Source organism: Ochotona curzoniae, unplaced genomic scaffold, assembly GCF_017591425.1.
Source record: "Ochotona curzoniae isolate NIBS_2020 unplaced genomic scaffold, NIBS_Ocur_1.0 contig_64, whole genome shotgun sequence".
NCBI classification, from domain to species: domain Eukaryota; kingdom Metazoa; phylum Chordata; class Mammalia; order Lagomorpha; family Ochotonidae; genus Ochotona; species Ochotona curzoniae.
Window position 1 is genome coordinate 19,822,115 of NW_024466502.1, and position 72,089 is coordinate 19,894,203.

Here is a 72,089-nt window from a genome sequence, read left to right on the forward strand (position 1 = left end):
TTATTCAGAATTCTTATCTGAGAAATGCACACTTACAAACCATTTGTCTTTGAGCTTCGCAACATTTTAATGGAGATAAACAGAAATACTTCCAAGAGTAATTGACTGCCATTTTCGAACTGTGTTTTATTCGATTACTTTGCTGAAAGGATTTTTTACCAGTGCATGAAAAATATTCCAAAATAAGCTGCATGTTTCATTATTATTTTACTGTCTCTGTGAAGGAATTTATTTCTGCTTAAATTTATACCCTTGGATGTTTTGGTCATCTAAAGAAAACATTTCTACAGGTGAATAGCTTCTCCTATCAGATATTTATAAATACACACACACATAGAATGATATTTATAGTGAAATATATTTACATGGTTATTTTGAAATCTTCTTTTATCGTAGACACAGCTGTTTCGTGAAGCTCATTATTCATGATAACCCATTAGGGATCTTCAGAAAATTAAATGTTGCAAAATTGGTATCAGGTATTTGGAACATGACTTTTTTATTCCTTCAATAAATTCCTTCAATCAAATGAAGGATAGCATAATTAGTTAAAGACAGGATTTAGACACATGTTAATTAAAATTATTTTCATATTTTTATGATAATGAAACTGAATTTAATTGGAGACCCTTCTCCATACAATAAACTCCAGTTCCAAAAAAAATTTACGATAAGTGACTAGCAATTACACAGATCTAGCTACCCATTAACTATACAAATAATATTTATTATACTCAATATATTGATATGCAAAATATTCTAACATATAGTTGTAAAGTTTCTGATAATTTCTTACATAAATACATCACACATTTTCTAGCAAAGCAGCAGTGCATTAATATGAAGCATTTGTAAGTAATACTGGTGAATTTAAAATCAGGTAAATCATTGATACTCAAATTCATTTTTAAACAATAAATGTAGCTGCTTCCATGCATTTCCAGCATTAAAAAATGACTAATTAAGACCAATTGTGTTGCATGCAATGAGAAATCTGTAGCAAAAGAGAGAATCTAAGACTTTGCCTTCAAGGAATGCATTTTATCACAGGGAGAGGACAAAATTTTACCAAAATAAATAAGACAAGATTATTTCAGTTGGCAATAAGTTCTAAGTAATAAACAGCTTTAATGAATCAGTATCAAAATTCCAAAGTAATTTGCATATTTAATTCAATCCTCATCAACAGTTTAATGTTGTTTCTCAAAGAATTAGAAAACCATTACTAAAGTGTGTATGCAACCACAAAATACACAGGTTAACACAGTGATCTTGAATAAAAGAATCAAGCAAGAAAGATTACACTACCTGATGAAAATAGGTGTAAAACAAAATAGTAGTTGGGCCCACAGCAATAGCCTAGTGGATAAAATCCTCACCTTGCTCAAACCAGGTTGCCATATGGACACCGATTCTAGTCCTGGCTGCCCTGCTACCCATCCAGGTCCCAGCTTGTGGCCTGGAAGTTCAGTTGAAGATGGCCCAAAAACCTTGAGACCCTGCACCCATGTGGGACGTCTCACCTCCAGCTGTTGCTGCTACTTGGGGAGTGATTCTGTGGATGGAAGATTTTTCTCTCTGTATCTTCTTGTCTCGGTGTGCCTGATTTTCAAAAAAAAAAAGAAAGAAAGAAAAGAAAAAAAAATGAATTAAAAAAAAAATAGTTCAAACAAGTTACACCAAAATTTTAATTTATTTCCCTTCAATAGCTAAAAATGTTGATGCATATGAAGCAGAACATCAAATCAAAACCAAATGAAATAACCAGGCATTCCCCGAGAATATAGATAGAGGCCACAAACAATAATTAAATTGCAAAATGTATATTTACATCTTATAGATTACTTAGATTACTTCCACATAAATATATATTAAAAACAGAAGAGATCACAATTATATTAGGTAATGTACATCTACCCTGACTGAAATTTTGATTTAGCATGCCCACTCTCTAGAAATGCTATGCCATGTTACTGTTCAAGCCATCCAAAATATAGTGCCCTGCTATGTAGCCCTAAGAAACTAAAATGGGTGAAAAGAGAAATGTATTGACCATAAGATTCCTTGCTTCTTCTGCTGTCAGTAATTCGCGGTGTCTGGTTTGACTCAGTTATCTTATTATTTCTGTCTGTATCTAGAAAGACGTGTCAGCTTAACAATAAACCTTCAAATATCACAATATCAGGTTTTAGATGAGTGAGGCCTAAGAGCACCTAAAAACACTAATAAACAATCGTGTGCTACTGACATTGTTAATTATTCCACCCAACGAATTAAGCCATAACTGTGGGTTGACAAAATCTATCCCAGAACTGAGTCACAGTCAGACCGTTAGAAGCTTAAGCGTCTTCGCTCACTGGCTGGTTGATGGTGCCATTCCACCACATGTACAAGCAGGGAGCAACCCACACCAGCCCAGCCATGTTGTTCAGGGTTTCTACAATCAATAATACAGAAATTACAACTACTTCTGTGTTGATGAATCTTTATATATATATATATATACACACACATACATATACATGTACACATATGTATATGTGTGTGACTATACATGGTATATGCATATATATGTGTGTGTATATACCAATACACACACTTACATAAACATATAAGGGTTAATCATGCTTAATAATATATATTCTGGTGGGTGCAAAATTTTATGCATTATTTTCACGTAAATATCGATACATTTGCTGTGCTGTTGACTTTCTCATCTCCAAATCTGTATTTTGTCCTAGCCATTTAAAATATATGACATTCAAATAATATGTGCTATTTGTGTTCACTTACGTTTAAAAATCAAATAGCATTTCTTAAAAGAGAATCATTGTGCTCAGGTATACATTTCAGAAGTTTAGACATAACCTTACATATCTTTCATAGTTTCCCACCATCTTAGAGATTTATGATATCTTTTAAGGATGATGCAATTTAACAATTAAAAGCAACTTTTAGAGATTTATTAATACATCTCTCTTCTTCACCCTCAAATTTGCCTCTTTGAACATTATGAACTAAGAAAAGCGTTTTACATTCTCAATTTACTTTTAATGGAATAGATAAATATGAAATACTGAGCTTAGTAGTAATGATAAGTTAAAGAATCTCAATATTCCATCACTTAAACTTGTGCTATAAACTGTGATTTCCCATTTTTAGATACTTGAGTCACACAAATACAATTAGCTGAGTTTTGTTAGCGGTCACTGACATGGCAGAGCAGATCCCAAGAAGTTGCGTGGTCTAATATATTCTCATCCAAGATGCCTGAAACGTGAATGGCAGAAACCTAAAGCATTAATGGCACACTCCCAAGAATTTTAACAATTATCTGCCACTGTTCTACAAAGCCAGTGCCTGACATAACTTTTTCTTTTTTTTTTTTAAGATTTATTCATTTATTTATTTATTTAATTGGGAACTCAGATTTACAAATAAAAGGACATACAGAAGATCTTCCATCTTCTGGTTCGCCCCCCACCCCCGCGTGTGTCTGCAATGGTGGGAGCTGAGCTGATCCGAAGCCCAGAGCCTCTACCAGATCTCTCATGTTGGTTCTGAGTCCCAAGGCTTTGGGGCCTTCTGCAATTCCTTTCTCAGATCACAAGCAGGGAGCTGTAAGTGAAATGCAGCAGCTGGGATACACAGCAGTGCCTACATGGGATCCTGGCGTATGAAGGCGAGGACATTATGTACCCTGAGACTACTGCTCAGGGCCCATGACATCATTTCTTAATCGGTGCCTTTACCGATTAAGGGCTTGTTTATATTGAACAGTCTCCAGTTAAATGTGTTTATACTGGCTTAAATAAAATTCTGACAAGAAAGCAACAAGATCTTAAAAATCTTAACTCTATTTATGTTGTATGTTAAAAACATATTCAAGAGACCATCCTGTGCCTGGAAACTCAAACATCCTCGTCTTTTGCTTAATGCAAAACCTGAGTCCCAAAGTGGCAGCCTGTGAAGGCATTTCCTCTGTCTGCTTTGTCTGTACTACTAACTGCTACTTTACCTCATTGCTGCTAGTACCTCGGCTTCCCCATGACTCTTAAATATGTGAAGTGCACCTGCCCCTGCGCTTGGACCATCTCTCTTCTGTTTAAGCCAATCAACCAACCAACCGACCAACCAAACGTCTTCTGCCAGAAATCCACTTTAGGCATCATTGCTACATTCCTCAGGTCCTGGGATAATTTTCTGTGTGCTTTTTTTCTAATCAAACCGACAATTGCCATTTCAAAGACTTCTTATTTCTCTCAGCTTTATGTCATGTCATATATGACCATCTGTGATTCTGTATTTCATATTTACTTGTCCTCGCCATATCTCCCAGTTAAAAGTAAAATCATAGCAAACCAAGACCATCTTAAAAGTTACTGTGCACACAGAGAACAATTGAAAAATTAAAAGACCATAAACCAAGCATGATAGCAAGCTACAAATGACATTTACCATACATTTATAAAATATAAAAGAGGGACCATGGTGGCTTTCATTGTGACTAGAACACTAACTTTATAAAGGGGAGGAAAGATGATTTTGCACACTGGTCTCCCACCAATTGGCTTGATTTCATTGAGACATGCAGACCAGGACGTAAAGCTCACGTTTCTTGTTAATTTGTGTTTCTGGAAAATAGAACTGATTTAGTTTTTTGATTATGTGATTATGTGTGGATAGTGTTTAAACTTTTATAGACTGCGATATTCATTTCTTTTTCATTAAAAGGAAATGCTTTTTTTCCCCTGAATTTAAGAATTTGACCTGATATATTAACACTTATAAATAAATTAATATTCACTTATTTGTATTTGAAAGGCACATGTACAGAAACAATAGAGGCAGAGAAAGATCTTGCATCAGCTGGTTCATCCTTCATCCTCCCCGGATGACTGCCATAGCCAGAGCTGTGATGATTCAAAGCCACGAGCCAGGAGTTCCTTTCCAGGTCTCTGACAGGCATGCAGGGGCTGAAGCATGCACTATTCCTTCCCCATTTCCTAAGCAGAAGGACTGGAAGGGGACCAGCAGGCCTTGAAGCAACAGTCATATGGAATGGTAGCAGACACAAGATTAGTGTGTTTAGCAGCTTGTCCACCCCTGATCTGTTAACTCCTGTGCCTCCACAATGACGATTCCGGGCCAGAGTGTTAGTAACAAAGAAGGTGCAGATGCGTGCATGACTGATGGCACGTTTTGATTATACACACTAAAGTTCACATTATGAGTTTACCAGCATACTTCAATGACTATTAAGAGGAAAATATTATATCACATTTTTTTAAACATTGCTGCTTTGCTTTCTGTGTTAAAGGGATTCGATTTTTAAATCTTAATACGAGAGCCCTGTGCGGTTGCGCAAGTGGTTAAGGTCCTCGCCTTGCACGCCCAGGATACCATATGGACGCCGGTTCTATTCCCAGCAGCCCCGCTTCCCTTCCAGCTCCCTGCCTGTGGCCCGGGAAAGCAGCAGAGGACGGCCCAAGGCTTTGGGACCCTGCACCCACGTGGGAGACCCGGAAGAGGCTCCTGGCTTCGGATTGGCATAGTATCGCCATTGCGCTCACTTGGGGAGTGAATCATCAGATGAAAGATCTTCCTCTCTGTATCTCTTCTCTGTATATCCGCCTTTCCAATAAAAAAAAATAATAAAAATAAATCTTTAAAAAACATCTTAATACTAAACAACTATGTGGGGCTTGAAATAATTAATTAGGAAAACCTACCGCAAAGTGAGGAAAATTCCTGGCATCTGCTGGACTGAGAACAACCCCCTGAATTGTCCAGCCCCTTCCTTCCTCTTTTTTTTTTTTTTTCCTATTTTAGCAATGCAGATATTTGTGAATACTCTCAGTATAGGGGGTGAGTACTGAACAGATACATTATTCCCTTGCTTGGATTTTGAGTCAAAATATTTAATTCTCAGTTGTATCTGACTTTTAAATGAAAAAATAAATATTGCATAAGGCATGATTTACAAAATGCAATTGTTTTTCTGTGGTTCAAATTTAACTGGGTGTCTTCCTTTTGCATTGCAAAGTGTACCATCCTAGACACATTTTCGCCCAAACACATATGTTATGTAAACAGATTTGTCATTTCATTGTCCAAAATGAGGATTCCATTTTTCTAAATAAGTGAAATGCTTGTGATCCTATATTTTTCCTGTGATGATTCGACTCTGTTACATTTTTCACTTCACTTTTTTTTTCTATGGGATTTTATCCGTATATTTATATGCAAACCTTCAGTCTCATTTTTTTCTGTGACATTTACAGAGTCACACCATTGATTTCTTCATAAATCAAATAAGACTTTGATTTGTGCCTTCCCCTCCCTGATATCATTGTTTATTGAGTTAACAGGAGTCTCACACAAACAAAATGGCACTGCTCCCTTTCGTTCAAATCGAATGTTCTAAGAAACTTTAGCACTTACAATGGTATCTGTTCCAAAGTCTTTGGTAGACAATGAAACTGGAACCTGGTCATTTATGATTCCTGAGGTAATCACACTGCAATTCAGGAACCATCCAAAAGTCTGAGGAAAGGAACTGCTATAGGGATGAGACAATGTGATAAGAGAACAAGCCAGAACCTATCTTGGCCAACTGAAAAGAATTAGCCAAAATAATAATTATAATTGTTTCTGCTATCTTTTCTACCAAGTCAGTGACTTGTAATGTTTTACCCAAAATATGGAAATAGCAGTCACATAAAATGATGGAGATGATGAGAGTAAAAATAGTAAAGTCAACAGATGATCAAAAATATATCCTTACATTTTGTGTTTCCAATTTTTAATGTATGTTTTCCTGTTCTTTTATTGAATCCCTTTTCTATTTCTAAATAAACTTAGTTGGTTCTGCTTTTACTCTTTAGTGATTTATTTCAATTTAACTTCTATTGGAATTACAACTAACTTCAAATGTTTTTAAAACATGTTCGCATATTACTTCTAATGGCCACAATTCACATGTACGTTCCAGTAAACTAAGCCAGGTAGAAGAATGGATAAAACAGTGTTTGCAAATCCACTTCTGTGGTTCTCGAGTTAAACATGATTATATGAAATATTGGCATTAGAGTTGTTTGAAATTCATGTTAGAAACCAGAAGTGGTTACATCTGATTGAAAGAACTAAGTTATTTTTAATAAGTTTACTGTAGATGGAATAATAGTATAAACAGTTTTGATAATACCAGCAGAAGGTTAAGAACTGTTGATGAAGAGAGAACAGAGAGTAATTAAGAGGAGATATAAACCACAGAGCATCATGGGTAAAAAAAGTTTAATATCCGGCAAATGTTCAGATATTTATAGATACCTTTCCCGCTCCCATTGTGTATTCATCGATATTCAGAATAACATTAAAATGCTCAACACATGAGGTGCCCTGTCTCTGCATTAATGCAGTGTTAAATCCGCACCATGCTAAGTGTGGGGATCTCACGCTGAGTGTCGGTGTCCCAACTCCTCCACCTTCCGTCCAACTCCCTGCCTGCAGCCTGGGGACCCTTCGCCTGCATGGGATCCTTGGGAAGAAGCTCTTGGTTCCTGGCTCCTGGCTTCGGATGTGGCCACTTGGGAAATAACTAGCTGATGGAAGATCTTTCACTTTGTCTCTCCTTTCTGTAAATCTGTTTCACCAATAGAAATAAATCAATCCTAAAACAAAACAAAAATTAACACCTGCTGGCTTCATCCCCAATATCACTACAATGGGATCTTCAACTTTAACATAAAAGTTTGGAAAGAGATTCACAAAAGGATATATCAGATAATTCACTTTCCTTCTAGTTGAAATAAAATATTCTGTCACAATTGAATTTTTCTAAGGTGCTTATTCATTATCTTTTTCTATACTTTTTAAAATATGTATTTGAGAGATAGATGCAGAGAAAGGGGGAAAGAGAGACAGAGAGAGAAAAGGAGGGATAGAATTAGACAAACAGCATTAACTGGTTCACTTCCCAATGTCTGCTAGCTGGTCAGGGTCCAAAACCAGGAACCAGGTGCTTAAATCCAATCTCACCTATAGCTAAGAGGAACCAGATAACCTGAGCTATTATCACTGACTCCTTATACCTTCAATAAAAGGAAAATGGTGTGTGTGTGTGGGGGGGGGAAGGGCGGGTGTTTAGCCTAGAGGCTAAAGTCCTCACCTTGCATGCACAGGGATCCCATGCGGGCACTGGTTCCAATCACAGCAGCCCTGATTCCCATCCAGCTTTCTGCTTGTGGCCTGGTAAAGCAGTCAAGGATAGTCTAAAGCCTTAACGCCCTGCACCGGTGTGGGAGACCTGGAACAGGCTCCTGGCTCCTGGCTTCAGATTTGCACTCTTCTGGCTGTTGCAGCCACTTGGAGAGTGAATCACCGAATAGAAGATCTCTGTATCTCCTCCGCTCATATATCTGCCTTTCTATTAAAAAGAAATAAATATTTAAAAAAAGAGGAAAATGGGGTTAGACATCCAATTTTGATAAGGGATGCCGGTGCTTTAATTTCTAGATTAATTACATTGGACATCATTTATATTTTCAGTAAGCTTAAGATAGTTTGTACGCTAAAATAGAGCATACGTTAAAAGCTAGCTTTTACTGAGCGAATCCCAAGAGTTGTCCTCCTAGTCCTTGCTTGCTGTGACAAATGTGTGCGCTAGATCTTATTTCCGCATAGCTGATTATGCACCCATAGTGCTGCATATTTTCCCCAATTAATATAATTTGCTATTGTTTTTGCCATTGTAGAGACAAAGCCACAACTAAGATCTAGTGCTGTGCAAACAGACATTGTATGAAATGTTTCTATAAAACAGTAAACAGCATTCGCTGAAGAACCGATTCTTAAAATGAAATTGCACCTTTCAGGAGTACGAGTATACAAGTATCATCGTGACTCTTTTTTTTTTTTAAATCAAAGCAGTATCTAGGGGAAAATCAATTTGTATGGTAAGCCTTGGATTTTTTTTAAAGCCCTTAACCTTAAATTAATGATCCATTCAAAGAAGTAGGAAAAAATCTTGCATATAAAACTAGGCTAATTTCATGTTATAGATCATCACCTTTTCAAAGATTAGGTAGTTCATCACGGTTGCCTGTTTTAGGAGGAAATGAACATATTTCATTTTCAATCTCTTTGTGCAGGACTACATTGCTTGGCAATTCAGTTTCTATCATTTTTTTTTTAACTTTGATGCAGAGCTATTAGAAAGGAAATAAAGCAAAGGTAAGTAGATATTTTTCTGTCAATTATTTAAAGTTTAATGCTTAGTCTGAAATTGCACATATTGTTATATGTGCAATAAATTGAAGAACAGTAATGATGAAAAAATTTGACTCAGACTATTTTATTTAGGCTCTTTGATTTCAATCCATTCATGCTTCAAAAACATATTACTTAACTTCTGTATTAATTGATAGTTCTAAGCTGCAGTACACTACTTGTTGAAAATTAAGACAAGGTCAATAGTGTCAATTCAATTTCAGAATCAGAGAAACAATTTCCATAACCAAGACATGCTGCATTTAACAAAGGATTTGACCTTGATAGCAAAACCTGCAGCAGTGTTCATAGCTGTTCAATAGACGGCATATGATAGTTTCACCTACTGAAAGATTCGTCTGTACACGCTCACAAAAGAGTCATATCCTTTGAGCTTCATTCATAACACATGTTGACAAACCTAACATACTGAGTAGGTCATGTCATCCTATTGTATTGGCAAAAGCAATGAAGCAATGGAAAAATAGGGGCTGGCGAGGTGGCATAGCACACAAAGCTGCCACTTATGACATGACATCCACCATGGGAGCTGTTTCAAGATCCCGGTGCTACAGTTCCAAGCCATCTCCCAGAAAATATTCCTGGGAAAACAGCAGAAGACATTCCAAGTGTTTGGGCTCCCACATACATGTAGATATTTGTATACCTCTGACATTCAATTAAATAAATGAGTATTACATAAGAATAGAAAAATCTTAAATTTTTCTTTGCTCGTGGTATTTGCAAATTCCCTGCAAGCACTATAATTTTGTAAGCAATAATCGTTGGAAATTAATTTGCCTGTATTAGCCTTTATTACTCATTTTAAAAAGGTATCACTTAACAGAAATCAGAAGTTAACTGTACTCTCCTAATAAAGTAAGAATAAGAGCTGCTCTAACATTTATGTGATTTTAAATATTAATGAGATTGGCTTAAGTTTTGCCTCAAACATAATTTTCTGTGTCCCTTAAAATTTTAATGGAAATTGAATTGATAGCACAAGATAAGGTTATGGAAAAAAAGGGAAAAATATAAGTGTCATTTACTTCTCTTGATGTATGAATTTATCTGCAAATATATAGCAGAAAGTATTATTCAAGGCAAATTTTGGAAATAAATGTCTTAAACTTTCAATCACTACGATAAAAATATGAACACTACATGCTAATGAAAATGATCAGACTATTTTAGCTTTCAAGCCAGTGAGAGAAAGGAATGTAAAAAATAATAACACAATACAATTCACACGAGGCCATTTCTCAGCACTGCAACTGTGATACTTTGGTCTGGATACTTAGTGGGTTCATCAGTTCTGAAACAGTATAGTATTCAAAAGTTGATCCTAAGGCTTTGATTTTATTGGTGTTACCAGTTCAAAAACACTGTGACCCATTTGAAAAATAGCTTGTGATTGCACAGAATATTTAATTAAATTAAAACCCTGGAATATGAAGATGTTAATGAATGTGAAACAGTTTCTTCATTCACGAAACATGATTCAGAGCACAAATATATCATATCATACAGTTGCATTCCAACTAGGATACTTTGTAGAAAATACTGTTCTAGTAAATTTTTCTTATAAACAGGCTGCATTTGACTGTTGGGGAAAGGAGGAAATTTGGGAAAGTCTGCAACTGTCTACAGTGAAATCTTACAGAAGAATGGGGTAGACCAAGCCATGATCTCCCACACCGTCCTGCCAGCTTCCAGAAGCTCAGCATTCTTGCAGTCCTTTCCAACAACCTGTACGGATTAAGATGAAGTAGATAGGGGCCACTGCGATAGCCTAGTGACTAAAGTCATCAGCTTGCATCCTGGGATCCCAAATAGGTGTCAGTTTGTATCCTGTAAGATCATTCTGTCTTTTCTTCTCTCTGTAAACCTGACTTTCCAATGAAAATAAATGTCTTTTAAAAAATGCAATGGAAAAGCTTCAACCAGTATAAGATAAAAGTATATAAAATCTCACTCTGAAGCAGCACTCATACGAAAATCTAGGGAACAGTGAAGTAGAAAGAACATTCAAATTTGTAGTAAAGATAATCAAATAATAGCAAGATGCTGAAAAAGATGGACCATCTATGAAAAATTAGCAAAGGAGGAATTCGTGTTGGAGGATGGGATACAAGTCATGTTGACACTGGGTGTGAGATGGGCATCATATTCTTTAACCCAGGTATCCTCAAGGGATTTTTTTCTATTTGTAGAAGGGACACATTTTCATTGGATTTCTTTGAAGATTCACTTGAGGGCTTTTTGGAGGGGAATGAAAGCAGTGGCCAAGAAAGCAGAAGTTGACTCCCAGAAGATGCTAATTAACACCTTTGACTGTAAGTGATGAGGATACGCTACTTTTCCAGGATGAAACATAACCCCCTGCATGTATTTAATACAAATAATAAAACTAGACTGAGCAACATTTGATGAATAATAGAGACATTATTATTAAAGATCTTAAACAAACTTAATTTGCAGGAATTATGGGTTAATTATACACAACTGGTCAGAGACCAATTGTTTCCGATTCTTGAATTTAATGTGGTGACTGGATATTAGCACCAATTTTTTGTTTCTAAGATTTAGTGATTCTCTTTCTGTACCTTGCTTTTTACTAAATGCAGTTCACTGTGAGCTAAGACTTTCAGTAGTTGCAGGACAAGAATGCTCAGTAACAGAGGCCTGGATTTGTTTTCCCATTGCTTTTCCGTTGGATTTGAACTGTGAACAAAATGGTTGTAATCTCTATTGCCAGCAGGATACTTCTGGATACTTTCCTTTTCCAGGATTTAATATTCTGCTTAGATATAAATTTCTAGAAGCTTCCTTGTTTTGCATTAAATTTGGTAGTTTAGTTAGCTTTGATAAATGCTTAAATTGTAATGTTAATCTTGGGATTTGAAAAAATAACACTGATAAACTGGAGCTTTTGTCACTTGTTTAAAATATACAAATGAGTTAAGTGCATTTTTGGGTGAGTAGGATCTGTAATTGTGTGTGTGTGTGTGTGTGTGTGTGTGTGTGTGTGATTTTTATGCTGAACTATCATATCTTTTTATTAGCTTTCATCTTGTGCAAGAAAGCCAATGCTAGTGTCAGGCATAGGTTACAGGTACCAATTTTTCTTCAGTAAACTTGGTGATTGTAGGGACTCTTCCTATGTGTAAGTAATAGCAATTTGTTAGTGTCTGGGTAATATTTCTCTAGAGTAAGAAAAATAATTATGCATTTTTTCATTCTTACAGGTATTCTAGTTTTTTAGGATCTGTTTACTATAAGATCCATGAAGGACAGTATCCAAGGTAAAAGCATGGAATGATTCAGGTGTGAGCCAAATAAAAGTATGATTTCCATTGTCTTGTTTATGGACAAGAAACTGTTGATATATATTTTCTGGATAAAACATGTTTAAAGTATAATGTGCATGGTATATTACATAAAATATTATTATAGGTAGCATAAGACAAATAGCAACTTTAGTATATATACAACATATATTTAAATGTAATTTTTAGTAACCTTAGTGAAAATCCCAATATTTTTGGATTTATAAAATACAGGGAATACAGGCAATATTCAGAAGTTAAAAATGATTCTAGCTAAGGATAGTTACCTATGACTCCTCTGTTATATGAAGATAAGTATAGGAGGGGTATTAAGGCAAACGTTAGAATTAGCTGTAAATATGTTGCCAGTCCATGGATCATTAAAATTTTTGATGCTATTTGTGATCTCACAGGCTTCTTATTTTTACATGCTGACCATATTTATTCACTAAAACATAATCATTTTCTCTTTCAACTTTAACGAGGGATTTTAAGTGCTATTGGGTTGATTACAATTGAATTTTCTTATAACCTCACATATCTACAGTAAAAATATATTGCCAGATTCTAGGAGTTTGCAAAATTTGATCACAAGTGTGTATTAGGAAAGGAAATGGAATGATTCATGGACTTCAAAATTCTTTGCACCACACTGAATTTGTCATTTAGTTCAATTCCCTCAGGAATCTGCTGAAGGACCTCTAATGTGTGATTTGAAAACCTTTTACTCCAGCTATTGATTTACTTTCTTCATATTTTTATAATTTTAATTAATTTTTAAGATTTATTTATTTTTATTGGAAAGGCAGATATACAGAGAGGAGGAGAGACAGAGAAGAAGATCTTCCATCTGGTGGTTCACTCCCCAAGAGGCCTCGACTGCTGGAACTGAGCCAATCCAAAACCAGGAGCTCTTCCAGGTCTCCCATGTGGGTGCAGGGTCCCAAGGCTTTGAGCCGTCCTGGACTGCTTTCCCAGGCCACAAGCAGAAGCTGGATGGATGTGAAGCAGGGCTGTCAGGATTGGAACCAGTGCCCATATGGGAATCCAGTGTGTAATAAGTGAGCACTTTAAACACTAGGCTACCACACTGGGCAATGCTTTCTTAATATTTTTAAAAGTACTTTAAAAATATCGGTTCTTTGATGATGTCAAAGCTAGTAATTTCTGTTTCATGAATTACTTTTTTACTTTTAACAATGTGAGCATTGTGAAGATTGAACTTTGCAGTTAACAAGAAACCCTGACTCAACCTGTAGTCAGAATAGCCTCCTACGCTTCCTTCTACATGTTATGACATTAAAGATTTTCCTTTTACCTATTTTATTTTAATTGATATTTGCCTTATTTTGCATATGAATCCCAGTTTTTCTTGAAATATTTATTGGAAGATCATTTTTTCTCCATTGAATTCCATTTATACCGTTTCAAAAAAATCAACCTTTACTATATGCAGATGTGGCCTGTTGATTCTATTTACATGGTGAGGTCTAACACAGAATTTGTATGTGTAAGTGTGTTTCTGGAGAAGCAAAACGTTAAGGACAATTTTTCTGAATCGGCAGGAGAATTTCTGTAGTGCATGTTTTCACACGCTTTTATTTAATGATGTTAAGGTCTCTACTCCCAATTGTAGGTAGAGAGCTGAGAGTTCCTGAAGTAAATTATTTCTAGAGATATTCAAAACATATGCAATGGATAAAATATATTTATATGATTCAAGGAGCAATGCATATGACACATTCAAATTTTGGAAAACAAAGTAAAATGCCATTGGTTTGTTGTTCCTAATGTCTCATGGTACAATGTTGGTGGAAGAGAATGATTTCGGGAATTTCTATATCCATATCAACCTCAATTTAAATGACCTAAGAGGGTCTTTTCTTTTTTTTTTTTTTTCAAATTCTGGTAAGACTTGTTTTCCAGTAGAAGAGTCTGTTCACCCCCAAGAAAACTTAGCACTGTAATGTCCCCTTGGTACCAAGGTCTTTGTTAGTCAGGATTTTCTGAAAGGACAGAATAAACATACATGGAATGGGGATTGTGTTATAAGAATTGGCTGCTCTGATAATGAATGCCAAGAGATCCATTGATTTGCATCTTGTATAACAGAAGAATTGGAAAGCCAGCAGCATCATATAATGCAAAACTGAGTCTCTGGCAACAAGAAAATCTAGCTATCCAGTAGCAGAAGACAATGTCCCTGTTAAAGTAGAGAGAGTGGCCCAGCAAAGTGACCTCACTCTGCAGGTGCTGGGATCCCTTATGGGAGTAGGTTCTAACATAGGCAGCCCTCTTCCCATCCAGTTCCCTGCTTGTGGCCTGGTAAAATAGTCAAGGACAGCCCAAAGCCTTAGGACTGCACTCCGGAATAGGAAACCCGGAAGAGGCTCCTGGGTCCTGGCTTTGGTTAAGTGCACCCCTGGGCAATGCAGCCACTGGGGGAGTGAATCAATGAACGAAGGTCTGCTTTCCTGTATGTCCTTCTCTCTGTATATCTGAGTTTCCAATAAAAAATCAAACTCAATCTTTAAAAAAGAAGAGTGAAATTATTCATTCAACCTTCATTTTCTAGATTCAGAAAGAGCCCTAATTACAATGGTGAACTTAATTCACTGTACTATTACAAATGACAATCTCTTCCAGAAATGGTTTTATATATACAAATATGTTTCACCGGTTACTTAAATATCAGTTAACCCAAACAAGTTGAAATAAAGATACACAAAACAATGTGTGTGTGTGTGTGTGTGTGTGAGTATTACTTTTCACTAATCTTCTATACAGCCCAACATCGTATCACCATAGTCATTCCATCCTTAGAGTTCAGCATTGTGGCATAGTGCACACCTGCACAGTTAACCATCCATATGTACTCTAAGCGGTTCCGCTTTCCATCTAACTCTCTAATAACGTGCCTGGTAAAACAGCTGAAGATGCTTCAGAACTTGCTTTCCTGTCACCGAATGTGGGTATCTGGCTTTAAGCTACACCTGGCATTGGGTGCATTTGGGGACTGAATCATAACATGCGTACTGGCATATATGCATGTTTAGATATACAAGCATAATATATTTGATATAGCAGTTGCAACTTTAAAATTCAAGTTTAGCTATTTCTTATGTTTAAGTTTACTAATTTTCAATAGGAAAATAAATGGAAAAATAGAATATTGTGATATTTTATTTAGGTTAAGCCAAATGGCTATTTACAGGAAGAAAAATTCATTTTTCATTGCTGTGATCTGAATGTTTGACCACAAAATACCCACGGAATTTGTATGTGGAAACCTAATCATAATATAATGATTTTAAAAAGCAATAAGTTTGGAGAAGGAATAGGTCGTGAAAGTGGAAACCACTGCTCAGACAGGACACCAATGACACAAAAGTTCTTCCTTAAAATTTTTGAGAACAAAATAAGAAACTACCTTTTACAAACTGACAGAAATTCTTAATTGCACGTTGCTTGAACTGTGATAAATAACATTTCTGCTGCTTATCAGCTACCTCATTTGCCGTATTTGTTAAAAGTGTCTGACAGACAAACACATTCATCTTGTTTAATTAGAAAGTTAGCTGATGACAATTCAGATGCCTGGTAAAAAGAATCTTGTAAATCACACAGCAAATCTCCCAAAAGCATTAAGGAAAGAATTGGCAACAATTTGTAGGGAAATCTCTTACTAAATACTGTGGAGGCAAGTTCAGCATACTAATTGTTTTCTGTTTTAGTGTTTAGACACACCAAAATTTTATGAGCAAACACATCTAAATTAGAAAGCTTATTCCTTCAAACTAATTGCCTAATAATACTTAACTAAGACATCTTAAAGTACATTGTTTGTTCATGTATAAAATTATTTATATAATAATAATATGTAAGCACATTCCTCAAATAGTATATTAGTTAACTCATTTGTTATTCATATCTTCACTCATGAATTCATTCCTTTTAAATTATAATTTGAATTAATTCTCAACATTTGTTGTTACCATAACATTCATGATATTTGTATTAAAGATGAATTGTCTAATACTGATCTTGGCTTATTGACTAAAAATTTAGAATTACGTTAATACAGAAATTTAATCATTGAAAGATTCATTTAGTTGTTTCTAAGTCAGTTATGGAGACAAAGGGATGTTATGGGGTTTATCGCATAAAAGACCACCAAAGCCAATTTTGGAATTTGGGGAGTCTTTATTAGCCAGATGGCAAAATGCCCACTCAGAACAAGTCTGAATGAGACAACCCGGAGCTTCCATTGCAATGAGCTTTTAAAGGGAAAATGAAACAAAACAAAGCAAACAAACAAACAAAAACACAGCTTGGAGTCCTACACTGGATAGCAAGCAAAAAAGGGCACAGAAGCTACAACAAGCAGGCTAGAGACAAGATGAGCAATTCTATAGTTATAGCCACCGCTAAAATTCTCGGAAACTGGTTGCATTTCTCATGGGGCTCAGGTCCCTGGATTGGTTCCTCTTTATGGGAGGAGGGTCATTCTAACCAGAATGGTGACCTTGGATGCACTCTACAATTTTTCACCCTGTCACAATAAGAGAACAAGAAACATTTTGTTCATCCACTGATTCAGTGTCCAAGTTCTACAAAGAGCGAAGTTGAGCCAAATTGAAGTGGAGTACCAGCACCGTAACCTGGCTCCCAGGGGAAGCGGTGACCACTACCTTGCGTGGTCCTCCATTGTCTCTAAAGTCCATTACCTGGGGAAAAATCCAAAAGTGATGTACACGATGCAGGCATTTCACATGCTAGATTCACAGGTGGCAGCTTTAGCAGTTACACCACAATACTGGCCTCCAATGTTTATGTCTGCACAAAGTATTTGAACTATGTAATTTCTACTAATGCAAAGTAGGGAGCCTTCCTTTTTCAAGGCGGTTGAGAAAGATAAATGGGGGGAGGGGCGGAAAAGAAGGGAGAGAAAGAGAGAGAGAAACATTGAGTCTCAGATGTTGTTCAAGAACAATTTGCTTTAAAACACACAGTGTCATTACTATTCATAAACCGATGGCAGTACCTGGTAACCAGAGTAAAACCCTCAGGTGTAACTTATTTGACCTGAGATATTCTTTCGTTTTCCCCAATCTCTCGCTAAAATTTCTAAGATTCATTGAACTATTTGCTGCCTCTCAAAATAACACACATGAAGCTAATCCTGCTAAATTTATTTGTTCTGGTTTCCAATTGTATGTATGAAAAAAGTTTATCATGTACATATACATGAGTGAATAGTATTATTGTTTACAGAAAGCAATGGAGAATGATAAAAGATACCTATTATACCCTATTATATTTCCAATACCAATGAAAGAAGCAACTTTATTTTCTTTAATTTAGGTTCTGGTTCTGGTTTTGCTTGGGTCTGTCCTTGATTCAGACATTGAGATCTCTGGCTATGGAATCTGTTGATGTAACATTACAACCATCTGAATATTATTGCTTTTGTTAAATGCACTTGCCCGTATTGAAAGGATAAGGGCATTTTGTTGAGCGAAGCATACTCCTCCTTGAATTGCCAGCCGAAGTTGAGGGCTATTTGCTGGTCTGGTTGTTTTCTATCAGGCTTTCAGTTCCACTGTGAGAGTTCCAGAGTGCCTGCAGTGGAATTAAGCCCATTGTTACACTGTCTTTGAAGTAATTTGAAGTGTTTTCTCTAATGCATTTTAACTGCTTTCACATGGTCCTTAAAATTCATAATTGTTTTTTCTGTCTGTATCTAATAATTCTAGTTGCTATTGTAGCATATTTTATGCTATACTATATAATGTTATCTTGTTTGATTTTACACAAGATGTCAGGCAGCTATTTATCCACTAGAGACTCAATTTTACAACTCACAAGAATCTGTAAAAAGCTCCACTGCTGTAATCCAACAAGATGTCTGTTTTTATATATTGGAGTACACAGAGTTAGAAAGGTTAAGAGACCCTCCTTCTCCGTGTGACTTTTCTAGCAGCACTTATTTATGAGCAGGGTATGGCGCAATACACCAAAGAGTCAGTAGTCAGATTTCTCATGCAGAATTTAGGGTTCTAAGTTCTGAAGAAAACATTGTGTTGAAATGTGTGTGTGTGTGTGTGTGTGTGTGTGTGTGTACAACAGCCCCTTTCTGCGTTAAAACAAACAAACAAACAAAGATTCTTACTTCTAGTGTTGAATAATCCACTTCACCACAAGCACTGTTTTGGTCAATTTGATATTTTATTTATCCATATAACTGGAAAAGAAATAAATCTAGGTTTAAAACTACAGAATAGATAGAGTACTTAAATAAGATATAATTTGACCCATATGAGGATTCATACAACCTAACGATATACAGAGAAGAGGAGAGACAGAGAGGAAGATCTTCCCTTTATTAATTCACTCCCCATGTGACTGCAGGGGCCAGAGCTGAGCTGATCCAAAACCAGGAGCTTCTATCAGGTTCTCAATGCAGGTCTACAGTCCCAAGATGTCAGGCTGTCCTTTACTGATTTCCCAGGCCACAAGCAGGGATATGGATGGGAAGAGGGGCTACCAGGATTGGAACCAGTTCCCATATGGGATCCTGTGGCGTTCAAGGTGAGGACTTTGGCCACTAGGCTATCATGCCAGGCCCTGTGTGCTTCTTTTAAAATAAGAAATTGATCAGGGTGACTCTTTAGTCAATAATACACCCTGTAATTATGATGGCTGAAAATTGTTTGTTCTCAGAAATTTCATTGTGGAGTTGTTGCTACACATGTATTGTTTCAGGATTTTTCATACCCATGGCATATATATGCATTTCTTGAGAGAGAAAGACACATTTCATCACATCAGTGGAATGCCTGTAACAGTCAACTGGAAAATCAGTTGAGAGAACTCACTTGAGTTAGGTGACAGCTGACCAACCACTGGAGTCACCATCATTTCCCAATGCCTGAATAATAAGAAGACATTTCACTAGAGAAAGGAAAGAAATGTAGCCAAATTCCTGCTGCTATTGTCAACCATCCTTGTCCCTGCAGGGCTGGTCGCAACTACAGAATTTCATTTAGTTTGAATAAGGTAGGAAGAAAACGATACTGTTCCCAACATCAACATCCTAATGACAATTCCATAGCCTTCAGTCACTTCAGCTCCAGCTTAGGAAACTAGCAGCAGTCTGCATGTCTGCTTTACCTCAAAATGAGAAGGAACCTATTGAACCCTCCACCAATAAAATGCTAGGATTGCTTTGCCCTGGTAGAGTCACTACTAAATTCTGTCCAGACTAAGGGGGGAGGGGAAGGCAGTCCCTTTCCTGCAACAAGCCATGAGAACTGGAGACAGAGAAATTTCCAAAGCAGAGATTGTACATCTGAGCTGATTCACTCCCTTGTGACCTCTGGTTTTTCCTTGCTAACTTGGGACTAGTACTAGCATTAACCTTTGTTCAAGCCAAGATGTGACCTGAGAAATCTCTTCTCTACTTCATAGATCTGTGTGCCATGGCCCAAACCCATTACTGACTATGGTTGTATCTTAGAAACTAGAGGAATTGCTTGTCTGAGTCTTACAAATCTTCCAATGCACATGATGATGTTAAAATTTTGGAGTAACACACACTTGCTTGAAGCATCTATAAGAGTCTTCCTGAATTGCTCTGATTCAGAGGTGGTTAACTCAATCCCCAGTATGATTGTCTTTCATCCAAAAGAATTCAGTAATGATCATCTCTCAGTCCCAATTCTGCTATAGTTAAAACTGTACCCTAAATATTAGCTCCTGGAGAAGTGGTTTCCTGTATGCCATTTTTAAGGAGTCCTATAATTGTCATTGAAAATTTTCCTGCTTATGCATTAATCACCTTAAGTAGTAGGGTAAGGTTTCCTTCAAATTGCTCAGTTTTCAGCCAAAGAATTTCTGCGATGCTAAGCATATCACCAGTCATACACGTAAAGAACATGGGATTGCAGCATCCACATGACACAAGATCATGGGAGAACACCATCCACACTGCACAGCTCACCTCTCACATGAATCTCTATAGCACAGAAGAGAATGGAGTGACACATTCCAGATTCTCAACAAAACAAAACAAGTCAGTCTGTGATAACATACCCAGCAAAACTTTCCTTTGTCTTTGGAAAGGGAATAATATTCTTCCACAGTTAAAAAAAAAAAAGTTAAAAGAGTATGTCTCTTACAAACCTGCCCTACAAAAGATGCTTAACAATATTTTCTTTTTCTTTTTTTTTAAAGACTTATTTTATTTTTTTATTGGAAAGGCGGATATACAGAGAGGAGAGACAGAGAGGAAGATCTTCCGTCCAATGATTCACTCCCCAAGTGAGCGCAACGGCCGATGCTATGCCGATCCGAAGCCAGGAGCCTCTTCCAGGTCTCCCAAGCGGGTGCAGGGTCCCAAAGCTTTGGCCCGTCCTCCACTGCTTTCCCGGGCCACAGGCAGGGAGCTGGAAGGGAAGCAGGGCTGCCGGGATTAGAACTGGCGCCCATATGGGATCCTGGGTGTGCAAGGTGAGGACCTTAGCCACTGCGCCACCGCGCTGGGCCCAACAATATTTTCTTGACAGAGAAAAGGAATTGCGCCCACCAAAACCAAAGGCAAATGTGAAGAATATCCCAACAAAATAACAACAGAAGACTAAATCAGTGAACAACCCATTGGTAAAATGACAGAACTAAAAACCGCCTATTTGTATTAACCCTAAATGTAAACAGCTTAAACTCGTCAATCAAACGCCATAGATAAGTATACTGGATTAAAAACCGCAACCCACTTATTTGTTGCCTACAAGCGAAATAGTTTATCAACAAAGTTCAGCAGAAACTGTATCTGATAGATTTTGAATATATTTCTGTTAGTTTTACCTCTTCTAAAACCTTTCTGCTCACTAAATTCTTCAGGGGCACACAGGTCATACAGGAGTATCATTTTCTTTATTTTTTAAGGCATAAAGGTAGCTTATTCAGGTTAGTCTAGGACTCCCAGCCACTTTCTCAATTCTTCAGGTCACATTAGTCATTCAGTAACATGTTATTTAACTTCATACTGTTGCTAATTTCTTTTTTTCCTTCCTATTATTTGTTTTGTATTGTGGCTTTTCATTTAAGGGTACGTATCATAACTGTCTAATGGAGACTATCATAAGCATCTCTACTTACAGAAAAAGATGGATTCCAAGTGAAACTGTTTACTGTATCTTCACAATAGGATGCTGGAGTCTGCCACTGTCTGTGCCCGCAATGATGCACATATGATTGTGTACAAAGAACTATACTATATTAATGATATAGGGAGAAGTCAGTGAACGGGGAGGGAGCTGGGGCAGGGAGAAGTGATAATAATAAAAATAAGCAAAAATAAAGCAAAACAAAGCAAAAAATCAACAGCACTTAAATACAGCAGAAATTATCTTACTGCTAATATATTTGCAAGATTAATATTATCAACAGTAGCTACGCATATAATAAAGTTCCTAGGTATAAATTTGACTAAATATGTCAAAAACCTACACATTAAAAAGTGCAAATTCAGACACATACACGTGGGCAAGAATCTGCATAAGTCAAGTGAACTGTTCCTTTCCGGTCCCTTTGGTTAACTTAGTATCGCAAGCTATGGAGGAAGAGTGAGACAGACAGGAAGCAGTGGTAACCCATGAATGCTGGATTGAGGAATCATCCATCGCTTGTCTGCCCGGTTGGTCCTGAGGAGAACATTGCAAGGTGAACATCTTTTATGATAGAGCTAAAGAGTAAATCTAACTATTTGTTTTTGTTCATGGAAGAGAATGCTCGCTAGAAGAACTGCTCTAAAATTGTCAGAACCCAGCATCTTCAGGAAACAGAATCTGGTTCTTTTCATCTTTTATATGTCTGCTAAATCTTTAAATCAAAATAAAGCCTAAAAATAAATTAGAATCATATCAAAGAACATATATTCAAAGTCAAAAGGTAAGATACAGACAAGCAAAGCAGAGGAATTTTAACTCCCTAATGGCCACTGCCGTAAGAAATCTAAATCCAGGTAACCATGGCAACATTGAAAGTCAAGCACAGTTCAATTTCTGGCTAAATTAATACAAATTCTCACAGTAAAGATGTATTTACCTCAAACTCCATTAGCTCACTTGATTCATTCAGTTTTCAGTAATAATAGCAACCAAATAGAAATTATGAGACAAGCCATACAAAAAGAAATTCCTAGATCTTCTTAAAAAGTATCAAAATCAATTGTTTTGAACTCAGTGAAAGGAAGTATATTGTTTACTTGATTTAATATCTTAAAAGCTAAAACTGTGACCTTCCCTAAGGATAGAACCATTATAATTATTTCACAGCAAGTAAAAAAATTCCTAGATTTTCATACTATGCATAAGAACTAAATAGTGGTATCCTAAAACATGTATTGGGATTTCATATCTATGCATGCAATTTGCTATACTATTAATTTTCTACAAATGATTGTATATGATTACATTTGATGGAAAACACGCCTTATTGTTCTTTTGACTTTGCAAGACAAAATACAGTTTAAGAAATAGAGCAAAACATTGGGTGTGGGAAAACCTTGCTGTTTGCTAAAATCCTTAATTTGGGGGAAGATATGAAGTATTTGATTCTTGTCTATGGCTTATTCACTTTAGTACCCTCATGAAAACAAAATTATCAGCATTAAAATTTTTGAATAAGTAACCCTTAAGTTCATGTACTTTACAAGTATGCATGAAAGCTAGAGTTTTATGTACTTATATGATATTTAAAATAATTCTCCAAAGCATCCCCACATGTTTATTATTAGAATGATCCATCTTTGCTGTCTGTGGGGATAAGGGCACAAGATAATGGATCACACATAACTGCAGCTGTAATTTTATGTGTATACCCAAATACTTTTTGAGAAAGGAATATATACACCTGATATTTCAAAAAATAAGCACGCAATTGATGCTGATATAAAAATTATAGAAGCACCTTAAAGGAGGAGAGACAGAGAGGAAGATCTCAATAAGTGAGCACAACGGCAGGTGCTGAGCCAATCCGAAACCAGGAGCCAGGAACTTCCTCCAGTTCTCTCATGTGGGTGCAGGGTCCCATGGCTTTGGGCCTTCTTGTACTCCTTTCTTAGGTCCAGGCAGGGAGCTGGATGGGAGTGGTGCTGCCAGGATTAGAACCGGAGGCCATATGGGATCCCAGTGCATTCAAGGCAAGGACTTTAGCAGTTAGGCTGCTGTTGCAGGTATTAATTTTTAATTTTGAATGAAACACAATTTGCTTAGTTAAAACTTTTATGCCTTTTATATTTTACCTAGCCATCATGAAAGAATAACTAAAAAATGTAGCATGATAGGCACTTATTGAGAGTAAAATGTTTATGAAGTTCTGTTAGAAGTAGCATTTTGCACATTAGTCACAGAGTTCATATCCTACTGATTTTCAGTACTGATACACCAAAATATTGGCTATGGTTACTATGCTAAGCTATTACCTGCATAGGTTTATTTCCTGATTGCTTGACTTCTGAGTCAGCTCCTTGTTTATAGCCTGGCAAATCAGTAGAGGATGGAACAAATCCTTAGGTTACTATACATTACTCTCATGTGTGGAGGCCAAGTATTTGGGTCAGTTGGCATGGGGGTGTGAGGAGCATAACTCCTCAGCAAGAATACAAGGAGTTTCTGGCTGTGTGGCAAGGCCCAGCACAATGTCTCTCTAGGGGTCCAGCAAGGTAGCCTAGTGGTTAAAGTCCTCCAGGTTCTCATATGGGAGCTGGTTTTGATTCCAGCAGCCCCGCTTCTCATCCAGCTCCCTACATGTGGCCTGCAGTAGTGGAGAATGGTTCAAAGCCTTGGGGCCCTGCATTTGTGTGAGGGACTTGAAAGAAACTCCTGGCTCCTGACATTGGATCGGTGTAGCTCCGGCCATTTCGTTCGGTTGAGGGGGTGAATCATTGGACAGAAGATCTTCCTCTCTGTCTCTCCTCTTCTCTGTTTATCTGACATTGTAATAAAAATAAATAAATCTTTAAAAAATAGTCCAATCATCTCATTGCTTCTTCATATTGTTATATGGACGGTTGATCAACTCTGATATTCATGGAATTCTCCTGAGGATGTTTTTGTTTTTCTATGAATGCGAAATAATTTCTGTAACTGGTTTAATATGGGAAACTGATTATGTTAATCATATTATGGTAAAATTGTCTTTAGCAACTTAATGAGATGTGGTTAAAAGCTTAGAGTAGCACAATGGAGCCTATATCATTCCAAAAGCTCATTGTGTACCCCCCTTTGACCTGGAACTTACTCTAAGATGCATGGTGTTCTCCATGAGAAATGGCTTGACAATATCTTGGAACAGATGAAAATCATGCAGGTACAGAGTCTGTTTACCATGCAGCCTCGAACTGTTACAACACACGAAATAACATGTTTTGATTTCTCACCATGTATAGCACAAAGTGTATGTAGCATTTTCTAAAGGGATACAAAAGTGAATCCCCAAAGAAAAATGGTTTAACACTTCTATCCTATATGGGCACTTGCATTTAGGGAAAGAAAACAGTTTGAAAAGATAACAAAAAGTTTTTTGTAGAATGCCTCCAGTCATAAAAAGGCTGACTTGCCCTGATCCTTCTCACTGCCCTTTAACAAAAGAACAAAAAACAATTGAATCAGTACTAGGTGAGGGTGATGGTAAGTAGTATATGACTGATTACAAGATTTAATCAAGAATCAGTGATGTGTGCCTTTATAAATTCCTCTCATAGAGGAACTATCTTTTTAGTTCTGTACTCTTGATATTTTAAGCAATACTAGTTTAGGTTTAGTTAAACACTGATTTTGGATATAAGTAAACCCCCTGTCAGTGTGTAACTGCATGTGCTGCCAACCGTGGAGTTCCTGGCTTCAGCTGGGTGACTACCGGTTTTAATGAGTAGTGGTTTGCTGAAAAAGTTTTATTTTTCCTGTGAAGTAAGCTAGTATTAATGGTTTCTAGAATCATTACTGTATTCTCTTAACAACGAAGTAAAAATAAAATAGTTGGATGTTGTGCAAAACTTGTGACGATTTCTGTATAGATAAAGAAAGCAACTTTTTTGAGCTGTCCACTATGAGCATCATGCCATGGTGGCCCACGTTTCTTCTTGTCTTCTCGCTGATCCACACGTCCTGTGTAAGCTCTCAAGTTAACCTGAGCTGGCCTTCAGCATTCATTAAGCTCAGTATATAGTGGAGTTGAACAGAAAACAGATTCATAAACCAAATCTAAAATAAAATTGTATCTGTTACGTATAAATGACCTGCATTTCAACGACAGAGTCACAGGCATGGGAAATAGAATGCTATTGGCTGTTTAGGGATTGCTAGGAATGACTTTTGTGGCAAAGAACTACTAGAACATTCACTGACTCAAGTTGTTCAGTGGTAAAAAAAAAATGGCTTTTGCATGTATCAACTGTCTTTATTTATATAGATATGTGGTAAGATGTATACTGATGAGGAAGACTCATTTGGAGCTAATGAATTAATTAGTCCACACAATCCATTCCCAGGAGCTAACCAAGGGATGTTCTTATAATATTGGCAAAAATATAATAAATGAAAGAAGTAGGCTTTTTTATATGCCCTTATTTATATAACATCTCCTAGGATTCTCATTCTCTTTGTATGTTCATTGATTGATTTTTAATTACCATGGAATCTAGCAGAAAAAAAAATCATGAGAGCAGCCAGTGATATAGCAAGTCAACTGGGAGAACCAGAAGAAACTCTTACGTCTTTAGTCAGACTTATCCCTAATTCTCTCTCTCTCTCTTTTTCTCTGCATTTGAAATGGAAAAAAAATACATTTATTAAAAAGTTAAAGTCATGCCGATATCTGAGTGTTTTATGGGTTGAAAAATATCTTGTAAAAATGTATGACAATACCCCCTGACCCAGCCAGTACCTGCAAACTATGAGCGTATTAAATGAAATGGTTGAGATTGTGCTGATCAAACATGATTGCTATTTTTCCAAATCAAAAAAGACAGAGACTCAAATGTTAAGAACATGTAACAGTGGAGATGCAGATTGAAGGCTACAGCCATAAACTGAGGTATGCTGAAGACTGCAAGACAGGATGCTCTTCCCCAGCCGCAGGACAGTCAGCTTCTGCTCTGATGCTGGACTTTCAGCTATGAACAATAAGATCATACATTTCTGTTGTAGTGATCTACCAGTTTGTGGTAGTTTGCCATAGTAAGCAGAAATATGGGGAGGAGGTAATGGCAGATTGAATTACCAACAAGTGCAAAGGGTAAGTTCTAAATGCAGCACAGCATGAAGAAGCATGCCAGTTATATGACAGAGCATGTGGCAGGGGCTGATGAATTGAGGTCATGAATACAATCAATTTCTCTAATAACCAGAGATTCTAATTTAAAAAGAATCAATACAAGAAAACCACAACACTTTGCCAAAAACAAAATATACCAGTCAATACAACTTAGCATTTTAATTATCCAAGGTGATATACAAAAGAACAACTAGAGAATTAAATGTGATTAAATACTTAAAGAAAACCTTATAATGACTAATTCAATATTTTCTTGTGAAATTATATCTACAACCAAAACCACAAAATTTTGCTAAATCAGTATTTTGTTTGTGTGTGTGAAAGGAAAAAAAACAAATTAAAAAGCCATTGGCGCCATGTCATAATAGGCTAAGATTCCACATGTAACACTGGCACCCTTTATACTACCAGTTCGCGTCCTGGTTGTTCTATGATCCTGTTTGCTGCTAATAGCCCAGAAAACAGAAGATGGTGCAAGTCCTTGAGCCCCTGAATAGATGTGGAAGATCTTAGCAGAGGCTCCTGGCTCCTGGCTTTTGATCGGCTCAGAACCAGCCATTTTGTCCATTTGAGAGATGAAGCAGCATATGGCACAATCTGTTTTCCTCTCTCTCTCTTTCTCTCTCTCTCTCTCTCTCTCTCTTTCCCCTCCTTCTTATCTCTCTTTCTCTCTTTTCCTCTCTGCTTCTTGTTCTCTGTAAATTTACCTTTCAACTAAAAATAAAAAGTTGCTAACCACTTGTGGTGGGATCAGACCCGCCTGTTACTGGTTTTGCTCTGTCTCCTTGGCACATGGTTAGTTTGTGTTGGTACAACAATTAGGCATGTGACCTAAACTAAAGAAAACAAATTTTGACATTAAGAGCTTTTTTTCATCTAAATCTTGAAATGAAAAACCACTGTGTCTGTTAACTCTGTTGAATAAAAATAACATTGCATTGTCCTTACAATCTTCAATCTTCTGTTTTCTAAACACCTTTCTTTGATTTTATTTATTAAACTCTTTTTCTGTTCACCCAGGCTGCATATTAAGTTTCATAAGAGTAACTTTGTTGATTATTTTGTCACCAAAAACCAAAGAATATTTTGAAAGTAATATTCTCAATGAAGATTTGTGTAAGTATTGAGTTGATAAAACCTAATTAACATTACTTATTGACTTTTGAACTCTGCCACAGATATTTCTTAATAAAGAAGTGTGAACCAAAGTTTAAGTAGCCATAAAAGTTTAAAACAGTGAGTATCACTTTTTAAACTATGTTATTAAATAACATTAAAAGGAGATAGATCAATGCCTGTGACTAGAGAAAGGCTTAATATTTGTAGAATTCCTTTGTAGATACGTTAACTTGCCACTCTATTTCTTACTTGCAAGGGCTTGCTTTATAGCAACTTGTTTTAAAAGAAATGATTCATTTTATTTTTATTGGAAAGGCAGATGTACAGAGAGGAAGAAGCAGAAAGGAATATCTTCCTTCCAATGATTCACTCTCCAAGTAGCCACAATAGCCAGAGCTCTGCCAATTCGAAGCTAGGAGCCAGGGGCCTCTTCTGAGTCTCCCATGTGGGTGCAGCATCCCAAGGCTTGGGGCCATCCTTGACAGCTTTTCCAGGCCATAAGCAGGGAGCTGGATGGGAAGTGGGACTGCCAGGATTAGAACCAGTGCCGATATGGGATCCCAGAATACATAAGGTGAGGACTTTAACCAGTAGGCTACCACGCTGGGCCCTATAGCAACATTTTTTATTCCCTTTTAATTTGTTATTTTTTCTTAATTTTGTGAGCTGAGCTTCCTATTTTCACACCACTATACACAAGTCTATTTTTAGCATGATTCTTTTTGCAATGTACCCAGATGTGAAGATGAAAGCAAATGCTAAGAACATGCAGATATACTTGGGCTAACATGCACAGTGTTTTATTTTCCATAATTATGTGACTTTTTTTCTGAAATGAATTAATTTTTTCAAAGATCCAGAAACTGATTTCAGTGAAGATAAAGTGTGACATTTGTGTTACATTTAAGTAATTTCTCAGTTAGGTGTCCTTATGGATGATGGAGATTATTTCCTACTGAGTAGCAACACGAGTGAGTGTGCACGCTAGACTCACGTGCTTTGTCTGTTATTTACACTTCATTTGCATATTTACTTCTTAAAAATCGGCATTCGTTTTCGTGCTCTCTGTTTTCTGTGCATCATTTGTCTGTGAGGAAAAGACTCATTACTGCAGGTGTCCAAATGTTCCTCACTCATTATGAATTTAATTTTTAATATACTTTACTATGAAACATAGTTTAAATGTTTTTTTTAGTCTTCACAAAATAAAATTACATAGAATAGATATTGTAAAATACATGAAATACATTAATGTACTCCTATTTACTCAAAATATATAAACATAAATAATTTGTAAGTCATCCATACATGTTCAGTACAATGTTTCAGTTCACGGATTTTAGGTGTGCTTTGTACGTGAAGTATAAACGTGCATTTTACATCAAAATGTCTTCACTCTAGTGCATATCTTCCTTTGACAGGCATCCTGTGAGATGCTCAGGCTCAGGTTAGTTTATCCTTACCAAAATAATGCTGCCATATGGTGATAGTGTTTGTAGCTCACATTTCTGGGGTCATCTAGAAGTCATCAAGGCAATTCTGCTGACCTGAAATGGCCAAATATACACTTAAAGGTTTGCCAGCTGTCACCTGGTTAGGATGGATGCAGGTAACGCTGCAGGGGCTGTGTTGGCAGCTCTTATCCGGAAACATCGTCCTCCAGCAGCTAAGTGGAGATCTTCCTGTGAGGATCAGAGATGTGCAACAAGCAGGAAATTGGGTATACATAAATATATGTAGTATTCTGCAACATATGTGTGTCATATAACTTAAGGACTCTTGTCAAACATGGTTTAAGCAAGATCATAATTTATTTTTTGGAAAGTGAGTTTCTAAAATGACATAAGAAAATGTTTTCCAATGTTTTAGGCATTGTTACTGTGTTATTTATGGTACTGTGTTAGATGTGAGGATTTTTTTTTTAACATTACTAAGGGAATAACATTTATATATATCTCATCCAATAATATATACAGATAAATATATGAGTGATTAACCATTATTTTTAGTTATCTGATCTTGGTATTTATTATAAAAATAACAAAAATGACTTTATTTGACAAATACATAACAATATTGCAACATTCTTCTCTGACTGCAGTCTAATTACAACTTAATACCTTTCAATCATCCTTTTCTCGCATGCAACTCCCTCGTCAGCCACCATTATATTTTTTCAAAATAGGCATTATTTACTTGTGCATTTTTTTCATTTATCTGTTCATCATTTATGTGACTTCCTTTGAAATACATCTTGATCTAATATCAATTTTAATAGGATTATTTACTTTACTAATATTAAGTGACCTAAATACACTTGCTATCACTACTTTACCAACTTTTTAACTTGCAAGTATTATTATTTCTTTTTATTCTAGTTTTTTCCTTTAGTATACATGGGCTCTTAATTAAGTGAATTTTTTTTCTATCTTTTCCTTTTTACTTTTTCTTTCCTGTGTTTTCAGATCTGGCCTAAGAAACTTTTGCTCATTCCAATGTCCTAAAGTATTTTTCCATGTTTATCCTAGTATTCTCAATTTCTTTTACCTTCCATATAGATTTTTAACCCATTTCAGTTGATTTTTGTAAGTGCTGAAGTGTAGGCACTCTGCCTTATTCCTACTCCAGCGGATATCCAATTTTCCGAGCATTAATTATTGAAAAGATTAGCCTTCTTCCAAACAAAATTCATGGCAACTTTGCCAGTGATCAGTAAATTTAGTTATGGGTATTTACTTATTAATTTTGCTTCTCATAGCTGAAGAGCATTCTGTGAAAATAAATGCTGTTTTATATTCTGCAGTACTGTAGTAGGTTTTCAATTCAGTTGTGTAAGACCTCCCTCTTAGTTCTGTTTCACTGAAGTTATTTTAGCTGTCTGCAGTCCATTGTAATCCCACATAAATTTTAGTAATGTGTTTTTTAATTCTGTTAAAAAAAAACACCAACAATAAAATAAAAAAAAAAACTTCTATTGGTATTTTGATAGGATTTGCAAAGCATCATTAGATAGTTACAGATACTAAGGGGATTCACATTACATTTACGCTTAAATCCATGAACACGAGGTGTCTTTCCCTTTCTTTGTTTCAGCTTTGATTTCATTCATCATTTGTCACTTTTTCTGTAAAGACCATTCATGGATTTGGTTAAATTTACTCCTGGAAATCACTTGTTTGATTGTGAATTGCCTGATTTGTCTTCAGAGTGCTGTTTTTAGGCCAAAATATCCCAGTCCTGTGTTTCCTAAAATGGCAGCAGAAGGCTTCTGTTCTTTCGCACTCATTACTGAAAAATTCCCTGTTAATATGCAACACTTCACCTTGATTGTTGACGAACTATCGTTTTGACTGAAAGTAATTATAAGATTTTCAGTCTGCTTTGAAAGAGGCTCTAGCTTCTGCCCCTTTTGAACTTTCTATTCGAGACTATTGTTAAATTTACAAAGAGAGATAAATGAAATAATAAAAAGAATTCTTTTACTTCCTACACAATTAGCCCTAATGCTAGCATTTTATATTACTATATCTATTTATCATAACCTACGTAATACTTTCATGTTTTCCTCAGATTAACATCTCATATTAGTGAATTTGCCCCAATTTTGTTAATGTAAGATTTTCTTTTGCATCAAAATGTTCTTTAAAAGGTCACACAGCAAAAACCACAGGCTTTGGTAGATGTGTCCTCTGTTGCAATTACCCAACTTGGCTGGACAGCATCAAACATGTGGCAGATGCTGCCTAAATGACTCAGCTGGCTGTGTCCCAGTGAAATTTTATCCATATTAAAAAAAATAAATAAAAAAAACCTGCAGTTATCCTGTCACATATTTTGATTAGTATATTTCCTCAATGTATAGGGCACACACACCATAGATATTCTCACATTGAATTCAACATGAACTTAATGTTCTGATTTTATACAAAAATTCAATTTGTTGACTTTTCACATTAGCAGCCACACTCATAAGAATTAACTCGTTTAAGTACAAGCCAGCAAAAGATGAAAGAAGGTAATTCTGCATAAAATAGCTTCAACAATGCAGATAATAATTTCTAGTATACAGTCAGCTTCTCGATCAGCCTGTTATTAATATCATCAGAAAAAATGTGACACTTCTTTAGCCAAAAACATAAATGAATCTTTTTATAGCCTACCTTTCAAAAGCATATGAGATAAAATGGGATGCATATACTTTTTAGGAACAAAGAAATAAAGGAATGAGGAGAGAGAGGAGAGAGTGAGAAAGATCACCTCTGTGCTATTTGACTCCTCAAAATCTGAGAGTGGCCAGGACTGGATCAGACAAAATACTGTGTTATTAACAAGGGTATGCCTGCCACATATCCTTGTTTTACATTGCATTCTTTTCCAGCTTCATCTGACGTTGAAATTGCATGAGTAAATATTCGATTTTTGACTACTTGAAATTTACTATGCAAGTGTTTGAAACTAACAGATTTTTTTTTGTGTGTTTTCAGAATCATTGCACATTAATGGAGTAGCATGGTAGCATCACCAAAGCAGTCTGAGGATTTTTCATTATTTCACACATTTCAAACTTCATTTTGAGTTTTCCTCTCTTCTCAACTCACAAAAATTTGTTTGCAATTATGTTATCACTTGTAATATTTTTCCTGAAGCTATTTACATGAAGTCCAAAATATTTTTCCAATAGAATGAGAGCTCTAATGCTCATTTCATAATTGTATACTGCTGCTAACCATGAACAATCTCTAGATGCAACAAATTGAAATTTTCCACAATCAATAATGAAGAGTAATTATCAAACTATATTTTGCAAAATTGCCACTTGAAAGCTTACTAAATAAGTAGAAATTATGACTTTCAAATGAAAATGCATTTGGGCAAAGAAAGTGAGTAGAATATAAATTTTAGACATTTTTTTATTACATAATGAAAAACACCAAAGGAAAGTCAAATCATTGAGTACTCTTAATTCCATATCAACACTTTTTTTTTCTAATTTGCGCTTCTATTTAAAGTTCTTGGAATTGCACTTGAAAGATGTATTCAGTTATATGGAAGAGAGAGGGACAGTGAGAAACAGCCAGAGAATCATTTACTGCAAATTTACTTCTCCAATGACTGAAGCATTTGGAACTGGACGAGGCCAAAGCCACAAGCCAGGGGATCTACACTAGTCTCCCAGGTGTGTATTGAGAACCAAGTGCTTCAGCAATCGTAGTATAAGTACATTAGCAGGAAACTGCGTCAGATGCTTAGAGTAGCCGAGTGTCGGACCAGATGCTCGGATGTGCGATGTGTGCTTCCCAGGCAGACCATAACCAGTTTAGCCAAAATGCCCAACTGTACAATTGTTTTTAAACTCCTCTATTAACTTCTTCTATTCACAGCCAGACAGATACATGTGTGTGTACACACACACACTCACACAACTCAGTGAGAACTGTGTTATTCATCGCCTCTTTACTAGTTTTTGAGAAGGCAATGATGACACTATGGTATTTTCCATAAACATGGTTGATAATACCTATGTATAATAGTTCAATATGTTTTATCTTTTGTAATGTGGTGCTTTGTGTACTCTAAATTGTAGAGAAAACTGCACTTGCTGAAAGAACTTAATTTAATCATGACTGATTTATATATATCACTGTGTATGTAAAAATAACATTTAAAATAATATTTACATTGACACGTTCCTGAGTACTGCTTACATTTACTATTAATATTTATATGGATATTTCAACACATATTTAATGCTATTACCGTTAATAACACATTTTAAAAAGTTAAATATTCCATTTGTTGGACATTGAATGATATCTGATTTTCCCAAATTCACATTAATGTTTAACTTTAATGTCTTAATATCAATGGCTGTAGAATTAAAGGAGGAGAGCTGCTACAATCATGCTCGCTGTGGGGTTCTAGGTGGAGACCCTGAAGATACTGGGGGCTCTGTCTGTGAGGGAGGTTGTTGACACAGTATAGGCGATGGCATTAAATTGAGCCTGGTGCCTCTCCTTTCTTCCTGGCCTAGCATGCGATTCCTCCATAGCTACTGTGAGTAGATTCCACAGGTGTTGAAATAGGAGGCCTCATTACTCTAAATTGGAACCAGTACTCTGCTGGTGAGTGAAGCAGTAGGTAGAAGAACTTTCTATTTCACTCTGGAAATCTGTTCTGCCTTTCCAAAAATAAATGAATGAATGAATAAATAAATTAATTAATTAATAATTGAGTAATGCAATTAAGGAATATCCATTAATGACAAAGTAAAATGGTGTTACTTCCATCATGCCTTTCCAAATACTGATTGATCATATCTTTTTCACAATGAGCTTACTGCGTAGAATGGTTAAATAAATAAATGAAGTATATTTATTCAGTCATTAATTTTTAAAAATGTCTAAGCCCAAATACAGGAAGAAATTCAACTTACATAACAAAAACAAAATATTAACCAAATATTAATAACCACATCAAATTAAGGCAGATAAAAATTAAGCCCACTTTCAGTCATGAGAATTTCATGGCTATCTTGATGCATGTGGGGTGTGAGTACCTTGATTATTCTGGTCAAATATTTTCCATTTAATTAAGCACTATGTCAATTTTTATATTTAGGATAAAATACAACGTGGACATTGCTTTTGTTTTATTTGTGGCAGATCTGTTTGATGGCAGCTCAACAGAAGTTAGTATTTCACTCTTCATGATTTCTTTGAGTTCATGACTTGATCTCACCGAATTTAGCTATTAATATGACACATGTAACATGTTTTCCTAGATTTAGTTAAATCATGAATAACATTTGCTGCAGAGTTTCAAGAGTACCATACTTAAAGCAGGTAAATTATACAACTATTTGCTAGCACAGATTTTTGTTTTCAGATTCAGAAAGGAACTTTTTGCTGGTGATATCTCCTACAGCTGTCATTTCTATGATAGATGAAATCGTTTCAGCCCTTTTTAAAAATATAAAGTTAAAAGTCACTGAGCTCCTATTCCACATCTTAGCATACCATCTCAGCTGCTGCAAATCTACGTGACACAGGCTGGATTTTTAACTTCCTTTTCTGGATTTTCTTCAGCTAATGTTGTTTATGTTGAATAATCACATAAGGCAAAGCGGTAAGAATTCCTCATTTTGTGTTGCACCATGTAGATTTTGGTGGGAGTGAAGCTTTTAATTGCTAATACCACTCTTCACAATGTCATATTATGACTACTTTGAGACTGGCATTCATACAGTTCACTTTTACTTTTTTTTTTTTTCAAAAATCTTCTGATATTTAAAGCCAGTGTAGCTCATGCTCCAAGGGCAAACTGAATGAATGATCTTTTCCAATTTGGTTACAAGGGTTAGAGGGTAAAAGATAATAATAATGTTAGAGACTACATTCATTCCTGGTATTTTACTATTCTTCTATTGAGTATGTAATATTCTGATTGGGTGCCTCGGTGTTACATAAATGATTAAATATTATTAAAATAGCTTATGTAACATAACTTGCTTAGGAGAAACACAAAATGTTATTGATACACGTGTGATACACATGCACAATTGTTGTAATCTTGTAAAATTCTGAATTTATCACTTTTTTAAAAGAAAATTTTTCAACAAATTTGAAGAAAGGAAGATACACAGAGAAAAGAGACAGGGAAATATCTTCCCTCTGATGATTCACTTCACAATTGGTTACCATGACCTGAATTGAGCCAATCTGAAAACAGGTGTCAGGAGCTTCTGGGTCTCCCTTGACAGTACAGGGTCTAGGTTTTGGGCCAAGCTTTGCTGCTTTTCCAGGCCCTAGCTTCATGGGAAGTGGAGCAGCCATGGCAGGAACCAGCATCATTATCGGATCCCAGTGCTTTCAAGACAGACAATTAGATAATAAGGCCACCTCACCTGGGCCCTACAGCTGCCCTTTGAGTGTATCTTAAATTTAGTGATATCTAGTGTTAGGCTTTGTTTCATAGGGAGTGTTGTTTTATAGGAACATTAAATGTATTTCCCTGGCCCATCCTCCATTTGTCTTTAATACAGTCCCCAAATTTGTTTTCTTTTGCAATTTGAAAACTTACATATGTAATCTTCACAATATGATGAAGTTACCCACTAGTATTTCTGTAGTTTAACGGTGCTAACTCCCAAAACAATTAATATGACTAATACAGGTGGATTTTTATTTAATTACTTTGCTTAGGAGGTGAGATGACTGAAATGTCTTTAGGGCACTGGGTTCATGCCTTGAGATGGTTGTTGCTGGAGTTCCTGCAGAGGATGTGGGGACACTAAGATGTGAAGGGAACTGTTCCATTGCAGGCAAAGCCATAAGGAATTTCCCGCTGCATGGCAGGGCCTGTGGATGTCTCTACAGCCACCTAAAGGCAGTCCCACCTCCCTTTGCAAGGACACAGGACAACCCCACTGAGAATTCTATAATGTATTTAGGCATTGTATTCCACTGCGGGAGTTGGTGTCTACTACCAATGTGAGCTTGGAAGTTGATGTTGCTCATAAGTCTTGCCAAGGGGCCTTTTATAATTCATGCTATTTCAGATGTCCCCATTAACCTTATGCTAATCAAGGGACCTATGTTTAGGGTTTCATTCTTTCCTTGATCCTTAGGTTTTCCTTTTCTTTGTGATACATTTCTTCCCTTAACTGATTCAAGATTGAATTGTGGAATAACAGTTGTACTAGGAATGTGTCACTGATTGATATCTGCCTTTTATTGAGAACTTCTATTGAGGAACTTCTATTGAGAGCTTTTAGATGAAACAAAAGGCAGAATTATTCTTGGATATACCCACTTGACCGTGACATCAATAGTCTGTGAGAGCTCATGAGGCTTTCTGTATAAGTAAAGGAGACAGCTGTCTTTCATTTGTCCATTATGATCTGGAAATTGTAGTGGTCCTTTTATTTTCTCTACGCCTATTCCATGCACCCTTCTGGAGTTCTGAACTCAGCTGGAACTGGCCTATGCCAGGTTATTTTGTGATAAAGCTGCATATAATAAATTGAGCCTGGCACAACTGTATTCTGCTTCCTGGAACACCATGTGATCCTTTCTCTGCAAGTATTACATGATGAAACCATTATTCTTATCACAAAGAAAACCAGTGGCATTGTTTTCAATCTTGAACTTCCAAAAACCAGGAGTTAAATAATACTTTTCTATTTATACATAGTTAGAGACCATCCAGGCCTGCTGAGTTCTTGGCCAAACCCTCGGGGCTGTGGCACCAGCATTGTGGTGTCTTAATTAGTTAGAAAATGGGTAGGCAATGCTGGCACTCCAAAATCAATATACAGAATAAATATGGGCCATGTCAGTGGCTTACAAGGCAATCCTCCTCTTAAGACATCCACATCTCATCAAAACATAAGTTCATGTCTTAATTGCTCCACTCCTGATCCATCTCCCTGCTTGTGGCCTGGAAAAGCAGTGGGGCATGGCTCCAGTGTTTGGCTTCCTCCCCTGGGAGAGACCTACAAGAAGCCCCTGTTTCCTGGCTCCAGGTAAGCCTGATTCTAGCCATTTCTGTTGCCTGGGAAATGAACCAGCTGATGGGAGATTTCACTTTCTCTCTGTAGTTTTGGTTCTCACTCACTCCTTCAATTGCTGTAACTCCCTAGAAGCAACCGAATAATCTAAACTGATGTTTGGATTTTAAAAGTTGTGTATGAATACCGAGAATGCAATATTATCCACCACTAACTGATTGAAACTCTCACATTTGCTATGAAATGGATATCACTGGTAAGACTTGTGAAATAGTAAAGAACAAATTAGACAAATATCAGATACTTTATCTTGATTGATATAGCTGATATGCAGAATATACAAAATGTGTACATATCATATAATTTGGTATACTTTATAAATGTTGCTTTACTGTATCTTAACATTGAAATGATAATTCTATTTCAGTGATATTTCAGTGATTTTTATTTCTTAGATAAAGTAACTGACAGGTTTAAACAATTTTTTGTGTGTTTATGTGTTTGCAATCTACTTCCCAATTAAATCTTTCTTTATACCCAATTGCAAAATACAAACTCAAAGTACGCTGATGACTAAACGGAATGTCAAATGCTATTTCCCTATTGTTTGTATAAATGTTTTTGTAAAATCCTATGCTATGTGTCAATATTTTTTCCAAAACTACTGAATTGTATGCTTATCAGTTTTAAAAAATTTTAAATGGTATATAGTAAAATGCATGAATTATGGTGTACTGGGTGATATTTCTTTAATGTGGTCAATACATAGCACCCAGTTTGAATAAACTCATCATCATGTTTAATAATGAAAATAGAATCTTTTCTTCAGTTTCCCATGCTTTCCTCCCCTGCCCTTCCCTTCTGATAGCCAGCAGTATGGTCTCGAGTTTTATTAGTTTGGCTTTTTTCAAGAATCCATACATGAATATTACATGGTATTTATATTGCTCTCTGTTAAGTTCGCATATGGTAATAGTCTTTTGTTTTTTCCGTGTTGGTGCAAATTAAAAGATGTCACTTTTGTGGCAGAACACTCTTTTATAGTGATCCTTCTTGATGGCTGCTCTTATTCTCCAGCATATGGGCCGTATGAGGGCAGCAAGCAGAACTATAACAAGTTCCCACATCTGATATCAAGACCTGTATTCTTGCCTAACAGCTCAACAACAAAGACTTCTCTCATAGTAGACAAATGGTATGCCAAAAGAGAATGAATTAAGGTTTAAAAGCTTCATGAACACTTTGTACTTAATGATGAAACAAATGGATGAATTAACTAATACATGAAAAGTGCTTGTTGAATATAAGCAGAGGTAGTATTTCATGTTGATGATAAGACTATGATAACTTATTTAAGTCAGGGAATGTCTTCCAGGAAAAACTTAAAGGTATTAATTTGGAAGCAGACAAGAAGGAAGTGAGAGGATAACACATAATAGAGCAAACACATGAAAGAGGGACGTAGCTCTGTATTACTTATTTTTTTTCTAAATCTTTCTCCCATTCCCTGAACATCATTACTTAAAACATAATTACATAAGCCAAATTACAGAGACTAAAATGCCAAAGGATAAAACAATTCTGCTTTCGAAAAAAGGTGCAATTTGAAGCTATTTATCAAATGCAAAATGTACAAGCAAAATAAGCTGCCTGGGTCAATATATGCCAAATATCGTTCATGATATGAGAGGCAGGTGCTTGTAATTTTTAACTGAGTGCAATAATCAAATACAATATAAATGAAATTAACATAATCAATGGAAAATGTGAAATTGCTATGCAGTCTTTAATCAGGCAAATCTTTCTAGGTTTAGTAATCATAACTGAATGTATAATTCATTAACATAATTAGCAAATAGAATTTAAATAATATAGAGCTGCAGTATTTTTGTACTAGAAATGCTCAGGTCCCTGTAGCTCAAACAGAACAATGAAGGAGAGTTACTGCTCTATTTGCACTAGTTGATAGAATAGCCACAGGTGGTAAACCAGATGATTACATGTAAGAAAAACTGCCTGACAATCTGAAAAGGGGGAAAATGCATCAATAATTAGAAGCACTGTGGGTGAGAATCTCCATGCTAGGCTAACAATGGAGTTTGCTGGAATAAGAACAATTGATTGCTGTTAGCACACAGTGCTATGATAGACCTCAGAAATCATGGCAGAAAAATTCAGAATATGAACATTAACAATTTTGCCAATCATCTGCACATTATTACTGAACAATAGTAAACATCAAACTGAAAGAAGAGTTTTCACATATGGATGATTATTACGGGGAAATGAATGGAGCTGAGAATTTTTCATAACAACAAAATTGGTGGAAATCTAATTGCCCTTGCTCATCTGCAGTGAAATGCTCCAGAAGCATACGCTGTGCCTTGTGTGTTAGAAGTCTGGAACTGTTTCAGAACTCTGAGATCAGAAAATAACTTTCCAGATAATAATGTACCTATTTCCTTGTTTCCACTTAATGTCATTTTAATACATTTGTCTATCTGATTTGTTTCTTTGAAATGCTGAACTGAAACATATCGTTGCTCAACGCCAAACATTGTACAATAAACACCTATTTTTTTATAGCAAAATGAGGCCCAGGGTATTTTAATTTGAGTGTCGTAAGGTGCCACTTACATATCATATCAATGAAAATTGTAAGCCAGATAAAATTGCAAATACTTGTTGCTGTGCTGTTGATAACTGTGTTATTTTGTCTAGATAGTTTCATATCTTTATTTCAATCACTGTTAGAAGTCTAAGTCAGCTGTGGTTAGCACATTGATTTGATGAGCTAATGATCAGCCTGTATGGAGATTGGTTTCAATCACAGATGCTGCACTTCAATCCAGTTCAGTGCTTATGATCTAAAAAAACCAGTGGAGTTGGACCCAAGGCCTCTGACCCATGCACCCATGTGTAACACTCAGAAGTTCTGGGCTTCCAGCTTCCAACTGGCACAGCAACGGCTGTTGCAACCATTTGGAGAGCCATCCAGCAGATGAAAGGTTTCTCTCTCTCTTTTTAATTATTAATTATTAGTGGGTTTTTTTGGATAATTTTTACATAGTTGATTAACGTGATTATGGTCAATGGCTACAGGGAGATGGGTGAAATCACCATTTCCACATTCTCTCTCTCTCTCTCTCTTTTTTTTTCCTTTCTGTATCTGGAGAAAGGGGGGAGATAAAGGGAGAAGCGACATCAAGTCTTTCAAAGCCTCTGCACCCTGAGATGGAGAACAGCTACCAGACACCACCCTAGGATCACTGATGTGAACTCTGAGGGTTCTGTTCATTAGGTTTTGGTAGTTCAGCAGTTCCAAATTGCTGCTGATCTGGCCACTCCAAGCCAATGAAATCGCTCCCAAATGCTCTTGTTGCCCAAGTCCACCTTAGAGTGTTGGCCCAGTTATTCACTGCTAACACTTGCCTGCAGTATTTGATTGATTTGCTCTGCCCTCCATCCTCTGTTGCATTACAAGCTGTCCTCTGCAGACTCCAACATACTGCCATATCCTCCATGTGCACCTGGATATGCTGTTCACTGCTCCATCTAATCTACTGAGGAGGCTCAGCTTTGACATATGCACTCCATGGTCAGACTGTGGAACCTGCAATTTTCTCCATGGTTGGGATTTCTAAATCAGCAATTTTTGGGGTGATGAATCTTCATAGAATGTTTATCTGAGGTGATCCCAGACCCAATTCTTGTATGTGTTGTCAATTTAGGGTATGGCACATTTTGTCATACCAATCAGTTTATACACATGCTGGTGGTTGCAATTGCTGGGTCAGTTCTGTCTCCAGCGCTGTTATTTACACAAACTAACCTGTGTTGCAACCCAGCCTGATCCTGCCCTGCACACACTTGGCCTTCACATACGCTTAGTCTCTGTGGGAGTGTCAAGAGGGACAGCTACTTGACCTTCACTAACACTTGAAAGTTTTGGCGTAAGACAAAAACTGGAATCAGAATCCAGGAAGCAGGCAATGCAGGGGGTGTACATCTTAACCACTGCTTTAAATACGAGGGCTGGTGTCCTGGATTGGGCTTACTTAATATTATGTTTCTCTTTCCTGTATGAATCAAAATTAGGAAATATCCCTGTACCCGTCTTGCTGTTATAGACTTGTTTGCTTTTCCTTTTGCAACTGAAATATTTTCCTGATTTCACAAATATTTTTCGCCTGAACTATGTGATTTTCTTTCTTTCTTTCTTTCTTTCTTCCTTTCTTTCTTTCTCTTCTTTCCTTCCTTCCTTCCTTGTTGATCTTGTTCTTTGTGTGTGTGTGTGTGTGTGTGTGTTGCTGCTTATGTGTGTTTGCCTGTTACTCAGGCAGGAAGATTATTTGACTTTCTCTTGCCCTTCACTGTTTAGCTCTTTTGTGGTGTCAAGATGTTGGGAAATAATCAGAAAAACAGTACTAGAATACTGAAAAATATATTTCATTAAAGGAAATGTTTATAAATGCAATGGGATGATACACATGGAATATAGAGCAGAAATCATCACCACCAAAGGAGGGCACGAAAAGGCAAAATCCATATAATCTATTGCCTAAATGTTGAGTTTCATCACAAATGAACCAATCTGAATTGAAGGATGTGTCCATGAGTACCCATCCCAAATGTAACAGTTTAACTACTCAAAGTTCCATAGAATCACCAGAGTGCAGAGATGGCATTACCTCGGAAAATCATTTCTCTGTCTTTGAAATTTAATTGATAAGGTCATGGGGGTTAGAGGTGAAAAGTATAACAAAACAAAAATAACATAACACGTTTTAAAAACAGTTTGTCTCGTGTGTAAATAAAAAAAAATCATCAAGAAAGTTTGAGAATCCCAATATGTGATGTGCATTATGACAAACTTATCTCATTATCACAAGTGTAAACATGTACGTGATTTCAGTGAAACTGTTGGAGAAAGTGAATATTTTCCCAACTAACTTTTATAATGGCCATAGACCGTAACTTTAAGCACAGAAGAAGAGACGAAAACAGCATACTGTTGGTGGCAAGATTTTTGTTTTGATTCGTTTTTCTATTTATACACATGTGAATTGGGATTCAACTACCAAATAAATGGATGACAAGTGACTGAATTACAGGTTTCCCAATGTTTTGGTAAAAGGTTACAGGTAAGCAAGATAATAAATCTAAAATAAGCCATATGGTACTTTATAAGAGCTAGAAACCTCAGCAGGATCTCACATTTAGCTCACTGTAGGTACAAAAAGAAGAATATAAACAAAGATATTTCATTTTTCTACTGGGAGAACCTAAAGCACCAACACTTTAATAGCAACATGCAATCCTAGCCTCTGGATCTGTGTGCTCAGTGCCCTTCAATAACAGTTCCTGGAAGCAGCAACTGATTCTGGGGTGAAGGCAGAAATATGAAAGAAGTTTCTGGAACACTTCCCTGTTCTGTGAAATAATGAGTAGCAAATAATAGTAAACAGAACTTAATTGTAGAGGCAGAGCGCACAGAAACGGACAGCTCCACACTGGTCAAACTAGAGCAACCTAAGCAAGAAAGCTCAATGTTAGTGGCCTAAATGCCAAGTGTTTGCTTTTTAGCACTTATTATTGGAAAATTAGATTTACAGGGAGGAAATACAAAGAGAAATATCTTCTGTGTCCACTGATTCACTCCCCAAAATAACCATAACAGTCGGAGTTGAGATGATCCGAAGCCAGGAGCTTTTTCCAGGTCTCTCACACGGAAGCAAGTCGGCAGGCTTCTGTTGGTGGGTTTGAAGCAAGCAACTTTCAAAAAGTGCAAACTGGTGGGCTATTGGGCAGTGAAGCTAATCTAACACCAGGGACCTCCTTCCAGAGGAGTGCTCTGCCCATGTGACCTGCCACATGTCCTGCGGTGTCACTTGGGCTGCCAGGCCTGGAATCTAAGTGTTTCCTGTTTTTGTGATTTCTGCCTTACTTGCTTGGCTGGGGGCTGTGTGAACTCCAGGCATAAAGAAAAATTTTAAGTGTCTAGCAAGCATAACATAATTTTGAGAAATGATATACCAGATGCCATTTTCTGTTCCCTCCTTTTATTATAATTAAACATATATCTTTAAAAAAAAGTGTTAGTAATCACTCATTGTAAGCTGAAGAATAATACAGACTTAGAAGCTCAGAAAATTTTAAGCAATTATTCTTTATTGTAAAAATATGCAAACATGAATGGAAAAGTTTGCATATTGTAAAGTGGATATTCCTTTTACTCAGTCAGCTCCTCTCTATGCTTGTCACAACTACAGCTTTTTGGATTATAATTCACAAACTAAAAGTTGCTAAAATTGGCCTCGACAGGCCCAGCTAATTGGCTCCCAAGGAGCCGTTATGTTCTACCTGGTGAACTGTCCATGAAGTACACAGCTACTTGTCCAAACCGTACAAAGAGATAATTATAAAACAGCAGGAGATTTCATATGGTAATAGGCCATGCACTGTTATTAGTACATAATAATTCCATACCCAAATCATCAATTAGAATACTCTCCTTACCTTGACAATAATGTGACTGTGTAGGAATGGTTACTTGGGGATTTTAAGTAGAAATCATGCTATTTTTATTGCTTTTGACGACTAGTTTTTCCAATTTCCCTCAGGGAACAGGAAACCCTGTCTAGTCACCAAACACCAAACAATTGAAGTAAGACAAACAGAAAACAAAAAGTAGGTATTCTGTGCTATGCTAACAGTGAGTGCAGAGATTCAAGCGATGTTTATTAAGAAGACAGTGTCACAGCTTAATTTCAGGTTTTGCAGTATAGCATGCTTTGATGCTTGAATGACTATTTTACTATTAACCCCAGAACTATCAAAATGCTTTAAATTACATGTTCTTTTGAAAGATATTTCTATAATTACTTACTATCCAAAATTCACACCATTAAGAAGATGCCATTTGTACCTCAAGATGATCAATTCTGTACAAACCATATTTGCTTTGGCTAATGAGTCTCGAAACATGGACAGGCATGAAGTTTCTAGGAGCTTTAAAAGCATTGACTTTCACTGACTGTCTATGCATCCATCAGCTGTGTTGATCATTTAACCTGACTTACCTGGGTTGAAATGGAGATGAATCAAATGGGTGATCAAAGTTTTGTGGAAGAAAAAATATATTTATTTTATAAATTCAATGATTTTTACTCCCGTTGCTTCTTATGTGTCTGATTTCACATTTGCTTTTCAATGTATTAATATAAAGGAAACATATTTAATGCATTTCATATTTAGAGAGCTTTAAGAACTTAATGAGACTTTATCCATTCTTCCTTCTGTTCTACATTCTAAACCCTGCCCTTATTTATTTTAATTTTGAGATGAAATACATCCAATTTACCTTGTAATAATAATCTTTATAGTCCTCTAAGTAAACAATGCAACAAATAAATGTAATAAGGTTACTGTTCCTCAGAAATATATACAAAGACTTTTGAAAATAATCAGATCTCATGATGTCAATTTCAGTTAAGGACATCACATTGTATTTTTGCTCCAGTGTTTTAGCTACCATCAGTAAGAAAAATACATAATATTTGTCTTTTACGGACTGGTTTATTTCACTAGATGGTATTTTTGTTGCAAAAGACACGATTTCATCCTTTTGTGCAGGCTATGTATTTTTTTCTGTTGTGCTTCTGTATCAAAATTCCTTCACTGATGCAACGGACATGCTCCGGCTGATGTGACAGGGTGTGTGGATCAGCGAGAAGACAAGAAGAAACGTGGACCACCATGGCATGATGCTCATAGTGGACAACTCAAAAAAGTTGTTTCTTTATCTATACAGAAATCATCACAAGTTTTGCACAACATCCAACTATTTTATTTTTACTTCGTTGTTAAGAGAATACAGTAATGATTCTAGAAACCATTAATACTAGCTTACTTCACAGGGAAAAATAAAACTTTTTCAGCAAACCACTACTCATTAAAACCGGTAGTCACCCAGCTGAAGCCAGGAACTCCACGGTTGGCAGCACATGCAGTTACATACTGACAGGGGGTTTACTTATATCCAAAATCAAATATTTATTTTATGTATGCGATAAGGGGCTAAACAAATATATAAATTTGCATACATATATGTATAGACATATGACATGGGGCTTCAAAATAATTCATATTTCAAGAACTTCTTGAAGCTACAAATAACCTTAGCAAAAGTAATTTATTCATTTGTTTACACACTTACAATTATTAGAGCTATCATCAATACTGATAATAATTTCAAAATTGCACAAAAAGGATTTACTGAAAATATTTGTAAATAATGCATATGTTTTTATTTTATATACAAAAGTGTAAAATCTTTAATTCCAACATCATTTTCAGCCATAGTACATTTTAAGAGTTATGAAGGCAAAATTTGCAAAATGTCCACAATAATACATGTTGAGATGATGGATTGTACTTGAGACCTGTTAGAAAGTCAAGTTTGTTGAAGAATGACAGCTGAAAACTGATGAAGGACTTTCTATAAACACAGATAAAATCTTTTTAAATAAAATAAGTATCCACTTCTAAAGAAAACAATATACATAATATCCCTTGAGTATAATATTGCTTGATATTATTGACTATCTAGAAAATTATTTTGAAAAGTTTTTGAAAAATATTCTGTGAGAAAACAGTTGTGTAAGACAGGCCTGTGAAAAAAGAAGCTAAGAAATTTCTATGCTATACAGTAACGAATGTATAAAATAATTCTTGCTGAATTAGAGATAATTTAAAAGCCATTGATTTTGTTTTCACACAAAATTTGCTGACATAAATATTGGTACTGGTATTCAATAATCATAACCAATATAAAATCTCCATCTTTTAAAATGAAAATTATGATAATGTATACCATTATACATATATAACATTGTTTAAAGCAGCTAAATATGTTAAAATAGGATGGTGTTCTGAGAAGACAGCAAGAGCTCTGTCATTTTAAAATCAATCCTTATATAATGCTAAAACTGTTTACACAAACATACACACATACATTAAAAACACATTATTCAGGTGTGTACAAGTACAACTTGACAATGGAAACAACGGGTGGACATTGTAAGTCACTGGGTTAACTCCTTGGTATGTCCGCATAGGCTATCAGAGGATTGTAAAAGGAAATTGAATGAATTTAGGAATGAAAGAATTTTGCAGAGGTTCAACATGTGTATACATACATTTATATATCAATGTGTGTGTGCATGTGTGTATTCTTTATTTTACTCACTGTCATTTTTCTTCTGCCTGTCAGAAAAATGCATATTTTTAAAGCATTAAGAATATCAGAATATGAAATATCAAGTAGAATGTAACAAACAAATCTGGTAAAACCAAATTCATGGCCAGTATGAAATCTATCACAACTCAGCTGCAAAAGATAGTAAAATAGACAGGTAAGAGACACTTAAACATTTGTATTGCCAGTTTCTTTGAAAATTTATGAATACAATCCATTATTATCATAAAAGATGTAAAAATGTATTTTCTAAATCATCAGCATTTGAAAACCAACTTATAAACATTATATCATATATTTTAGAAATAATATGCAATTCAAATTGTATTCAAAGGGAGTAAATATCTTCTACTTCCTTTCCTCCAAGCAATTGAAGATTATAACTGATTTTTTGGAAGTAATTAAGAAAAGCAGGATGAGTCACAAATGCTGGAAGTGAAACACAGCAGAAATGGCAAATTATTGGAGCACAGATGCTAAAAGCTGAAACCAACTGTTGTCAGGAAAGATCAGGAGAGATGCAGAATAATTTTATGAGTACTTTTTCTTTCCAAATCAATGATTTTGCCAAAATATTCATTTTAAATGGAAGTACTATAATTCCCCCCAAATATTATAATGTTATTAAAACATTCTGTAAGTAGGTTTTTGATAATGATATTGATAACAAAATATTATTACTAACTAATGTTGACATTATACAATTTCAAAAATAATTAACATAAGATGAAAATGCTTTAGTAATCATAGGACTATGTTGTGCACTAATAAAGTTTAAAAGGACAGAATTACATATTACCTAAACATTTTCCAGAGACCCAGTTTTGCATTCAGTTCATTTCTCCTTAAGGTTACAAGCTTACCATTGCATTGAAACAGCACACATTAATCAAGGTTTTTTGTCCCATGCTAAATCATAATTGGAAAATACTAAGCAACATTGTAAAAGTAAGGCCAATTTCAAATAACTTTCACTATGACATATCATTATAAATTATTCTATATCATTTGTGCATCCTGTTAATTATTTTTAATGTGTTTAATATGTACATCAAACTTTGCCAAAGGCACATATGTTAAGAAAAAAAAATATAATAGGGATATTTCTAAATATTTTTTGTGGTTTTGGATATTTGCTGTGTATTATTCAATGCTTCCCTTGAGCATATGGGTGTCTACCAACAGTTCATTTAAATAGTCAAGATAATGTAAATTGTTTGTCTTCATTTTTATGAGGAAAATTTGCCAACTAAAATTAACTACTGAAAAAAATATGTTTTAGTTAATTGCATGTGTGAGTATGAGAAAAAAAATATTGTTTAATAAGTCACATCAGAGGAGCTATTAAAAATTTCATGAAAAATGTGAAAATGACATTGAAGTTTGGAATTCCAAAATTTTCACAATGAAACAAATCAATTTGGTGTTCTATTATATATCAGACATACAGTAAACATTAAATACAAGCATGCCTAAAGAGAAATACAAACTAAATGAAAAATCTAAAGTAAATTTCAACAAATTGCATTCTATTTAAAAATATACATGAAACTGGTAAATCCATGGCGGTTTAGAACTAAGGTTGCAAGGAAAATTAAGTTTTGCAAATTAGTTGAACGTGAGATTGGGTGATTAGCATGGATTATCAAGCTGGTTCTAAAGAAATCATAAAGCTGCTCAAAAAATGAGAGACATAGAGAGAGTGAGAAGCAGAGATGGGATCAGGACCGATGTGCAAGTCAGTCCTGTTGATGGGATAATGAATCATGAACCAGGAAGCATGAGGAGTGACTTCAGAATGATGAAAAGTAAGTTACTAATTTTCCTTAGTCATTTCAGAAGAAATTCAGCCCTGACTGCCAGTATCATGATTTCAACAGCATGAAACTCATTTTGGATTTTGACATCTAAAAATATAAGACAATCAGTTTGTGTTGCTTAAAGGCACTGTGATGACTTTCAAAACCATTCATTGGAAATCAATGCATTTAATCAGTGCTAGATTGATTTCTAAATGTTAGCAATATCAATAGATAGTTGAACATTAAAAATAAATCTTTTGGCAAAGAGCTTGAGTTTTAAATCTTAAGACAGTGAATAAAGAGAAAAATTAAATAGGTCTGTATGAGAGAAAAAAATTAAAAAATGAAAAATCTTGATACTACAGTATCAGAAATACAGGGGAAAAACTATTTAAATAGACTTGAAATATCTTGATTTTAATTGTTTTATAGAATAAGTGACAATTTTATCTATTCATAAGCCAAGCTGGTATTTTAAGTAACTATGCATAAGTTGCAGAAGGCATAGGGGCTTAGATCATTTTCATTTCTGAAAAATGCAATGGGTTAAATAAAATTGAAACATGCCTGGGAGCATTGTTAATGGCTAGATAAGGTAGAAGAATAGAGAAAATAGAAATGACTCATAAGTGTATAATGTAACTCTTTAGAAAGATAGTACTGTGATTAGAATGTGAGAGACTTGGTGAGAAGCATGTTTCAGAGCACGCTTAGAAGCTCTATTTGTTAAATGACTATAATGAGGACAGGAGGAAATACAGATACAATATTTATCTTTAAGTGGAAAAATCAATGAATCAATGTTACTTTTTCACTTGAGAATTGAACAAAGTTTGTTACTAATATTAATAGTTAATATAATTCATTGAGCTGAACTTAGTAACATATTTCTAATAGTTAATGAATTGCTATTAAATGAATATTTATTATTAGATTATAGAATAAATGTTCTTGGAAATAATTAAAAATCAAACAAAAATCAACAGAATTAACTTTGATATTGGATAGTATTTGACATTATTTGATAATATTGTTGATATCATTGGATATATTTACTTTTATTAATCACATTAATGCACATACTTAAAATCAAAATCAGAACAAAAGTCAGTTTAATTTCTGGTAACTCCTAGGCATTTAAATTTGCTTGCTTTTCTATGCAAGCAAACACTAGTCATTACATTCTTGCTTTCTCAGAACTAATTTTTTCTTGTCGGGATTTCTGCTATTGGCATGGGGCATATGGTGTTATTCAAACTACATCAAGGCTAAATTGAGGATATTTATGAAGTATGATTGTAATTTTACAAGTATGAAGCATAGGCCAGATTCCAGGGAGCTAATCAACACCGGGTTTATATATGAAACCAAAAGAGCTGATGAGATGACTCAGAAAGTATAGAAGAAAAACATGATAAAACAAGGGTAGAATCTTGAGGAACTTGGTGGCAAATTCAGTGAAAGGAACCCTCAATGATTCCGGGATGATTAATCTAAAATAACACAACGTGAGAGTCATCTTTCATATTAAATATGAGCTAGTTTGATGAGCATAACATTTTATATTAAAACACAAGGAGAGGAATAGAAGATCCTACTGCATGAGATGTAGGCTCTATGGAATTGTTCCGCAGTGGCAGCTGAGAAACAGTGGCTGCTCAGTGCTGGTCTCGGGGTCTTCCAGCTTAGGGAAACATGTGACAACCCTATGGGTCTCAGAAGTTCATTCTGAACACAGTTGTTCACCTGTGCTCGAATGAGGTCACAGAGTCATCAGTGCAAGTGCAAATGAGGCCCCACAATGGAGCTTCTCAACACTCAATGACTTACTAATCTCATTTCAGTTATAAAACCACATTTGTGAGAAAATAAAGTAAAAGTTGAGGTGTTGTTCTTGACCTAACGAAATGCAATATGTATATCTGCATAAATGTGTATGTATAAATATGTGCATGTATATGTTCAATAGTTCTTCACTATCTATTGTCTAAAATTTATACCTCTAATTAGAATTTAGTATTATTCAGATTCTCATCCCAGCTTTCACTGAAAACATATCCTCCTATTATCCCTTACATGGATTTTATAGCTACCAGCTAATTACAACCTACATGTACACTTCATCAAACTTGACACCTCCATTCTCTTTGCTAACCAAGTGAGCACACATCATTTTAATAAACCTTTTAAATGGAAGTGTTACCTTCATGCAGAAATGTCACACAAACAATAAATTATTAATTTAATGAATTATTTCCAAGGAAATATATCATGCTAAATATCGCTCAGAACAATTTTTTTTCTTTCCTGCAGTCATTAGTATGTTTCTGAATTTCATCTATTCAAAACAGAATTATAATATTTTCACTGATACAGTTTTTTTCTTACAATTGTAGAGAAGTTTTCTTAAATATGGAAAATGCAAAATAATTCCAATAATGATCATTCACATTATGAGTGTGTATCTTCTGTTCAAATTAAGGCATGTATCAGCTGAAAGGCCAGGCATTCAGAGATTGAGATGTAAATATCCTTGACTCGAAATTATAAAATCAAGAGCATTTGAATGTAAGAAAATTGTAGGAAGATCACAAACAGTGAAGGCTGTCACACATGTCTACACACAGTGAGGGAAGTTGTAGATCTGTAGTCTGAACTTTTTATCTTGTTAATTGAATTTGGATTTCAATATAATATGCTGCAAATATTTAAGACTAAGAGTGTAATATTTAATTTTAGAGGTCACCTGGAGTGAGTCAGTAAGTATTTGGATAGATGATGAGGCATCATGTCTAGGTAGGTATGTGAAGCTGTTTCTAAAACAAATCAGCATGTAAACCAGTGAAATTAGTTAAGAAAAATGCATCTTCACCCAATGTTGGTAGGTACCATCCAGCTACCCGAGGCCTTACAGAGCAAAAAACAGTGAATATCTTCATTCCTTTCTAAATTTGGGATTCTTTTCTCCACCTGACTTTGGGAATCAAAAATCCTGGAATCTCATCTTTTGAACTCTGTGCTGCTGTTACAGACCAATCGGCTTTCATGGCCTTTGTAATTGGATGGTACGTGCAACCATCATCTATTTTGATCCCCAGCCCCACATACATGACAGGCCACATTATTGCACTCCCTAGATCTCAGACTGGCGGGCAATGTGTGTGTTTGTCATCTTCACTTTCATATTCAGGTGAGACATTTCCATTCCAGTAATAACTCTGCTTTTGTATTTTCTCTCCCTCTCACCCCCTCTCTCTCTGTGTTTCTCTCTTTCCCTCTCTCCTCTCTCTTTCTGTGTATGTCTTCATCTATCAATCCATCTATTCATACATGATATGTACATACATGACCTATTGTTTTATTGGAGAATTCTGAACAGTTAAGAATAGTGTATGATGTGTTTAAACACAGTGAAAAAGGCTAATTCAGCATAATTCTAAATAGTTTTGAGATGGAGGGTAAATGGGTAACTGTATGAAGTACCATTGATGAATTTACAATTTTGAAGGGGGGAAAAAAAAAAGAGATGAAGAAACAACGTGGCCTCAAAGACACCGCATTTTTGTTTAGTATTTATTCACATATAAGTCACAGTTATGGACAGAAAGGCAGAGAGAGAGTAAGAGAGAGAAGAGAAATATCTAACATCAGCTAGTTCCCTCCCCCAAATAGTCACAATGGCCAGGGTTGAGTCAATCCAAAGGCAGTAGCCACAAGCTTTGTCCTGGTCTCTTAATTGGGCAACAGGGACCGAAAGATTTGGACCATGCTCCACTGTTTTCCCCAGGATAATAGCAGAAAACTGGATCAGAAGTAAAGCAGCTAGCACATGAACCAGTGCCCAGATGAGATGCCAGCATTCACTGGCTGCCTTGTTACAGGATATAGTCCAACTTCAACCCCAAACCTGAATGGCTAAATTGAGAAATCTATCAAATGTGGTTTCAATTTCCTTAACACTAGAGACGGTTACATTTGATATTTGACAAACTAAGTATTAAAACTTTTGCTTTCATCATTTTAATGCAAGAAATATTATTTTTAAATTCCATCATTTTATTTTTATTTTTTTAAGTTTTAACATATTCAATAATGTTAACACATACAGTTCTGAAATATATAACAATATTATTTCTTCTTTCTTATCTTCCTCCCTCCCCCAAGTCCTTCCCTCATCTGCTATATTTTCTCTTCACATTCAAGATAACATGTGTTTAAGTTACATTGAAATCAAGCAATAATTACTGCAGCAAACAGAGTTCTAATGTAAAACAAAATGCCCCAAGTACAGTGGAAACGTGGTCAAAGATTGTAAGCAATAATCAAATGGAAAATGATGCTTTCATTCAAATGCTGTACCACTAAAACTATAGTAGTGCAGCATTCTTTTTTTTTTTAATCATTTATTTCTATTGGAAAGGCAAATGTAAAGAGAGGAGGAGAGACAGAGAGGAAGATCTTTCATCTGTTGATTTACTGCTCAAGTGGCTGTAATGCACAGAGCTGAGCTGATCCAAAGCCAGGAGCCCAGACCCTCTTCAGCATCTCCCAAGCAGGTGAAGGTTACCAAGGATTTGAGCTGTCCTCCACTGCTTTACCAGTCCACATGTAGGGAATTGAATGTAAAGTGAGGCCACAGGAATTAGAACCAGTGCCCATACGGGATCCTGATGCATGCAAGGCAACTAGGCTGCCAGAAGGACCCGAAGTAGTGCAGGATTATGAAGCATTAGCTTGACAAAGGTACAAAACAAAACTTGGTGAAGCTATTTGTGCTATGTCAAATGTAGACTAACTGATCATAATACAACTTCCAAATGAATCTTATTTTAATGAATCCATTATTTCACATTTTCAAATATACGGTTTTGTAGGTATAGGAATTACCCTCTCTGCATTCCATTCCCCCTTCCCTTCAATCTCTTTCCCATGTTTTCTCCTTATTATTAGCAAAGTACAGCCCTTCAACAAAAGTCACAAATCCAACATTCTACTATTTAAGTGTATCATGACATTGTAAGCTTAGGCTATGGTAGAAAATCTAGCATTGTATTGTCAAGATATGCTTAAATGTTTTGTTGGGAATCTTCCTTTTATTTGGGAGTACAAACACACATTGCAACATACAGGAGCTCCTTCTGGGATTTCTCATTCTGAATGACTTCTATGCATCTAGAAGATGACCTGATTTAAAATCAACAGAGGAATAAATGCGTGAGATATCTATATGTACTACTCAAGTGTTAATAAAAATAACTACTTATTTTTGAAACACCACATCATGTATCTAAACCTTAATAATAGCAATATTTGAAAATAAAGTAAGTTAAGGGGACACTGCCATGGAATAGCATGCTAAGTCTCCACCTTTTGGGCTGCCATTTTATATAGACACCAGTTTAAATCCCAGCTGCTCTACTTCAAACCCAGTTCCCCGCTTATATCCTGGGAAAGGAAAAGAGTACGGCTCAAGTCCTTGGACCCTTGAATCTACATGGCAAAGCTAGGAGAAACTCTTTTTTCCTGGGTTAAGACTGGCCCTGTTTCAATTTTGCAGCCATTTTAAGAGTGAATCAGTGGATGCAAGTCCTCTTTGGCTCTTTTCCCTCTGTAATTTGAGAAATCATTCAAGTAATTTTCAAAAACAGTCACCTCATTAGTATCAACAGCCAGGATTACATGAAGGTTTATTTCTATTTTTCCAAATTTTTAAATTTGTTTTGCTTTAATATATACTCTCTAGATTTTATTTGAACCTATAAACTCACCAGAATATCACACTGCTCATATGTAGTAATCTTCATATATAATTACAGTAACAAAGAGATATGGCTATAGCCCTGAAACAAAGGGTTCATAAGAAGATAATTATGAATATTATCATAAGCATAAACCACAACTTTCAGAGAAACTCTATTATGCTTTGTGTCATATCAGATAAAGTTAGAATCAATTTTCAAAAATCTGCCATTATTGTCACTTTACAAATAAATGAGCAGTCAGAATGGTTCACTTTCCAAATTGCGTGGGAAGATTGAGATTGGGAGCTGGATAGACAAATTGGGCTTTCTATGGCTGTACCAACTCAGTCAGCTTAGCTGTCACTTGCTCTGCCCCAGATTCCCAAGTTGTAAAGAAACAGAGCTGGACTGCTAACGATGCCAGGCATGCAAATACTCAGTGTGGGCCTCCCGAGGAGCAGTTTAACCGCAGGCATACTTGTGCCTATAATAAAAGATTTTATGATAACTCCATCCAGATGTTTCTAAGTGGTTAGCAATAATGTGGAATTTGCTTGATCTAAATCTACAGCCTAAACGTTATGAAATAGTAAGTTTATGACTCTCCATATTATAATATGTGATTACAATATTGTAAAGGAGCCATTTTCCATTGTAATTAAAATGAGATTGCATGGATTGCAATTGTTGTGTTTTATTGTCACTGTCTTATATAATTTCGCCATTTTTATTAGACTTCAATGTCAATGATAATCATTTCCATGGATACACACACATGTGTACACAATGAACTTCATATTTTTCTACTAAACTGAGAGCACAATTGAAATGTAATGATCAATCATTTTCCTATGTACAAATTCAGGCAGATAATTGGTATTATCTACTAGGAAAAACCATATCTATTTTCCCCCTTCTTTGTCATATATGGATAATAAACTAATAGGTAATATTCTACGAAAAAATAGTTTCATTTCTGATTTTTTGGAGAATTTAGTTTCCCATTTGTTTGTAATTAGACTTTTGTGTTATAGCACCAGATTTTGTTTTCTTTCTCATTTTCATAACAATTTTTTTTTCTTTGTCCCTTGTGATCTGTCTATCCTCAACTTGCTTTCTCTTTGTTGCTTCTCTTTTTCTTCTATAACTATGAAACACTCTTATTGTTGCTAAACTCAGATACTTCTTAGGGTTTCAGAAATAAGGTTAAATATCCATCTCACTATAATCCAACATTTATGAAAGACAATTCCTAAACATGTTTTGTTTCAGAATTTCTTATAAATCCATTAAAAAAATGTTCGTAACACTTTCCAGGAGAAAATATCTAGAATTACTTGAGTTACAGCACAATGTTTTCATTCCATTATTTCATTTAAAGAATTCCAAGTTAAAATATGGATGGATAAAACTAGAAATTCACGTTTATATTATGCATTTTAATAAAGAACACATTCCCCCAAAATTTTTGAAAAATGCAATTCACATCAAAATAACAAAAAGATAGTGTGCATTACACACTGAGCCGAGGAGTTCTTCTCCTCCCAAGTTCTAAGGAATAGATACGGGGTCTGGAAAATAGAAAAATTGATATCTACCTGGTATACATAAATTAATTATAGGAATCAGGCTAGACTTGAGAAGTTGAATATTCCCAATATGTGTTTTCCAAATTTTCCTAGGAAAATATTGACATTAATATCAATTTTATTGAATCAGATTAGTTTCCTTATACTGGAATGTGTAAGAAGGAAAAAAATACTGTCTTCTGGTTGTGGCTATTGAATACTTAATCTTCATAAAGAGGAATGTGAAATAATACACATGAACCAATAAAATTTAAGCTGTGTAGCAAAGTGAATTTAGAGTGCAGGATAAAAATGCAAAGCTTTAATGAAAATTATTCAAGTAAAAATATGAGGTGAAGATATAGCAATTTTTTTAAGAATTGCTCTTTGTTGTAAGATATAACAGTGTACATAATAAGCTAAAATACAATTCTTACACATTTCTGCAGAAAGTATTAATGTGTAGAATGTTTGGTACTTCTTATGACAGAAAGAGGCCATTGTATTAATTATATTAAAGGTTATATCTCATTGAAATTATGAAATTCTCATGACTTGCATAGGATTTGAAACACCTTGGAAAAAAAAAATCTATCCTTTTTTAAAATCATCAGATTCATCAGGAATTTGAGTGTTCTTCTAGTTTAATGTGAAATATGATTCTTTATGATTTAACAAAATTTTTTGAGATGTGTTTTTTCACACTTTGGCTGTTGCTAAAATACAAGCCAGTGTTCTAAAGTGGGATTGGCTTATTTTTATTTATCCATTTCTAATTCTTTGTTTTTTAATCCATTTTCTAAGCAGGGTGGCAGGAAGAAAGAGAGAGATTTGCTATCTACTGTTTTAGTTCTCAAATGCCTACAAGTCCTCACACCAGCAAGGACTAAACCAAGAAGCCAGGAAGTCAGACCAAGTTTTTCTATTGGGGGACACAAACCCAAGTGCTTGAATCATGTGCTGTCCCCTACATTACAAGAAACTGAAGTCTGAAGCAGATTCATATTTCAAACTCAAGTACTCTAATTTGCTTATAGTATCTAAAGTGAAATCTTATCTGTTGTGCCAAAAATGCCCCCTACAGATTTTAATTTATGTCTAATTAAAAAAAAAAAAACAGCAGACTGTATGGCTCTTGGTCAAATTCTGGTAGATGCTTCCATGAATATCAAATATGTATTTTTTTTCTGGGATTCTCTCTCTTTTATATATAAAGGATCATTAATATATTAAGCAGAAAATTACTCAGGCAAATTAGAACCAATTTAGGTGCTATTTGTTTTCTTATGCAGCGTTCAGAATTCTCCATCTTCAACAATTTTGGCATTTATTTTGCTTATGAAAGACACAATTAGTTGAGTTGACCATGACTGGTGATCTTCTTCCTTATGGATGCAGATAATAACATCATTCATAGATTATGAAGGTTTTCTACTACTATATCTTTGAATAAATACAACCTTGGTTCTTTTGGCATGCTCACATTTTGCCTCAACACTGATCACTCAAATAGTTTCTCTCACGCTATCAAAAAGTAGTATAATTTGTATTTCTTCCTTGCAGTTTATTTTCATTTGTCATTCATTGGCTGACTTGTTTTCAAATGCCTATCTTTGAAGTCACTGAATCTTTTGTCTGATCTAGCTTACTGTTGATGCTTTCTATTACATTTTATGTATATTTCAATTGAAAAATATGTTATTAGTTACATTTATCTCTGTGAGATCTCTGTTACTTTATTAAATCATTTATCTCTGTTTTCTTGAAATTCAATTTATTAATACAGTGTTATGAAGTATTCACTTAAAATATTGAAGAGTTTAGCATTCCAACCAGTTAGTTTAGCTCACCTTGTTTTGTTCATTAGATAAGACCCTGGTTCCCTGAGAGAATGCGATGCTTCATACATAATGTCACCTGTGTAGTAATTTCACTAGTCTTTTTAATCTGACTCTGTTTGTAGATCTTATTCCATAAATTCTAAGTAGTTTGCTTGTTTTGTGTGGGATTATGTATAGTTCTACCATCTGAGCGCTTGATGATGCCTCAAGGTTAGGTGCCAGTTTGCAATAAATATGCTGTCCTTATTGCCGTGATGTTCTGAGGTTAAATTGGTCCCAAATTCACTATCGGCTTAGTACATAAAATGAACTGGGAATGTGCACGTACACACACTCAGTCATCACACACACCCTCCTATTTGGTCCCTTTTTAAGTCTCTATTCCAAGGACTTGGTAGGTGCAGACATTCAGGTGTACAGCTGCAAATGCTACCTTATTATATCAAATCTGTAAACAGACAGCCTACTAAGATCTGAACAGTACTGGGGTCAAACCAAACTCCTGATCTCTGGTGACTGCTACTGGAATGTAGACTCTATATTACTAAATGTAGACACAGCTCTATATTACTATAACAGCAACAATTAATCCTGACCAGGTCTCTGGTTTCTGACATGTACAGAAATGAGTCCTGAAAATTCATCTGAGGGCAATGACTTGGATTATAAGGACAGTTAAGCTTGACCTACAGTGGATCTGATTTTACTATTTCAGCACTGAGTTCCAACATAATCTAATAACTCCCTGCTGTCTGGGCAAGGATGGTGGAGAGACAGGAAAGGCACTCCCTTGTCCCTGTAGACTGTCACAAAGCTGAGTGCCACCTGGGTACCACACTCATCAGGTGGAATCCTGGTATGGACATCAAGCTCACATAAAGTTTGTGGTGATAACCACTGAAATGAATCGATCCCACTATGTCTTTGCTTTGCCAGGCAGCTCAAGAGATACCACACACAAGTGGTCTCAGGCTAGAAAATATTGATCCTTTGCTTGATTTTAAAGATTTTTTTAAAAAAATAACTTACATCTGCTGATGGATTCCCCACATGGCCACCTTATGCAAGTATGTGTCATGTTCAAGTCAGTCACTAAAAAACTTATCCGGACCTCCTTCATGGATGGTGTGGGCCCAAACATGGTGGCTGCTGTTTCCCCCAGGCTGGTTGTGGGGAGTTAGCTGTGGGATGCTGGTAGAACAGACAGCAGCTTTACCCAGGAATGCAGACATTGGGTTTTATCAGCTGCTGGGTCTCACAGAGTAGGTGTGGCTTTGAGTTTCAAGTCAAACTTCTAAATTCACTTTCTTCCCTGCTTTTCAGCTACTGGATTCTTACTCTACTATCTACCAGAAGTTGTAGAAAACACATTTCATTTTGCCAAAGCATATATGGGTTCATTTATATCTTCCATCTGACTATGTTAGCTTCTGTGAAGGTGACTTGGTGCATGAACAGCTGTCAAATCAATGTGTTTATGGGAAGAGGCCAGCCTGAGGGCTCTTCTGAGCTGACCTTGTTTTGCATCCTGAATTTTAACTACAAGTTATCGCTACTACTAATGATGCATTAATTTATGAGAATCGAAAACCCAGTTAACAGAATTATCTATAATTTATCTAAGGCAACAGGCAGGACATTAATTTAAAAATCAAATAAGTGAAAGAAAAGAGAATGTTATCTTCAAGCATGTTAGTCCTCTAAAGGAAGAAAAGCATCAGAAAACAGAAACAAAAGTACAACAGTTGGGCCCGACACAGTGGCGCAGTGGTTAAGGTCCTCGCCTTGCATGCCCAGGATCCCATATGGGCGCCGGTTCTAATCCCGGCAGCCCCGCTTCCCACCCAGCTCCCTGCCTGTGGCCTGGGAAAGCAGTCGAGGACAGCCCAAGGCTTTGGGACCCTGCACCCGTGTGGGAGACCCGGAAGAGGCTCCTGGTTTTCGGATCGGCATAGCATTGACCGTTGCGCTCACTTGGGGAGTGAATCATCGGACGGAAGATCTTCCTCTCTTTCTCTCCTCTCTGTATATCCGCCTTTCCAATAAAAAATAATAAAAATAAATCTTTAAAAAATAAAAATAAATAAAAATAAATCTTTAAAAAATTTTTTAAAGTATATCAGTGATATAGTTTTTGAAGTTCTCAGTTGCCTATAAGCTAATTCTTAATTATTTGTTTACACAGGCCTAGCAGGTGGTGTGTTGTGAAATGAACATTTTGTAATAGAAACATCATATGATGATAATGTTATTTTCATTACTCTCATATAGACATAAATTAAATAACGTTGAACCTATAACAAGAACCCCTAACTCATAGAACAGCGAAGTTCAAAAGTAATGAACAATAATGTTAGTACATGATTGCTAAGATGCAGATGTTGTCAGCTGTGTTCATGTGTCTTTTCATTTCAGTAGTCTTCATCAGAGCTGGTCACTTGCATTTGATTTCAGCAATCTACCCTTAAAGCATCATGTGCTTTATATTATAAGCTTAGAATAGAGTGAATAAAGAATAAGAAACAGCACTTGAGAAAAGGACTAGAAGGAAGCACACACACACACACACACACACACACACACAGATTTTAATTCTATCAACTCCTTGTTTTAGTCCAGATATTGTGCCTTTGAGTTCAATACCTCCAATATTTTTACTTATTAATAAGGACCATTCACAAAGCTTACGTACCAAGAGGAAATCCTCACTAAGAAGAGATGCTTTGGAATCACAATTAAAAGATACACAGTAGGGGCCAGCACCATGATATAGTGTGCAAAGCACTAATTCAGAAGTGCAAGTATCCTGCACGGACACTAGTTTAGGATCCAGATGTTCCACTTTCATTCCAGCTCCCTGCTTATGTCCTGGGCAGCAGCAGAGGATGACTCAAGTACTGTGCCCTGCAGCCATGTCGGAGACACAGAAGAGCTCCTAGCTGCAGGCTTCTTGTTAGTCTAGTGTGGTCCTTGCCGTCACTTCAGAATGAACCACTAGATGGGGAGTGAACAAAGCTTCTCTCGCTCTCATTCTACTGTTCCTTCTTCTTTCAGTAATTCTGCTTTTCAAACAAAAATAAAATACATCTTTTTTTTTAAAGTAAAACGTGTCATGAACTCGGATTAAAAACTACTTTATGTATATGCTGAACATGGTTTATGTATATATACTTCATATATGTCACAATACAGATTTAGAAGCATAATGATACTTATTTTTCTACCCACGCTGCTGCCTGTATTTCTAATGCACAGCTCTCCTCCTTGATAACTTCAATTTAAAAAATTCCAGTAACATCATTTCAGTTGGCTTCGCAATCATAGATTGAGCCCTGTAGTAGGTGAAGAATTCACTGTTCACATTTGCACTTAGAAGTCCTCAGAATTAAAAGGTAGCAGGTGATGAGAATAATTCTGATGAATTTATATTTACACAATCACCTCTTTTCTACTGTATGCAGTGAACTTTGTGATTAGAGTTGAAATATCCAAAAAGAGAATCTGCAAGTGAAATGCATCATCCTCACTGTCCTTTCCGTAATGACGGAGGGCCACAGGGGCTGGTGATAGACTTATTTTCCCTTCATTTAGAGATTCAGTAATTTAATTGGATCTGCTTTCTGACTCATACCAGTGGTGGATTTAAATTCGACATAGAAAGCCTGGGAACAATAGATATCAACACACACACTCAAAGTGTAAATAGCTGATGGATTAAAAGACCATGATTTCCATAAATGAATACATAAAGCAACTACCTTTGCATTCTGCAAATTGTGCAATTGATTTGTAGTGTCAAGATATCATTCTAATTTCCCAAGTTTATTTGAAAAAAAAACACTGTAACAGAAAGCTGTTACACTTAGTTGAAGACATCCTTTCCTGGGAGCTGTCTGCAATGCTGATTACATGATTGATGCATTCACAGAAGTGATCATGCTTCTTGGAAAGAATATTGTTAAGTAGGGTTGATTCATGATCACTTTTATGAGCACATGCTAGGGAAACTCCTGGATGCCTTCCATTTGCCTTCTAATAAGAGATCCTCGTGGGACTGCAAAGGCAGCATATTCAAAGGAAGCAGGTCTCTGGGCAGTTTAGTAGTTAGTGTTAGAATTAGAAATTTAACACTCATTCTTGAACACTTAAATAGGATAGAAGTTGTTTCGCCCCACCCTTTAAAAATAAAGTGTGGATATTAATGAGAACCTGGAGCGCACTGAGGTCTACATCTCAATTCCCCTTTGTTTTTTAACAGCGCTGTTAAAACACACGAAAGCTGTTCAGCATACTTTGTCAAAATATTTTGCTTTACCATGTGATAGATTTCATAAAAGCAGGAGCATTCATACCAACAGAAATATTCCTAAAGTTGATCTTTTTTCAAAGATTTATTTATTTGTTTATTTAATTAGTTAGTTAGTTATTTAATTGGAAAGGCGGATATACAGAGAGGAGAGATAGAGAGGAAGATCTTCCATTCGATGATTCACTGCCCAAGCGGCAGCAACAGCCGGTGCTGAGCCAATCCAAACCCAGGAGCCAGAAGCTCTTCCAGGTCTCCCACGTGGGTTCAAGGTCCCAAAGTCTGGGGCCATCCTCGACTGCTCTGCCAGGCCACAAGCAGGAAGCTGGACGGGAAGCAGGGCCGAGGGATTAGAACCGGCGCACATATGGGATCCTGGGCGCATGCAAGGCAAGGATCTTAACTGTTGCACTATCGCACCGAGCCCAAGGTTGATCTTTTCAATGTCATCACAATACAAAATGATGGGATTTAAATTGGCTTACCAAACTGCTATAACAATAAAATCAGAAATGCCATGTTTTTCCAGGTTAGATCTTGGGTCCTTAGTCACATCTTTATCGGGTTATGATTTTGTAATGGAGTCAGAATTGTTAGTTTCACTCTGCTAAAACAATGTAGGTAATTTAGGCATAATATGTGTGAAGTGTATTATGCAGAGAAATGATGTAAATCTGTGTATTGTGACAAAAATAATGAAAACTAAGGATTAACATGATGGCTCCACCAGGAGCCACTGCTATTGTGCAGAGGATCAAGCAACCACTTGTGAAGCTATTATACCATGTCTGATTGCCATTCAAACCAGAGCTGCTCTGTTTGTGATTCAGCTTCCAGTCAATGAGCCAAGGAAGAAGCACACTTCTCAGTGGAATCCCTGACTTCTACATTGAGCTGATCAAAACCTAGCTGTTGACAGCAAGTCTGGAAGTGAACCAGCACATGATCAGTGTCTTTCAATCTCTCTCCATCTCTCCCTCACTCACTCTCACTCTCCCTTTTTCTTCTTCACTGATATCCTGCTTTTTAAATAAATAAATAAATCATGAAAAATGACCTGAACTTCATCTTGGTGACTTGGATAAATGGAACTACATATCACTAGCAAGTGGTTTAGTGATTGTTACGATCAGTGAAAATTTGGAAATGCTGCTCTACAGTCTCAGAAAAAGATTTGAATAAAATCAATGAGAAAACACTCATGCAATTAGCTTATGCACATAATTCAAATCTTTCTTGCTGTTTGATGTCTTCTATTGAAAAGGGGTAAATATCTGGTATTAAAAACAATCTTATATTCATAATGGAGACAAGTCATGTTGAATCAGTATTTGTCTCCCATAGAGTGACATAACTATATATTGGTAATGTTTTCTTTTTCTGCTTTTTTCCCCCTTTAAAAAAAATTTATTTATTTCTATTGGAAAGTGAGATACACAGAAAGGAAGAGAGACAGAGGGTAAGACTTTTGTCTGCTCCTCTGATTTACTCCCCAATTGGCTGCAACAGCTGGAACCGAGCCAATTGGGAACCCAGAAGCCAGGAGCTTCTTTTAGGTATCCCGAGCGGGTGCAGGTTCCCAAAGCTTCAACTACTTGAAGGAGCTGGATGAGAGACAGTCCAGCTGAGGCATGAACTAGCACCCATAGGGGATCCTAGCATTTGCAAGGTGAGGATTTAGCCATTGAAGCATTGCCATAGGCTTTTGTATATTGATTTAATATTTTCCCACTCTTTGTTGATGTGTGATGCAAAATAATTCTATTAATTTTAATACTGATAAGTTTTCACATTCCAGTATAGAAACTTTCTTAGCATTTAGCATTTATGAATTCATAACCTTTCTTAATTCTTCTTCAGTATGTCAAAATCCTGACACTTAATACATTCCTTTCCTTTTTCCAATATTTCCAATATATATTATAGATAGCATTAAATGCATCTGTTCTCTACATATGATGAAATGTGAGGTGTTTTGTACTGTTTTCAGAGATCTCGATCTAACTTTCAAACGACTCTGAAAAAATATTTCTTTGTATGTCATACTCACTCTGTACCTAGAGTAGAACTAAAGCTGTAACAGGAATCTGCAGGAGAAAGCACGTTAATATTCTTGAGACAAGATAAATGGATCACATATATGATAAAGCTAATAAAAAATGAAACTCAAAACCTTATTAATGAGAACGCATAGTATCTTGGGAGCAAAATATATTTGAGAATTCATAAATCCACAATAAATTTTGAATGCAGCATAAGTTAATTGGCATATAAAAGAAAGAGGGGACACGGGAATCATGAAACCGACATGCTTCCATTTCAAAGACTTAGCTTTAATCCATCAATACATAGCCATTTGGAAAAAGATTTTCTCAGGCACATCCTCTGTAGCATGTTCAGAAAAGTCAATGCTGAAATAATTCCTGTCAATCGCATCTGTGATTTGTTGCATTCCCTACAATCTGAGGAACTGGCTGAGAATAGAAATGTTCTTGCTTCAACTGTACTTTCATTTCATAACAAAGAGTTTGCATGGCTGGCAGTGGTCACAGCATGTAAGCACATTGCCCATGATACTGACATCCTCTATGAGTGCCATTTTGTGCTTCAGCTTCTCCACTTCTGACCTGACTTCCTGCTAATGACGGGGAAAACAGCAAAAGATATCCCAAATACTTAGGCCCATGCCACCCATGGGGAAGGCTTAGATGAACCTCCCATCTCCTAGCTTTGGACTAGCCCTACCTTGGCCATGGCGACCACTTGGGGGATGAACCAGCAGATAAGATCGCTTTTTTTTCTCTCTCTCCCTCTGACTCTCTATGTTTTTCTCTCACTCTCACTCTTACTCTCTCTCTGTCTTGCTCTCCCTGTAAATTAGCCTTTTGGGTAAATAAGGAAGTGAATAAATTAGTAAATATATATATATATATATATACATGTTTATACATATATACATATTTTATGCACACACACATACAAAGAGAAAGAATTAGTTTTCCTCTGGACCATATAATATATACAAATAGAATGCTGTTTCCATGTAACAGAAAAGTATATGTATTAATGCCTCATATAACTTTTTCTGTGAGCACTTATCTAAGCTAGTGTGTTCCAATTTATTCCCACCAGTTATACTGGATAATTTGCTTTTAATAATTATCTATTCCCCACCCCCAGTTTATTTCTAACACAAAACTCCCAAATAATTAAACACAAACATTTTGTGTTTATATTTAGTACTCAGTTCCTGAACCTTTAAAATACTGCTTATCTGGTGTAAAAGATAACATAGCCAGACAAAGCACATCTTTAAAATGCATGCAGTTGTCTTTAATGGTGGGAATATGTTTCACTTAGTCAGCTAGGTGATTTTTGTCATTGGAAATAATATATATTGAGTGGGAATAGAATTAGTAAATCATTGGCATGGCTTCTTTATGCAATCAAGATATAAAAAATTCATGAGAGTGATACAGAAACATGACCTACTCTTTCACAGTAAATGTTGCTTTGTAAGTAGAGGTATATGCTGATAATGAAAAATATTAACTACATAAACCAGTGGTATGTCTATTTGTACTCCTTATCATGCGTTACATGGTGTAGTTAATTACAATGCTATATATTTATAAACCTGGCAGAGAAGTGAGTTTGTTTGTACTAGTATCACCCTAAATAGGAGTAAGGTCTTGCAGTACAACCATACAATGGATATATTGCTACCAGAAGATAGGAACTTTCCAGTTTCGCTAAAATCAAATGACATTATTATTTTAGTTGGCCCATTATTGATGAAAATATAATTTTGTGGGATGTGAACATAGATAAGTGTTCCTCAAGTTATTACAACTATTACTAAAGCAGGAGAGGAGCCTTTCAAGACTATAAAACCCCCTTTCCTAACAGCTGTGACAATGACAATGTTGTCAATTCTCTGGAACATGACTACTATCTGGATGCTATAGTACATGGTCATTTACTTTTTATTTTATTTTGCTTTTTGTTAAAATGAATGGGTGTATGAAATTATGTCTGATCTGTGTATCATGTGATACATTGATGCATGGATATACTGTGTGTCCAATTTGTGTAAATGTATAAACCTCCTTAACTATTTAGTATTTTCTTATGATGGAAATATTTTAAATTCTACAGTATATACATGTGCATAAATCAGATTTAAACTCACTATATATTGCAATAGAAATTAATACTTTTAAAAAAGATTTTTCTTTATTTTTATTGGAAAGTCAAATATACAAAGAGAAGAGGAAAAGAGAGGCAGAGGTGAAGATCTTCTGGCTGATGATTCACTCCCCAAGTGGCTGAGATGTGTAATGTTACGCTCATGCTAGAGGGAGACTTGATTCATTATTCAAAAATACCAGCTCTACACGAACAGAGGTCATCAGAACTCCTTTTGTTTGTCTTGCTTTCCATTCCCCGCCTTGCTCTCATTTTTTCCTCCACCCCAGGCACATTCTATTATTTTATTTTATTTTATTTTATTTTACTTAAAATCAAATAACACTCTATCACCACCTACTGTTTTCCATGCCCCCATATCTCTGGCCGCTTGTGCCTTGAAAACATAAAAATTCTGTTAGAGCATTTCACCTTCTGAGTTTTGGCTTTAATTGTCATGTAGAATATCCTGTGGAATAGGAAAAAAAAAACCATCTAGTTCAAGATTAAAGGAATGATCTTTAGCATTATACAGATTTATGGTGTAATAACCAAAATTTCAAACCATTTTTGTATGGCTAATTCTCCGTTTTGTTCACAATCTCAGAAACTGTTTAATAAAGAATGAGTTGTGCAAGTATGATTTCAAAAATGTGATTCCCAGAAGCTTTCATCTATATTACCATGATCAATAGATACACACTTACTTGATCCAGGTTTTCCTGACTTCCTGGAAAGAGATGATAATTCTTCTTATGTTTCATCTCTCCAAAGCTGAAAATGAACTATTTGGTCAAAGAACCCTTATTAATTCTCATGAAATTACTACACAGAATTTAAGATCTTTGTTCTCTTTGTTGGTATTCCTAGGACTTTATTCATATGCACACTTCTTCATAATTCTCCCTTCTACTCTTTTTATATTGTTGTTTTCCATGATGCAATTTTGAGATACAGTGACTTCCTCCTATTTCCTCAAGTGTTTCCCTCATGTTTCTCCTTTCACCCACCATTTTCCATCATGTTATTACCATAACATACATCTTCATCTACAGTCGCAAACCCAACATTTTGCCATTTAAGTGTATCATGACACTGAAGATACAAAGATACAAAATCTAGTGTCCAAAAGGCCAAGTGTATTTAACAGTTTCATTGGGAAACCTTCTTTTATTCAAGAATAGAAATGCATACAGCAAGATATTTCTCAGTATGCTAGTCTCCACTATACACTTCATCGATGCGTGTATGTGTGTAAACATGTTCACTTCTATAAACGTTTGTTTTGTATTTTGCATAGTTTGCTTCATATCAGAGAGTACACATGATGTTTGTTCATTCGAAATTGGGTTATTTGTCTCTTATTGAGAGCATTCTGTTACAAATGGGAGTAGAAGCCTATGGAATTGATACGGCACAGTTTATTTATTTATTTATTCATCTTTAAATGGGTGTCTGGCTGGCTTTTATTTCTTTGTTATTTTGGATTGTGCTTCTGTAAATGTAAAAAAAAATCAGCTTGCCTTCTTGTATATAGATTCTACTTCCTTTGAATATACCTAGGAATTAGATAGCTGGGCCAGGGCTGGATTCCAGCTCCTGCTGATTTTGGGACAAGGGAAGAGAGTGTGGAATTGGAATAGAAAAAAAAAAAAAAGGATCACTAAATGTATGTTAAGCCTGTGATGGTGAAGTGAAATGAAAACTTGTAATTATATATATATATATATATATATTTTTTTTCTTTAGAAAGAAAGAGTAAGGAATGAGGACAGAGAAGGATGAATGCGCAACAAAGGCAGAAAGCCAGGGAGGATATATAGTATCACTCTGCGCTGAAAAATGTTCTGTTTGCTTTACATAAATTTTCAAAATAAAAATAAATAATTTGTAAGAGAAAAATGAATTTCTGAGACTCAATGGCAAAGTTGCTGGACAACAGGTAACGTTACTCTATGAGTATTTTATGTAAAACTATGACATAAGATTGTTGATGTCTTCACTAAGAAGAAGAAATATTGAAATTTTGGAGTTAAATGTACTAAATCACTACGCGGTACCACACAGATAAATACTTTTGTCTTTTGACAAGTCTGGATGAGCTTTCTACTGAAGAAATGAAAGTAGTAAGTGACACTAGAAGTTTGTAATCATTGGGTGTGGTGAATCTACGTCAAGATACTGAAGGCTTTTTCCATATGGCTTCTATAACACAAAATACACATATTTGAGTGTTTAAACCAGGCATGATTACACTAATATACTTCACAATAAATCTGATATCCTGAACTTTAGTGCAACTGGCATGCAATGGCTTTAAGAAATGTCAGATTTATTTCATTTTGGTTTTATTTTCTTGCAGTTCACTCAATCTCTCCCACTTTGTTGGTTTCACTTGCTGTTGAGGTAGCATTTTCACTTCACATTATGCACTGTTTTGCACAATAGCTTATGCAGATATTTGTCAGTGTCTCAACTTCCAATCCCCCCCCAAAAAATGTTAACAAAAATTCATGTCAAAGCAAAATTAGTTAAGACTGCCGGCCGACTTATTATTAAAAGCATATATATGTATATATAGCTTAAGAACTGGGATAACTGATTCAGCCCTTGAAAGAGAGAGCAAAGCAATCAGGATTTGGGTCTCAGAGGTTGATTATGCACTGCTGGGATCAGTGACCCCAATTCAGAAGAACAGGAACAGGTTTGGGGACTGAATCAGGAAAGCCCTTTGGATAGTCTATTATAAAATGCAAACCATAACCTCTCTTTGAAGGGTACAGACACTATTCAACTCAAGTCCATTTTGTCATTTATTAAAATTGCTAGAGCTTTTTATTTGTCAAGAAAATTGCTAAATAAAAATAATACAATACGAGCTGTTTCTAAGCCTGTTTTTATTCAACATGATTTTGCTATTTTTATTGCCACTCAGCACAAATGGAAAAAAAGAAAAAGAAAAAGAAAAAGCTCCATATCGGGTAGAAATAAAATCACACAAAAGGAGAGGGATAATTGGTTATGGAGACACAAGTAGTATATACTGAAGGTATTTTTCCAGAAAACTAAGGCAGAGAATAATATGGTAGCATTACAAAACTATATATCATCAAGTTTCTTTTTTTTTTTCTTTCTATGCGATATATTAGGACATTATAAAACGTGAGAAAAAGTAAGTACAGCAGAGAGCTCCTTGCACAGTGCATGAAAATGGATTGGTTTTCATGGGAATTGGCACCCTGGTGTGGTGGCTTAAGATCTTATCTGAGATGCTGCCATCCCAGAATGCTGTCTGTGCATATGTGTTCTCCTTTTCATCCAGATTCCTGCTAACACAGTTGCAAACGGAGAGGATGATTGTCCAAGTATTTGAATTCCTATGGCCTGTGTGGGAGATCTTGATGGAGATATCGGTTCCTGATTTCAGATTGGCGCAACTCAAACTATGACACATGTGGAGGAGTGAACAAACATCCCCTTCTCTCTCTCCCACTCACAATCCATTTCTTACCGCACCTCCCCACAGCTGACACACTGTATTTTAAGTAAAGATATATATATATTTTAAATAACTTAAAGATTTAAATTATGAGATGACAGGGTATAGATGGAAAGTTAACTTCAAATAATTAACATCGTAGGAAATTGTATTAAGTTTAATGATAACAATTTGCTCCTGCATTATTTCATTTTTTATTGATAAAATAAAAATAAGAAAATAAGAAAGCAATTTATTGAAAATGACAGGAAAAGTATAAAAGTATAAAAGTATAAATTTGAATAAAAGATAAGCCAATTCCAGAAGAAATATAGCATGTTCTCCCTAGTGTAAGGCAAACTGCATGCAAAATGTTAAAAAATAAGATATACATGCATATGTATGCATATAAATGCATATATTCTAATAGATTTATTGTAAATTGAAGAGCAGTATAACAGGAAGTGAACAAATACTGCAGTATGCATCTTTGTTCCTGAATAAAAGGAGGACTCCCAATGAATCAATTGAAGATGCCTTGACAATATGGTAGTAGACCATTTACCAGTGTCTGTGCCTGCAATGCCATGATGCACTTAAATGGAAGAAAGTTTGACTTGTGAGTGTTGCTGAAAGATTACACTATTGTAACAAAATGGGAGAAAATGTGGGGAGATGAGTTCGTAAGGGGTATCCGCTGTGCTTATAGAATTAAGTCATGAAAAATAATTTATAACATAACAAAATTTTGAAAGTTGAAAAAGAGTGAGTGTCATTACTAAATATATCAGTAGAGAATAGTAATATCACTTATGTTTTCATTTGGCTTCTCTTTACACAGTGTATGTGACAACATTCTCAAATATTTTTGAGTCTCATTTTCTCTCTATAAATGTGTGGTCATGAAAGGAATGCACCATAATATCTGTGTGATGATTAAACTTTTAAATAGCCAAAGTGTATGGGATACTATCTGCCTTATCATTTTGTTTATCATAAAGCTTTTGACATTTGCGGTCATGTTTACAAAAGTGAGAAATTGAATTTTCTTAGCTGCTGTTGTTTTCATTTGTAACTTCAACTGTTCATTTTTTCTTGTAAATTAATAAATGAGTTTTTAAAATAAGATTTCAATGAGAAGCCTGAAGTGCTAAATATTTAAGCAAACATGCCAAAAAGCAATTTGGGTTGGCATCATAGAATGCAAGTTGAGAAAGAGGTTAGAGTAAATCATTTGGATGTTCTGATAGCAGAAATATGTGATATAAAGTGTGAGACATTCAAGATTATAGACTAAAGGTCTTGAATATTTGTCATTGAAGATAGTGTCATGAACTGAGCATTGAAAATCAGACTATAAAATAAAAGACCAAGTGCTCCCTGACAGGTGTAATAATTGCTTAACTGGAGTATGTTATCCAGGAATGAAGTGGCTATTTTGATTTCTAGGTATCTATTAAACTGCATTTTGAGGCCTGTAAAAATTGGAAATGCCATGAAAGCCGTTTTATTCTTTAAAATTGAGGTAAAAATATGTGTTATTTCAAAACTGAAATGCTATAGCCAATGCACAACACAAAGGCCTTCAGTTTTTTTTTTTTTTTTTTTTTTTTTTTTTTTGCTAGAAATAACCTACGGAGAGAAGTTTCTTTCAATCTGAGGCTGGATGATACAATTCAGAAAAATGCTACAACTGCTTACTGAAGACATGTATCATGCATAAACAATGCGATCTTTTTTCTTTTTAGCTTCTTTTATGTTTGTCTATTTATTTATTAGGCTCATGGATTTGCCCTTCTACCCTTTTCCATTCCATCTCTCCCCCCACTCTTTTCACCTGCATTGTAATATACAGTCCTTCAGCAATAATCACAAATCTCTCTTTCTTCTATTTAAGTATATCCTGACATTGTAAGTAGAGACAATGGTAGTACTTCCAGCATCCTATTGCTAAGCTATATTCATCTTCATTGACAGTCCTTCTTTTATTTAGTTGTAGAAAAGCATACTGCAGTGTATCTCTACTTCATGCTATACTTGCCACCATTATGCTTTGGGGAATATATTCAAAAGAAATGGAAATCTTCATATGAGATAGTGACCTGTAATAGTTTGTTCACAGCAGCACAATATACAACCTGGGTACCTGTTAAAAGAGGAGTTGATGAAGAAGCTTTGGTGCATCTACTCTATGGAATACTGCAGAGCCATCATAAACAATGCAATTCTATCATTGCCAGCAAAATTGTCCCAACTAAAGATCATTATGCTCAATGAAATAAGCCAGTCCACACAGAACAGATATATGCTCTCCGATATAATATACTCTTACTCTTTCAGGCT

The 72,089-nt window shown here is 35.6% G+C and overlaps 1 long non-coding RNA gene across 1 annotated transcript; it reads left to right on the plus strand.

Moving 5' to 3' along the window:
• Positions 1-19,212: 19,212 nt before the first annotated feature.
• On the plus strand, positions 19,213-36,872 carry LOC121163492. The gene is made up of 3 exons (XR_005884900.1): positions 19,213-19,230; positions 20,766-20,770; positions 36,806-36,872. It is a non-coding gene; the product is annotated as an uncharacterized LOC121163492 (long non-coding RNA).
• Positions 36,873-72,089: the final 35,217 nt, after the last annotated feature.